The 59,712-nt window shown below is 37.6% G+C and overlaps 3 protein-coding genes across 7 annotated transcripts; 2 read left to right on the top strand and 1 right to left on the bottom strand.

Annotated features, from left to right (window-relative positions):
- The first annotated feature begins 4,413 nt into the window (after positions 1-4,413).
- LOC127808845 (homeobox-leucine zipper protein MERISTEM L1-like) lies at positions 4,414-11,208 on the top strand. Of its 4 annotated transcripts, none has more exons than XM_052347504.1 (12): positions 4,414-5,438; positions 5,785-6,043; positions 6,210-6,327; positions 6,456-6,644; positions 6,727-7,161; positions 7,244-7,345; positions 7,461-7,661; positions 7,765-7,939; positions 8,108-8,379; positions 9,359-9,454; positions 9,578-9,961; positions 10,453-11,208. In XM_052347504.1, the coding sequence occupies exons 2-11, from the start codon at positions 5,826-5,828 to the stop codon at positions 9,941-9,943; spliced, it is 2,172 nt and encodes a 723-aa protein (XP_052203464.1). In that variant the 5' UTR covers positions 4,414-5,438; positions 5,785-5,825; the 3' UTR covers positions 9,944-9,961; positions 10,453-11,208. The 4 variants fall into 4 exon arrangements, with proteins under 4 accessions (XP_052203464.1, XP_052203465.1, XP_052203467.1 ...); XM_052347505.1 differs by having other exon boundaries at positions 4,414-5,391; positions 5,782-6,043; XM_052347507.1 differs by having other exon boundaries at positions 4,414-5,391.
- Positions 11,209-15,691: 4,483 nt separating this feature from the next.
- On the bottom strand, positions 15,692-43,226 carry LOC127807512 (polyadenylation and cleavage factor homolog 4). Of its 2 annotated transcripts, XM_052345411.1 has the most exons (7): positions 42,576-43,226; positions 40,448-40,549; positions 40,039-40,302; positions 18,954-19,760; positions 17,550-18,518; positions 16,846-17,394; positions 15,692-15,985 (listed from the first exon to the last, which is right to left on the bottom strand). In XM_052345411.1, exons 1-7 carry the CDS (start codon positions 42,933-42,935, stop codon positions 15,941-15,943), a joined length of 3,096 nt encoding a protein of 1,031 aa, XP_052201371.1. In that variant the 5' UTR covers positions 42,936-43,226; the 3' UTR covers positions 15,692-15,940. The 2 variants fall into 2 exon arrangements, with proteins under 2 accessions (XP_052201371.1, XP_052201372.1); XM_052345412.1 differs by lacking the exon at positions 40,448-40,549.
- Positions 43,227-47,033: 3,807 nt separating this feature from the next.
- LOC127807513 (beta-glucosidase 46) lies at positions 47,034-51,330 on the top strand. The gene is made up of 12 exons (XM_052345413.1): positions 47,034-48,101; positions 48,185-48,251; positions 48,365-48,423; positions 48,744-48,819; positions 48,921-48,995; positions 49,122-49,209; positions 49,561-49,813; positions 49,911-50,026; positions 50,178-50,427; positions 50,509-50,611; positions 50,692-50,800; positions 51,102-51,330. Exons 1-12 carry the CDS (start codon positions 47,946-47,948, stop codon positions 51,328-51,330), a joined length of 1,581 nt encoding a protein of 526 aa, XP_052201373.1. The 5' UTR covers positions 47,034-47,945.
- Positions 51,331-59,712: the final 8,382 nt, after the last annotated feature.

Here is a 59,712-nt window from a genome sequence, read left to right on the forward strand (position 1 = left end):
TACTTCTAAACTATGAAATATCTAGTTAATTACAACACATCTCAATAAATTTGTTAAAAATAATAAATTAATCATAATTTAGGGATGAAGTTGAAATAACAAAAAGATGATTAATTAATTTAAAATTATATAGTTTAAAAATATAATTAAAATAATAAAAAATTAAATATTTAAATAACAAATATATATTTTAACAACCTAGATATATAGTATATATAGAATGGCGGTGTATGAAGTGGGCCACAGGCACAGCCTCTAATATATCTTTTATTTTCTTTGAGTAAAAGAAATTGAATCATGCTAGATATACAACTATTTTATACATCTTGGCCTACATAAGGGGTATTATGACCAAAATATCCTACGTCTTACATGTGCCTCACGCGTCTCTATACGCCTCATGAATGATCTTTTTGTCATTGGTACACTTTTATGTAATTCAAGATATACACAAAAATATATCAATAACATTTTTCAAAGAAATAAAACCCCATGTATATATATTAGCAACCAACGTTAAGAGTTCGTTCCATAAACTTCATGGGCTCTCTCTCTCTGCAAGGGGTTAGAATATTTTAATGGTATATTAATACATTTAATATTTAATGAGTGTTAATAAAAATATTACAATATTAAGTAAGTAATAGATTAATAAGATCATTAATTAATTAATGACCCAAAACCCTAAAACTTAATTAGAAGTGATAGATGGATGGGATCATTAATTAATGGCCTATATATGGGCCCTAATTAATCAGAAACAACTAAACTTGGGGGGTTAAGATTAGCTTAGACTCTCTCGATCTTATCTTATGTACGGTACGTAATGAAGTTGTCAAAATCTTTCGGATGCTTCAACTACTTCTTCTAGCTCGATCTGGTATGATGATAGATATAGTAGTGGTGGAATATGTTTTTAAAGCCATTTTAAAATTAAGTTAATAATATTTTTAAACATCAAAGGATTTAGCATATATAAATTAAAAGGAGAGGGTTTAATTAATACACTTTAAAAGAGGAATCGAGGCATATCAATAATACTTACGAGATATCTTAAAGTTATCATTAAACGAGACTAATTAACTAATTGTAGAAACCATAAGTATTAAAATTAAGTTGACTTGATTTGTTGAATGATTTGAATTATGAGTGTTTATGTTATTTGTAATAAATGTTACAAAAATATTAAAATTTTTAAGCAACATTTTTTGATGTCTTAATAAGGAAACAATATATATGTAGAACGTAAGAATTTATATTTTAGAAGATGTCGTAACATTTTATATTTTAAAATACCATATAATATTTATTTTTAAAAATTGTAAGAATGTTAAAAATAATGTTTCTAATTCATAATGTGAAGTTGAAAAATAAAAAAATTGAGTTTTTTTTTTTGAGAGATTTAATTATTTAATAAAAAATTAAAATTAAAAATTAAAAAATGTTGTCAACCAGTAAATAGGCCTTAATTTAGTATTGGAATGAAAATAAATAAAATGAAATGTAATTTTTTTTATTTAAGAAATTAGTGTGTGATGAAAAGTAATAATGAAATTAAGAAAAATATTTCTCCTTTCAAAGAGGGCAATAAAATTAAATTAATGAAATGAAAGCGTATTATATAAACTATAAAATATCATTATGTCATTTAATAAGCAGATGGAATATGATTAATTAGTTAAGGATAGATTTTTAACATTTTAGAAAAAAAAACTTACTAAAATTAATGTTGCAAAGACACTAAGGGTGTGTGTGATTGCACAAGGTGGAAAAAAAAATAAATTCTAACTTTCAAGGAAATTTAAAACCAACCCTCCCCTAAAAATTGATTTTGAGAAAAATATGGCATTTTTATACTTGGGTGGAAAACAAATTCCATGAAAAAATTTATCAATCAAACAGCTAAAATTGAAATTTGGGTGGAAAATATTTTCTCTTTCATGTTTTCCATGCAAATCAAACACACCCTAATATTTTTCATTAATTTTCTCCCAATTGGAGGGAGACAACAAATTAAGCTCTACATTCATTTTAATGACTTTACAAAAATTATATCCTAATTCATTCTAAGCTTAAAGGATGAATAAATGAAGGAGAGAACTCAGAGTAGAACTAATTAACACCAAAATTGACCTAAGACCATTAATTAGGAAGACAAGTTTTTAAATCAACTCACAATTAGCAATCCATTCATCATCACATAGTATATATAGATTTGTATTAAGAAAAGATCCAACTACGTGCCAGAATCAATATCTACACCAACCAGTAATCCTATTAGTCATTCAAGATCCTAGACAAATGTCTCGGGTGGCTAAGAATAGCTCTAGAGTCATTAAAAATAAGTGAAAATGACCCAATAAAGTTGTTACACTCTCTTAGAGTGGCCAAGGGTACCGACATTGTGCCTAGCTAGGTGGGAGATCTTAAATTCTCAGAGAGGAGAAATGGGCAGGGAGGAAACATATATACATGCATGTTAGAACAATAATTAAGGCCAATAATCATTAATGATGCTAGGGTTTAGAAGATCAATTAAGCTATTGTTCGATCAGGTTGGGGCATGAGAGTTAAGACCAAGATATCAAAGCAGTCCCTGAATCTGATAGTCATAATATTAGAATCCCTCTTTCATATCCATCCATTTTATCGATCATTCTTCTCCTAAATCTTGACAACATTTGGGAAAAAAAAAGCTCAAAAGAAGTAGTTTTAAGGTTTAGGTTCTCAAAATATTTTTTTTCCTAAATAAAGTAGGATATATAGCTTTTGAATTTCCTTGTGATTTAACAAAATCCGAAACTTGTTTTAATTAGTTTTAAGGATCGTTATGAAGATGATTTAATTATATTTAATTTATGTTGAGTTGCTCAAAACTTAATTAGTTCAATACTTCAACTATTAATTAAGGGGCGATGTCACAGCATGTCCTTATAATAATTATATCATAATTAAGAAAATAGTAATCCCTAAAGGGGTTGGGGAACTTGAGCAGAAAACTCTATTCTCAGAATAAGAAATTTTAATTAAATGTTGGTTTCTTGTGTTTCAATGGCACGTGTCCATATAGTTATCCAACAATCTAACAAAATGCTCGAAAGAAGGTGATGATACTAAAAATTAATCATCAATATATTTAACAGAAAGAAAACATAGAATGACAAAAATCTTATTTTAACTATTAGAATGCTAGTATATATGTTATAAAAGATAAGTGGTGAGTCGACTGTTCTAAGCCTAACATAAAAAGTCACTCTAATGCTTAAGTAAAGCGAGGAGCAAGAAGAGGGGCAATATAGGTACAAAAAGAGTAATATTAGGATTTAGTTGAATGTTTACTCAAGAAGAGAGATCCCCCTCTTTTATAGTCACGTGAAAATAACATTTTTTAAAGTATTATGACTAAACATAACTTGTCTAACGATAATGGGTTAAGGTCGAACAAGGGCTAACCTATGACAAAGACTAAACGAGAACTAGCCAAAAAGTTTTTCCTCAGATATTATCATATGGCTCTCAACTATCTGCCACAAAGCATTGGATTAAGTAATGCTACTTGTTATTCTATTTTTTTGTTTGTTTAAGTAATGCTACTTAATTTTATGGTAAAATTAAGCAATATGATCTAATCCATCAATATCCCACTTCAATTAATTGCTCAACCCAAATGTTGTATGTGAAATTAATTAATATCAAACTTGAAGTTTACTTGGCAAAATTAAAGAGAGCTTTCCCTAGAGCTAATTAAGTATATATATATATATGATGACATTTAATTAGCAACTGCATACATTTGAGCGCGAAATATGACGACCTTGGCATTCTCTTGAGCTAAGTCATGCGGCCACCTAAAGGTGGAGGCCTATACATATAAAGCCTTCGATCTTCATTTGTAATCATTCATCATCATATCTCTAATATATAGTTAAAAGAAGTTCCCTCTAAATTTGTTACCTTTTGGGAGGGTTCAAAAACACGACATTAAGTAAGATTTATTCATATTATTATAGACTGGAGGTAGAGAACGACTAACTAAACCATAAGAAAGGTTTGATTGATCTAGTCAAGTGTCCGCACAACCGGCTGAGCGAGCTTCGGGGCACTGATAGTAACGGTAAACCTAGATTGATATTAGAGATATCAATGGTGACCAAATCTATCTATGTATGCATGAGTATACACGTAGCTCTTAATTACCTGGCTGGCTAGCGAGGAAGCCATAAATTTTGGAAGGAAAAGGAGTCAGTGAAGGTTGGGGAGTTAAGAGGCCATATGTCTCTTCGGCAAGCATTTCGATGACAAACTCTCTCTCTCTCTCTCTCTCTCTCTCTCTCTCTCCTCAGCATGCATTAACACCTCCACCATCCTTAAATGCTGTTGCACCTTCTTCATACGCTCTGCATTAACTCCTCGCTGTCATCTCTCTTCTCCACTTGTTTCCTTTCCTTCTTACCCTTCCCACCTCTCTCTCTCTCTCTCTCTGGATTAATTCCATCTCCTCCTTCGTCTCATCCGTTTCCTTTTGTATGCCGTCCTGGTCCAAGTATTCTTAAATTCTTTTCACAAGAAAGGTCCTACGCAAAACCGCTAGAAAACCCCGCTTTCATCCACCAAAACCACTCTTCGTCCTCTGAAAACTGATCCCCATCTGCCGGAAAACCAGATCTTATGCTTCTGTCGGTTTACCCAACAACTTCAAAAGGGTTGTTCCTGCTCCTCTTAGACCTCCAAAAGTAGCAACTCATTATTGCCATACCTACCCTCCATTACTCTTCTTGGTTTTATCATAAATACTTTTACAAAACCACCATTTTCATCCTCGCTAGTTGTAACACTTACCCACCTTATCTTGTAATCTCAATTTATTTTTCCGTTATGTACTGCAGATATATATGCAGAGAGAGAGAGAGAGAGAGCGAAAGGGGGAGTTGAACTCGGCCGAGATCTTCGTAGGCGTTACAGAGCTGGTTTGAAATTAGAGGTGTCAAAGGCGAATTCACGCTGAGTCAACCCTTTGCTGCTATCTTTTCTGAAGTTGGTCATTCGGCAAGTAACGACAGACTGAATTATTATAAAAAAAAGCAAAAAAGCAGTGGCCTTGTTTGAAAGCCCAAAACCAAAGTCACCTCCCCTCTGGTCTTCTGTGCTACACGTTCCTATTTCATTTTTCTTGCTCAGACACTGCCAGAGAATCTATTACATCTACCAAGCCTAAACCAGCCAAGAGCAATCCACTTGAAATATATGGCTAGGAAGACAATAGTTTCTAGGGTTCGTGGGTGGTAGAGACTTGCACACTTTCTAGGGTTTTCTGGATGATTCATGAAGTCTGCATATACAGCCTTGATGCTCATGCAGCAAGTTTCTCTTCATGGATGAAGAAGATGAATGGTAAAGTTGGTGGATTTCGCTTTTCTTCCCTGCTAACCCTCTGTCAGGTTAGGGCTTGAGACTCTGATCTCCCATTGAATTAGACCCCCCCCCTCCCCTCCCCAGCCCCCCTCCCCCCCCCCCCCCCCCCCCCACGGGGTTTCTTTGTTTTTTTCTTCTTTATTTTTTCTCTCTATTTGTGTTATTTTTCTAGCATTTGGAATCTATTAGATCCAAAACATCTTCCCTTTCTTTTATTTGCATTCTGGCCTGAGTTTTCTTCTTTCATTTCTTCGTGCACGTGCTAATTCTTTGCTGTTTTAGTATGAGTTTTCATCAATCGAGTCAAATCCCTATGTATGTTTATAACTTGTGATTGTATTTTTTTTCTTTTTCCTTTTATCCCATCAGTAGATTCAGAAACTTTAGGACGAAAACGCTAAGGATCTGCCAAGATGTTCCAGTCAAACATGTTTGATAGTCATCAGTTACTAGATATGGCCCAGAAATCCCCGGAAACGGAGATGGATATGTTAAGAGAAGATGATTTTGAGAGCAAATCAGGCTCCGGTGCCATGGAAACTCACTCGGGAGATGATCAAGATCCCAACCAACGCCCTAAGAAGAAGCGCTATCATCGTCACACTCAGAACCAAATCCAGGAGATGGAAGCGTAAGTATATATTTCCATTATTCTTGCTGGTTCCTCTTAGAACAAAAATGCTTGAAACGAAGGTGTGACACCATGTTAGAAGAAATGCTGGACTCAAAATATCCTCAATAGAGATAAACCCAATTCAAATAATTGAAATTTAATCTGGTTTTGAATGTTGTTACAGTTTCTTTAAGGAGTGCCCTCATCCAGATGATAAGCAAAGGAAAGATCTGGGGCGAAGATTAAGCTTAGAGCCATTGCAAGTAAAATTTTGGTTCCAAAACAAGAGAACACAAATGAAGGTAATCAATAAGTGGTCCATATATATATATATAGTAAAAGGCACTTCAGCCTCTCATTAATATTGTAACCTCAGCTACTAATTACCCACATTTATATATTCTGTGTTTTTCACATTATTAATTCACAGGCTCAACATGAGCGCCAGGAGAACTCACAACTACGGGCCGAGAACGAAAAGCTTCGCGCCGAGAATATAAGGTACAAAGAAGCCCTTAGCAATGCCGCTTGTCCCAACTGCGGTGGCCCGGCAGCCATTGGTGAGATGTCCTTCGACGAGCAGCATTTGAGGATCGAAAATGCTCGTCTTAGAGAAGAGGTATAAATTGATCAATACTAAAGACTTTGAATACCACTTCTTATATATGCTGTAGATGAACACGCAGAAATCTATTTAACAGATAGACAGGATATCTGGGATTGCTGCAAAGTACGTTGGAAAGCCTATGCTCTCGTATCCTCCCGAAACGCCGCGATCGCTTGATCTCGGCGTCGGGAATTTCGGAGCACAGGGTGGTTTGATAAGCGATCACTTGTACGGAGCTGCCGGCGATCTTCTTAGGTCAGTGTCAGGTCCCAGTGAGGCGGACAAGCCCATGATCATCGAGCTTGCGGTGGCGGCAATGGAAGAGCTCATCAGAATGGCCCAGGCCGGAGAACCTCTGTGGATGCCAAGCCTTGAGAGCCCCGGCGAGGTTCTGAGCGAAGATGAGTACTTGAAAAGCTTCCCTAGAGGAATAGGGCCCAAACCTTTAGGCTTGAAATCCGAAGCATCTCGCGAATCGGCCGTCGTTATTATGAATCACATTAACCTTGTTGAGATTCTGATGGATGTGGTAGGCTTATTATAAATATCATTTAATTAGTTGTTCTTACTGGAACTGCGCCCTTTAATTAACCGATTAGTTTTTTTGTTAGAATCAATGGACAACTGTGTTTTCGGGCATTGTTTCTAGAGCCATGACCTTGGAGGTCCTTTCAACTGGAGTTGCAGGGAATTACAACGGAGCTTTGCAAGTGGTACACATATATATATATGCTAGCTCTGATTGATGACTCTCCTTAGTCAGATAAAGACTTCATTATATATATAGTTAAAAGATCTAACCGGAGTCTAATTTCATGTTAAACTTAGATGACAGCTGAGTTCCAAGTCCCTTCCCCGCTAGTCCCCACTCGAGAGAACTACTTCGTTAGGTACTGTAAGCAGCATGCTGATGGAACTTGGGCAGTGGTGGATGTTTCCTTGGACAACTTGCGCCCTAGCGCAATATCCCGGTGTAGAAGGCGGCCGTCTGGTTGTTTGATTCAAGAACTACCAAACGGCTACTCGAAGGTGACAGTTCTTTTCTTTGTAAGAGCATATATATGGTATGGCTATCCGCATGCATTCTACAAAAATGGCCAAATAGTTACCCACAGGTCTGGTGATGTCTTAGGTTGTATGGGTCGAACATGTTGAAGTGGATGATCGAGCTGTTCATAGCATCTACAGACCTTTAGTTAACTCGGGCCTTGCCTTTGGGGCCAAACGCTGGGTGGCGACGCTGGATCGACAGTGTGAACGCCTTGCAAGCGCAATGGCTAATAACATACCAGCAGGAGATGTTGGAGGTAATACATCGTGCATTCCTGAAATTTGGTATAAATACACAAAATATCCTTTATGTTTAGAAATTACCTAAACTAGTACACTATTCAACAGTCACATCAGATTTGAACTCAATTTCATAGCTAGCAAAGAAACGAACGTTGACATTACAGTTGTTTCTTGATTTACAGTGATAACAACTCCAGAAGGGAGGAAGAGTATGCTGAAGCTGGCGGAGAGAATGGTAATGAGCTTTTGCAGTGGAGTCGGCGCATCCATGGCTCATGCATGGACAACGCTGTCCGGCAGTGGTGCTGATGACGTGAGGGTGATGACCAGAAAGAGTATGGATGATCCGGGGAGGCCTCCCGGCATTGTTCTAAGCGCTGCAACCTCGTTCTGGCTTCCAGTTCCACCAAAAAGAGTCTTCGATTTTCTTCGTGACGAGAACTCTCGAACTGAGGTACTAAAACAAATCGCCAGTACTGGTCAAGCCTTTATCCTGTGATCTTACAGAAAAGAAGCAAAGTGAGGATAATTCAATCATGCATTATAGTTTCGTGATGCATGGCATATAAAGCAAAGCATAAACAACTCCAAACGGTGAAAATATTAAACAATAACAACATATCCGATCTTTATTATAGACTTTCATGTATTTCTATCTTTTGACATATTTTCATTTAAACTTATACACTTCATATCAAATTTTAATGTATCTCTCAAAGTCTTCTCGAGTCTACTTCTACCTCTTTTTTTAACTAATTGTTTCATTTCATCAACCCTCCTCACATGAGCGTTTTTGGTTTTCTTCTCACATGACCAAGCCATCTTAATGTAGTCTCTTTTATCTTCTCCTCAATTGGCACTACTCCTACCTTATTACGAATAACCTATTTTTAATTTTATATTTTATTGTATGGCCGCACATCCATATTAACATTCTCATCTCTGCTACGCTCGTCTTTTGCTCATACTAGTATTTAAATGTCCAATATTTTGGGTCCTACAACAAAACTGTTCTTATAACTACCCTATAGAATTTTTCTTTCAGTTTTAATAGGATTTTACTAATCATATAACACCCCTTAATGCATTTTTCTATTTTAGCCAACTTGCCTTAATTTTATGCGTGACATTCTCGTGAATTTCTTCATCTTTTTGAATTTCTCCATCGGTGAAAATATTAATTGGCTTCAAATTGTAAATGTCACCAGATAGAAGCACAAATACATTTGAAAAAAAAAAAAAACAAAACGATTTTGAGTGCGAAATACTTAAACAGGGGCAGAACTTCAATTTTGGGTTTTTTTTTTTTTTTTTTTCCAGCTAGGTAGTTGGACTCTCAAATATGTAAATGATAGAAGGATAGATATTATAGCATTATGTCAATTGGCTAAAACTTCTTGATGTTAACTGGTATGCAATTTACTCTAATGCAGTGGGATATCCTCTCAAATGGAGGCTTAGTTCAAGAAATGGCACACATTGCTAATGGCCGTGACCCTGGCAACTCAGTATCTCTATTGCGTGTCAATGTAAGTTGTATGATAGCGGGGTGTATGTGTGTGTGTGAGTCCAGGCTTAATTATAACCCATCTGTATGACTTCTGCTGTCATCAATTGAACTAACACATTCACTAATGTTAAAAATACACCAGAGTGCAAACTCAAGCCAGAGCAACATGTTGATACTACAAGAGAGTTGCACCGACTCCACAGTCTCTTATGTCATATATGCTCCAGTTGATATTGTTGCTATGAATGTGGTTTTAAGTGGTGGAGACCCAGATTATGTCGCCCTCCTGCCATCTGGTTTTGCAATACTTCCTGATGGGCCTGCACACCATGGAATAGAACTTCCAGAAGGTGGTTCCAGTGGGTCACTGCTAACTGTTGCATTTCAGATCTTAGTTGATTCAGTTCCAACAGCAAAGCTCTCTCTTGGATCAGTGGCAACAGTTAATAGTCTCATCAAGTGCACAGTTGAAAGAATCAAAACTGCCGTAGGCGGTGAGACTGTATGACAAAAAGCTCTTGCAAGGGTAAGCCGCTCTTCAAACTCAACTCTAAACAATATCCATCTGCTTATCGAGTTGCTGCTAGCTAGGTAGGTGTAAACAGAGTTTCAAAGTAAGAGGGCACTGGTGCAGTGCTCTTTTTTCTTCGCTTTAACAAATTTGTTTCTTCAATAAGCTTTTCCTAGGGCATCTTGGTACATTGAATAACATTATTAAAGCAGTACTTGGAAGACGCTACTTAAATTCACACTCAACACGCTAGAAACACTGATCAACTTGTTTGGTTTGGTTTCAAGGATTCTCCTTGGTCATTTAATTACGTATTGGGATCAAAGCATTAAAGATAGGTATCTATTGAAGTTAATATTTTCTGTTTCAAATATGATTTCATACTCAAACAGGTGGGAATTCATAATTTTATATTCTACATGGATGAACCTAAAACGTTTACAAGGGCACTAGTCTTTTTCTTCTTTATTTTCCCTTCCTCATTGTTTTGTCTTACTTTGCTGCAGTGAAGGGGAAATAACCAAAAACAAGGGTTGAGTTTACTTAAGAAGCAAGACAACAAAGAAGTCAAGAACGCACCTTAACGACATATCCTTGCCTCGTGGTGTTTGTTTGGGCAGAAAAGCAGCAAGCAAGCATTTTCCCACCCCTGCAAGGTTAATAGGTTCGGGTATTGACTTCAATTAGCGATAAAGAGTAAACCAAGATCCTCGGCAATTCCCCCGTTCACCTTAATTTGTTTATTTAATAGCTAGGGTTTAGTAATCATATGTATGTGTTCTTGAAGAGGATTTTAGCTGTTCTGACTCTGGTAGCTCAGTCTCACATGTGAACAACTCCTACTAATTTCTTTCTACATCTGTATCATCTTTTTTCAATCTAGGCATCTTTTCTGAACTATTGCTTGCGGTTTTGGGTGGTCAAACAGGTCAACTAGTTTGATATGATACATCTCCTTGTGTCACTTTGGTCTATCCATGCTCGTGAACCAAAAAGATATGATAATAGTAACACAAAACTTATCTTGGAATATATGCCAGGTCTTGGGCTACTTCCTTCTAAGTTACAAAAGTTACCTCAAAGAAGCTGTGATTGCAAGATATGTGGAATTGAAGTTAGTCCCCTGGCTTAACCAATCTCATTCCCTATCGGAGTTTATGGCTATGGACCATTATGTAGGATGAAATGCAATTAAGTTTCTGGAAAGAGCTTGTTGGCTTTAGTAGAATTCGATCACTGTTTGAACAGAGATGTATCACCTTCTGTTGTTAAATATGCTTCTTGTTCTATATATAACAGTTAAAAAGATACCCATTAGTGCTAGAAAAATACAGAGACCACATTTTGTTATGCAAGGTTCTAGAAGTCCTGCTAATATTTGCTCCGCTAGTTCTAATGGTGTTCCTTAGCCAGCATGGAATAACTGGCATTTTAATTCATAAAAGATCAACTCCAACTAACGTGATGGCGATTAGATAACTCTGTGAGATTTCAATCTAGTGGTTGAGAAATAAAACAAAACACCTTTCCAAAGAGCAAACAGCAATGAGGGAAAAATTGAAAAAAAAATATATATAAATTAAGGAAATTGTTGAGAGTAAAATAATAGTATAAAAGTTAAAAGTTTACCCTCTTATCTAAAGTTGATGATGGTTAATCCTCTGTCTAAATCTTAAGATTTTAGATCAAATAATGGTTAACAATTCAACAAGAAGGAAGAACAGGAAAAGGAATAAGCAGAGAAGAATTCATAACTGGAACTTGAGGGGGTATTGGATTTCTATATTTTATACTTCTTGTTTTGATAATTAAAACTATTTATTGGATATTTAAAGAACCGATTCAGAAGGCCGATCGGGTGGTTGAGACCAACAAATGTGCAGTCAATATTTGACAAGGGAATCAGTGCTGCGGGCTCGTTGCGCAATAGGATATATTCAGGTTACACAATCATCACTTCAGCTTTGAGAAGAATCAGGCTAAAATCAGTTTGCAGACAACTGCCACAAGCTGAACCAGAGATCCTAGCTAGCTAAAATTGGTAAAAGTCAGTGAGCCAGGTTATGGACGATGGAAACGGATATGGGATTGAGACATGCATCATTCTAGCAAGTCAAATTCAAGAATTTTATCCCATGGAAGCCTAGAATAAAACGGTCTAACCATTTAAGCAACTGAAGGAATATATAGCAGGTATATCATGCATTAATGTCATTAACCAGAAACCTACTTGTCCTCTAGGGTCTATGGACTAGAGGGCTTCAGTGGCACGAAGTTCTTTTTGAATCGGACTCCTTACAGTTCAGTATTGTTCACACTCCTGCACATGCCTCTACATGATCCAGGATAGTTCCTCCTACCTCCCAACAAATCTTGAAGAGCTTTGTAAGCTAGGTGCAAAGACTCTAAATGAGCCAGGATGGTCTCATTCTGATCGCTTCTGGTACCCTGCCTTTTCCTGTTTTTCCTTCGTCTTTCTATGCTAGCACCCAGACAAAGGAATTAAGAAGATTTTAAATGCCTAAGAAAGCCCAAGAGACTTTACCTATACAAGCGATGACATATTAATTAAGTTCTTTCTTTATATAATAAAGAATTCACTTGTCTCAAATTTGCTGAGCTGACAGGTTCATTGCATCTTGAAAGTTTAAATTGTCTTGCCTTCAAGTCCTCTAATTCCTTCACAGATGACAAGAAAAATTCATGCATGGCTCAGTAAATCTAGAAAAACAACAAACTGAGTAAATCCAGACAAGACACAAAAATTAATGAATATAACGTTATTGGTAAACAAAAATTAGTTTGTTACATCTGCCAAAAATAAATAATCTCAGGTCAGGAAAAGAGAAAAAAAAACGATTGCATCATTATAATTCTGAGCTAGAAAGTCGAAAGACTTTATAAGGGACTGCCAAAATTGGCAACGGTCACTTGCACGTTAGATGCTGGTCAGTTGGTGTTACTGCCTAATTAACCATAGACTGGCAAATGAAAGGTTGCCTGCCAGAATTCGTAAATTTGTCAGAACAAAATTAAAGAAGAAGACGTACTTGTATTAACTGCATGCAAGCAGATGACCAGAGAAGCAGGATGATTGAAGAGGGGTGCTAGGAGTGAATGCATCAATGTTTACTCCAGGAGTTTTTGCAGAACCCAATTGAAGTCCTTTCCACTGCGGAAAGATTCTTCTTCTTCTTCTTCTTCTTCTTCTTCTTCATCTCTAGGCGGCAAGTGGACAGTTGAATGGTTGAGGGTGGTAGTTGCCATAACCAGTGTGCTTTTATGGAGTTCATGAGAGAATTTAAGAAGGGTAGGTTTACTTGGCTTTTCCACCACCAAGCATGAGCTTTTGGAGATTACGGTTGTTGAATTTCTATATTAAAGGTACAGACAAGTCCTGTTCTTGGCAATGGCTGCCCTCAAAAATGTAATGCAGTAGTTACACTACTGGTAAAGAATTAATTTACAAAAAAAAATTATTTGCGCCCATATCTTTTTTTTTATTTGCAACGATTGCATAATTAATTTTTAAAAATACCCATATACACAGTCACCCTTGCATCCATTATCGCACCCGATCATCATCACCCATCATCACTGTACAGCCCAAACTCTCACTGACGGCCACCATCAGCTTTCACCTTCTACCCATCATCGTACCCACTTTTCTCTATTTCTCTCTCTTCTGCCGCATCGCTCCCCCCCTCTCCCCTCTCTCTCTCTCTGTCTCTCTGGGGCTACAGTGCAATTACCATTATAACCCTAGCACCTTGACATACGACAGGACAATTAAAAAATCTCTGGGGCGATGGTGCAATTGCACCATACCAACTATTAAGTGCCTGATGCGTTCAATTCAAATTTGCACATTTACAGTGACACTTAAAACTGTCTGAAACCGTTGCCTGGTCAAAAATTTAATGTTTTCTCGTAATTAGGGTGCAATATTCCCCATGATAGATATCTGAATCTCCTGTGAGTTATGAATTAAGCCGAGTTTAAATGGTTCTCCCTAGCCAGTAGTTACAGATCAAGTCAGTGACTTAGTTAAGACTAAATCAATTTTCTTTCCATTCACATAATGCTATCTCAGTGGTATAGGATCATACATGCACCAATATAATTAGAATTACAAATGAGTTAAGTCATTCACCAACAGTTCAATGTTTGACTTTGATAAAATCTCATTTGATTTCATTCATTAAAATAAATAAATTATGTTCAAGTCTAAGTTAAAATAAATAAATTATGTTTAAGTCTAACTTTGAATCTCAATTGATAAACGAGTTAAACTTGAGTTTAGTAAAGCATAACTTGTTAAAATTCACGAACATATTGAATACTAATAGATTCGATTAGAAATTCAAAAACAAAATCATCTCTAAATACATTAATATATTTATTTATAATTATTATAATAATATAATTAAATTAAATATATTTAAAATTATTATATTTATTAATTTAATCATATAATATAATAATAAATTAACTTTAAGTAAAATAACAAATTTTGACAAATCCGAATATGCTGACAAGCTTGAGCTCGAGCTCGATCTCACCGACAGACACTCTAGCTCATGTCAAATTTAAGTTTAAGCTCAACTCATCAATCTTTTAACGAGTCGAACCCAAACCAAGCTCACATAAATTGAGGTAGAGAGCCTAGACACTAACTCACGAATCGAGCCTGAGCTCAACAAAACTCACTCAATTTAATTTGATTGCAATCCTAAGTATTGTTGAGGTTATACATGGCAAAACAAAATATCTTTTAAAGCAAATGAGTGTACCAAAAGAAACATGTCTCAAATAGTTCTTCAAGTTCCTAAAATAATTTGTGTCCATCTAGATGTACACACACTTGTGTCCATCAGTAACTTCTTCCTGTGAGCGTTCAACACTACATCTCTATGTACAGATTCACGTACGCGTCTGAGGTGGCTGAACAACACATAAATGCAACGTGTAATTGTAGTTGAAATGCTTCTTAATGGCATCGTCTTACTGGCATCTTTTATTCAAGAAAGGGGCAGTAATAACATAACCTGCTGGCTACTGAATATATAATCTTTGGACAAAAGGATGAAACTAATCGTTTTCCTTCCATTTTCCTTTTTATTTTCTACTCGCAAGCCCTACTGCCAAACATAGGTCAGCAGTTGATGAAGATGTTCAATGAAAATGACCAACTGGAAATACAAAGGCAGGCACAGATCCAATCTATTTAATTAAGATGCTTTATCCAAGAAGGGCAATACAAACCACTGAATTAACTGCTGTCAGTCCACAAAACGAAAACACCAAAAAGGTCCAAAAGCAGAACTTCAGAAGAACAGGAAAACATTAGAGGTGAAACAAATTCAAAGTGGGTTTGGGGGGGATTTTAAGGCTTGTTAGTTGGTTGAGGGCAGAATTCCAGGGCAGAGAGTTTGCAGCAGAGAGGACAGTGAGACGGAGGGCAGCCACAGGGGGCATAGAGAATCAGCACCGGCGGCACTTCCCTTCATAGTTCATACATCTAAGCTTGTCCATCGTTCGGTAAAGAGGCTTCAACTAGGTGCAGGCAACTAGGTGCTAATGCAGGCCTGCCTGCACAGACAAAAATAAACAGCAGAAGCTATGGGGAGTACCCAATCCGCTGAGAATCTGACCGTTAGAAATGGTACAAAAGCATTTTAGCCAATGATCGATAGTACAGTTCAAAGGTCTGAAAAATCAAATAAATCTGGCTAAACAACAATATTGCAATAAAGTTTCGAAAACCAAGATCCCTAACTTTGATTGCTAAATGCAAATGCCAGAAACCAAGAGTTGTATCTGTAACCTTTTGCTGCAAGAAAATGAGCATTGTAATTTCAACTATACATGTACATAGTTCTGGCATCAGAATCAAAGGCACCACCAGCACCAATGCTACATATAAGAGCATACCAATTAACAAGAATAACTCAAGATTAAGGTACAGAGGACCTCTAAAAGCCAATCTAACTGCTAGGTCCTTAGCCGTTTCCTTTGACTACCCTCTTCTGTATAACCCTGCAAATCACCAGCCAAAAGTGTATCTCAGACATATGGCAACTGCTAGTTCAACATATGGCAACTGCTAGTTCAAATAGCATGCAAATTTCTAGTTCACGTCAAAATATGTACAACCGCCATATTTTATCTCCTTTTCTGTAAGCAAATAAAAAGACATTCTCTTATCAAGAACAAAAGAACTAAACACAATATCATCATGGCACCATCACTCTTACAATTTTTTTCTTTTCACAGGGAATCATCATGTAAACTCGGGAAAATGGCCAAATTCATCTCTGGTTGCTCCTGTCCTCATTAACCTTCAAAAGCTTCCCTAAAAGCACCTTCTAAATTTGAACACTTTTCAGTATGAGATCAAGGGCAGAGACCACTGGGCTGTAATTAGGAATGTAAATTTGGCCCGACTATCAGCCAGCACAAGTCCATGCAAACCCCTTAGGCTGACACCCAGCCTAGATCATGGCAGGGAAAACTTACCAAATTGGCACACTACTAACTAGAACTCTGATGTCATGAACCAGCATAAAGGACAATAAATGACCATAAGAGGTTTGCAATGGAAACGTGTTTATGTGCTAGAATATGCCCACCAATAGTTCATATATATGTGAGTGCGAAAGAGAGGTTATGAGCATCTAACAGCATTCCATTATATTTTTCCAAGAATCCAATAAATGTCAGCTTTGCTCATTTTTCCATTGTACATACATGTGCAAAGACTATCACATGTGCAATACCCGTAAATGCAATATCTCTAATTTAATAAGCTCAGACATTGCTAATCTGATGATTAACTTTATTAGCCATGCTTAGAATAGAAAATCCAGTAACAGAATATGCGGGAGGAGGAGGCATACCTTTTCATCTTGTCCAAAACCTTCAGGAGAAACCGCACTAGACTCTGACCTGCATTTAGCATGTACTATGGGACCTAACTGAGACCGATCCATGCCAGCTGTTGACCCACCAGGAGCGTTCATGTAGACAGCTCCCTTGTACATCCATTCCTCAGTCTCATCACTATAAAAGTCATCAAAAGGCTCTCCACACAGCGCACAGACATTTTGATCCTCATCAGCAGGAACAGAAAATTCTTCATCGTCCTTCTTTTCAACAATGCTCTCATCAGGTAAAAACCCAGGGACTGCATCAGTCCCCAATGCTTCTGCACCAGTAAGCCACATGCTAACACTTACAAACCACTTGCGAGAAGGCTTCTGCTTACGGTTTTTGCTTATGCGGTTTTTTGTGACATGCCAATCCATATGAATACTATGCTCCTCTTGGGATTTGAACCGAAGACCACATGTTGTGCATTGCCTTGGGAGACCAGTATATAAAGCTGTTATTGCAGACTCATGCCTCACCTTCAGAACATCAAGATTGAATTCAAGTCCCACAGAATCCTACACATTGATCACTTAGATACAATCACTTCTACTGCAAGACAACTTTCTTTTTCAAAAAGAAAAAAATAAATAATGAATAAAATGGATAAAGAACAGCTAAAAAGGGCAAGAAAACATGCAGTTGGTATAGTTATATGTTTCCAAATGCATACCTCCAAAGGAGTTTCTTTTGTTAATGAGATCAAACCTTGAGCCATGAGAGAACTAATCAAACCCGTGATTGCACCCCCAGCTTGAGGGTTGGAGGCAATGGGAACTGGATTGTGTGAGATAGGTATCATTTGTGATGGAGGACGAGGCCCTGGAGGTAAAGGGGGTAAGCCTCCCCCCTGCAAATGGATAGAGCCGCCTGGTGCATTGAGCATTGACATGGGTGGATGCACACCGGGAATCGGGTTTGAAAGTACACTAGTTACTGCAGTATAATGTCCTTGAGATGTATATCCATGAGTCAAGGTTTGTGCTGGAGATGGAACAGAAACTGCAGTGGGAATAGCAGTAGGTGGAACTAAATTTTTCCGAGCTTCTTGAGTCAATAGCAATTGTTGTTGTACAGAAGAAACTTGCCCAGCATTCTGTGGATTCAAAAGGATTGATCCAGACTGCTGGTTAGGAAATAAAAGTGGCTTTATTGAGCTTACTGTCTTGTTTCGAATATTACTAAACTGATGCTCGGGCAAAATTGACTTGTTAAGTGCTTGATTAGCATTCATTGACTCAAACTTATTCTGAGTCTGTTTCTGTGGTGGAAGAAGATGCGGTACAGGGAAAGGGCGAAGTTTTTGTACGTTAACTGCAGTCCACACCCCAGTTGATGGTGGCGCAGTACCTGAAAGAGCTTCTGACTTCCATGTATCAAGACCTGCAGCTCCAATCCTTGACACATTGCTAGAGGATCCATGAGGATGTGCATCAACATCAGGATAACTGCTAAGAAGAGGTCTTTGCTCAGCACCAGATGAACCAAGCATTTGGAAATTCCTTGCATTTCTTACAGCATTAAGCGGATGATGTGAAGGCTGACCAAGAAAATTCAGCCTTCCTTGAGGATAATGAGAGCTCAGAATTTTTGTGGTATTCTCATGCAATCCTGTGATGTTACTGCTTGATCCACGACCTGACTGCATGAGAATTTTTAAACTTTCAAAGACAATAAAAAAGCTGGAATCTCAAAAGCTAATTTCTTCTTTTCTCTATGCATAACAAGAAGGGGCAAGGGAGGGGCACAAGGTGTACTACTCGAAAAGATTAAACAAAACGAAAGAAACAATTAAATTCCTTCAAAAAAACCTGTAAGGGGTTTAAACAAAAAAGGACCAATGGGAAGTAGGCAGTAAAATAGAAAAACCAACAATAGCTCCGGTTGGTTTGATCAAAGCAGACAAACTCCGTTGAGAAATAGAAAAGCAACTTAATTTCATTTATTTTCTTCTTTTTTTGTCCACAAGTGTCAAAATAATAGCTTAAACAGAAGATAACCTTTAGGCAAATTCCAAATGCCACATAATCATCAGAAATCAACAATTGGAAAGGCACAGAAAATAAGCTGAACGTACACTGAGAGTTGGATCAGAATCTTCAGGAATTACAGAAGAATCCTTATGGATAGAAATGCGTGCTTGAGTCAAATGATTGCTCCTCCTGAAATCGGCATCTGCAATATTAGTTCCATAGCCAGGTCTTGTTCTAAAGCTAGGCGGGCCAGATGATGATGGTACGTCATTATTCTGTCTCCGGTTTGCTACATTTGGGGTCATATCTTCCCAATCAAATTCTTCCTCTTCAGTATTCTGCCATGTTTTTATGTTGAACTTATTATCCATGCCATTCATATCAACCTTCAAAGGCTTGCTTGAAGTTTGGTTCCTTTCATCACTTCCATACGCATCAATAAGTGCCCTGGGTCTTTGAAGCTCAATTCCATTAGGATATAGAGGAGAAGTTTCTACTAGCTTATAAGAACCATCAGACCAGCGCTTCCCTGGCCAATGACTTGACTGATCCTCTCTGCCTGTCATTCTGCCATGCCCATATTCAAACCCAAGACGAGATGGGGAGGCCCTTTCAATGACCCTCCTAGGGGAATTGTCCACTGCAATATCAACGGGTGGTGATAACGATCTTCCGTGCTCAATTCTAAAAGGAGAAGAGTTTAAAAGCCTGGAAGCTGAAGGCAGAGGCAACTTTTCAGCACCCAAAGCAAAAGAACTACGAGTTGCATGAGCAGTTGAGCTCAATCCTGGAGTTCCAACCTGTGATGATATGACCTCCACATTTTCAGAATCATATTCATCATATCCACTGGCAGGTTTCTGTCTATTGTTTTTTGAAGTTGAAGAAGTTCCCCTTGCAGGTTGATTGTTCTGCAAGGATAGCAAATGGATATATACTTCAATATTTGTTTTACAGCGCATAAACAAATGGGGACCATCAAAGAAAAATTAACCACGCCAGAAAATTTGAATGTATAACATGATATAAGAGAATGTTGACCAGTGAACATTGAGCAAAATCATATGCATAGACAACAAATAAAAGATGTACAAGACAGCCATGAAAACATTATTATATATAAAGAGAAGACAAGCAAACTGTAATCAACTGTTTGACAGAATCACCACCAAGGTGATGAGTACAGAATAAACTGGCTTAGTGGCTCTAAATAGCAAATGAAACCAGGTGTCCAATTATGGCATATTTTGAGGAAAGCAATACATCTGTAGTTCCAAGAACACCTACACCACTTTCACTCTGATTTCTATTCTTGTTAGGTAAATATAAACCTATAGTCCCACACTGATAAGTTATCCAAAAAGAAGCCAATAAATTATATCTCCCAGGCATCCAATCCAACCCTAGGGCCTCCAAACCCTAAGAGACCAACTAAACTCAAAGCTATAAATGGAAAACCCCCTAAAACCAATCTGTTAATAGCAACAACTCCTAAACACCGAGGACAAACCCTAGAAGAGGAAGTTCAGAAGCAAAAAAAATGAGCTATGCCAACTCCCCCCCCCCCCCCCAAAAAAAAAAAAAACTCTTTTTTCCTTTATAAATAACTAAACAAGACCCAAAATCCAATCCCTTAGTCAAGGGCAAGATGCCCTTGTATTTACTTATTCAATACAAGTAAACCATTAATTCTTATAAGCCATAATCCAAAGTGAACTTTATTTTTCAAGGCACTCTCTAGATAATCACCTGAGCTCTGTGTCAGATCCTTGAATTTGACAGGGAATTCTCAAACGAGTTGGTGAGAATTGGATGGGAAATCAGGGGGAAATTAGAAGAAATGTAGGGAGAGAAAGAAGAACAGCGAATGAGAGAGAGAGAGAGTTTGGGAAGGAAACAGATGATTCTCAATTCAATTATTTGGTGCCTCATTATGGGTCAGGTCAGTTTGTTATATACTGACCTTAACAACTGGAATTCTCTAGAGTACAACTGCCTTAAGCTCTAGTCTACGTACAACCCATTACCGCTATAACTACCCAATACAGTGTACTACCCCCCTCAGCAATAGGTACATGACACTCTATTGGAACCCAATGAACAAACTAGGATGTCACAACCCCAAGGATATATTAGTAATTATATGTTACATATTTCTTTTTGGTTGTACTTTGCTGCTATAGTGTTTGTACCTTTCAGTCTTAGACAGCCCATAAATAAGCTACATTAGTTAGAGAATGATAAGAGTTGAATAATAATTGACTTCTGTTTCTCTCTCAACATTTCTGATCTCTCTCCCGATCCCTCTTGTTAGAAGTTTGCCTCGAGTCAATACGATCAGTGAAGGCAATTGTGTTAAGTGGCTAAAGTATAGATAAGCGGTTTTTTATTTGTTCCAACTGTAATTTAGTTAAGTTGGAAGGTTAAAATTGGTAATATCTAATTCCGGTAATTTGTATTGGGATGTCCACCCACTTAGTTTATAAATAAGGGGGCAGGGGGTTAGTTGTTTGACTAAGAATTCATTCTTGCGAGTGTAACTTCTGTTTTCGTTCAGAAAGAAAAGGCTAGAAAGTGGGATAGACCTTTGTAATCTTGGTGAGCAATTGAGGATGTACTCGGGTATTGCTGTACTGATCATTTGTCAATAAAGTAAGGTTGTGCTCGGGAGAATTCTAAGGCTGGATGTAGGTTCACTCCAAGGGTGAACTGATCCAGGATAAAAATCTGGTGTTCATCGTGTGGTTTGATTTCTTGTTTCTATTTCTGTTTGATTTATTATTCTGTTGTTTATTTTTCTGTTATGTTATTTCAATCAACCGTGAGTGTGTGCAATTGTGAGAGGCCTAATCCCATCTAAAGATTAGATCCAGTGATCCCTGAGTTAACACCTCTGATTCTCTCTCTTTTTCTGTTCTGTATGCATTTCTCCCTCTATGCTTGTTGTTATCTCCCTCTCCTTTAGTCTAATCCTCCCTCCAATTCTCTCTGTTCTGATTCTATCCTCCCAATTCCTTCTAATTTTCCTATTCAAACCCTAGTCAAACCCTAGAACATGAAAAATGGTATCAAAGCCAACGATTCTCAGCTATGATTTTAAAAATTTTAACAGCTGATTCAGGCAAAACAGAGTGGCTGGATCTTGATTGCTGCTGATGATAATAGGCGATCCTCGGGAAGTTGCAAAAGAGCCAATCAAACTCTCAAGAAGCTGCAACAGAGCCAATCAAATCCTCAGGAGCAATTCTCGGCTAATAGTCAGGCGCATCTTAGCATGCGATGCAGCGAAGCTAATTCTGCAGGTGATCCAGGAAGACAATCTCAAAAAGTGGAAGTCAGGCGATTGCTGATTATTGGCGGTTGATGAACAAGCGATGCCTACAGGTTGATTCTCAGCTGTGCTTCCAGAAATTTTGAGCAGTCAATCAAGGAAGTTGAAGCAGATTCAGGAAGGCGACTGCTGGAAACAGTTTCTTGAGCAATAGTCGACCATCGACAATTGCTGATTAATCAAAACAATCCTTAGCAATTAATCTAGAGCAACCAATTCTAATCCTAGCTGCATTTTGAAGGCAGTTAAGTGACAAATTCTATCATCTCTGATCTCAGTATCAGATCAGATCAGATCACAGGAAAAAGGTTTCCAATCAGATCGATTTCCTTGAAGCAGTGATTGAGGCGGATTCAAGGTTGCTGAATTAAGGATTAGGTGACTCCTGGAAGTAGTTTCTGAGGCGAGCAATAGTCACAGGAATCAAGGAACAATTTGCTATCCTCAATCAAAAACTAGTCGAATTTTTAATTCTCTTTTCACAGAAATTTCAGGTTAGTATTCCAGCCGAATTATTTTCTAAGGAATATTCTAATTCCTTAAAAAGAAAAGTTTCAGAAGGCAGTTTGCCTATTCAGAATTTTTCTACTTCTACAGCTGAGGATATAACTCAGGTTGGAGATGAGAGTTACAATGAATAGTTCAATAAACTCAAACAAAAAGGCTCTGCTACGGATTATCAGATCAGGTTTGAGGAATTGAAAGTGCCGATGCTCATTCCCATCCAACCTTGAATGAGTCTTATTTTATATCAAGATTCATTAATGGTCTGAACAATGAGCTGAGGCCTACTGTGAAACTGATGCATCCGGTCATAGTAAAACAAGCAGCTGAGAAGGCTAGGCTGCAAGAATTGGCATTGGAAGCCATTTTCAAAAGGCATGGGCTGCAGCCTAAAAGTTATTCCATGAGCAGCCAGCAGATTTGAGGTACTTCTAAGGCTGCCAATCAAGTCTGTAACGGTCCACATGCAGTTAAAGAAGTTTGATGGAGCAATCTGGGCCAGAACAAACTTATATCGGCTCTAAGGAAACTGATCCTGAGGCTGATGAGCATGGACAGGCATTCAACGAGGACTTGGACCAAAGGAAGAAGCTGGAGGTTGACTAAGGCATTCTTTTTCTGGAACTTTCTGTTGGGAGGAATGGTTTTGAGGAAAAAAGGTCCTAAGGATATTGTTCCTTTGCCTTTGGTTCTGGAGAAGGCTGCAGTGTCCATGGCTTTGGTTAAAGCAGGCATCAAACAGTTTTTGGTGCTGGTTTTGGCAGAGAAGGAAATGCCATAAGGTTTGGAAGATGATCTAAGAGAAGGTTGCTGCCAGAATGCTTATCGCTACAACTCGCTGGCATAATTTCTTATGAAGGTCAAGGATATTACTAGAATTATTGGAGAAGAGAGCCTTGACATAGAGATCTTTGAGGAATACATTTTTTTTATTTGCAGGAAAGGCAAAAAAAAACTCCGCCTGGAGATGTTATCCACTGCCGGTCCCAATCCCGGATAAAGGAGGAGGGTTGTGTTAGGTAGCCGACAACCGACGTAAAACTTAGTCGGATCCAAAACATGACCTCTAGACAAATTATGAAAAAACGTTTGGGCGTGGGCGTAACCCTTCATAGCAACGCGCTACACTGCCCGCGTGTAGTGTCAAGTGAGCTAGGGCCGCTGCATCGGCGCCCGGATGTAGTGACAAATGAGCAAGAGTTCTCACATTTGCTTGGACGGATGTGGGTAAAGAAGTTAGTCCAACATCAAAATCAAAATCAAAACCAAAACCAAAAACAAAATCAAAAACAAAATCAAAATCAAAAACAAAATCAAATTCAAAGTCAAAGCCAAAAACAAAATCATAGATTAAGGATTGGGTCATGGAACATAGGAACATTAACAGGTAAAGCTATGGAAGTGGTAGATGTGATGATTAGGAGAAAGATTAATATTATGTGCCTTCAAGAGACAAGATGAGTAGAGAAAAAAGCAAAAACTTTGTCAGAAAATGGATATAAAGTATGGTACACAAGAAATGATCGAGCAAAAAATAGAGTAAGGATCATTATGGATAAAAGCTTAGTAGATGAGGTAGTGGATGTAAAGAGAATAGGGGATAGAATTATTATGGTGAAGGTTATTCTAGGAAGAATAACTATGAATATCTTTAGTACATATGCACCACAGGCCGGGTTAGGTGAGGAGATAAAAGCAAAATTCTGGAAGGACCTAGAGGGACTCATACAAATGATACCAAGAGGAGAGAAAGTGATTATAGGAGGTGATTTAAATGGTCACGTGGGTAGAGACAGAAACGGCTATAGAGAGGTACATGGAGGATATGGATTCGGGAAAATTAATAATGAGGGTAAGTCTATTCTAGATTTTGCAATGGCATATGGGCTCATCATAACCAATACTAGGTTCAAAAAACGGGACGAACACTTAATCACATATAAAAATGTCACATCAAGCACCCAAATAGATTACTTCCTCATGAGACAAGAGGACCGGGTATGTTGTAGGGATAGTAAGGTAATACCAGGACAGTGTTTGACTACTCAACATAGACTTCTAGTACTTGACGTCCAAGTAAGAAATTGGAAGAGAAAAATCACATAAAACAAAATCCAAGAATCAGGTGGTGGGATTTAAAAGGGGAGAAACAACTAATCTTCAAAGAAAAATTAAGGGATAGAATGAAATGGAATGGAGAAGGATAGACAAACCAAATGTGGAGAGAAATAGCTAATGCCCTGAGAAACACAGCAAAGGTAGTGCTTGGAGAGACAAATGGTAGAGCCCCTAACTTTAAGGAGTCTTGGTGGTGGAATGAAGAAGTGCAATTGAAAATTAAAAATAAGAAAAATTGCTATAAGGCTGTATATCAGTGTAACAATAAAGAAAATCAAAAAAATTATAAAGAATCAAAAAAGGCAGCAAAAAAAGCTGTTAGTGAAGCAAGGTCAAAAGCATACGAGAATCTATATAAACGACTTGATACAAAAGATGGAGAAAGGGATATATATAAATTAGCTAAAGCAAGAGAAAGAAAAACAAGGGATTTAAATCAAGTGAAATGCATAAAAGATGAAAATCAAAATGTATTAGTGAATAAGGGAGCGATTAAGAAGAGATGGAATGAGTATTTCACAAAATTATTCAATGATAATGGCGACACAAGAGTTAGGTTGGGACATCTTAGTAACTCCGAAGGGAACGTGAGCTATACATTTTATCGACGCATAAGTCCAAATGAAATAAGCAAGCATTAAAAAAGATGAAAAATCATAAGGCGGTGGGACCGGATAATATACCAATAGAAGCATGGAAATGCATAAGAAAAGAATCTCCTGGCTAACGAAATTATTTAACGCGATTCTTAAATCAAAAAAGATGCCAGATGAGTAGAGGAAGAGTACTTTGGTCCCTATATATAAGAACAAAGGAGATGTTCAAAACTGTGAAAATTATAGAGGAATTAAGTTAATGAGCCATACCATGAAACTCTGGGAGAGAGTAATAGAGCAGAGGCTCAGAAAAGAAACAGAGGTCTCAAAAAATCAGTTTGGTTTCATGCTCGATAGGTCAACAATGGAAGTTATATACCTACTGAGGCGCCTAATGGAAAGGTATCGGGATCATCAGAAGGACCTATATATGGTGTTTATAGATCTAGAAAATGCCTATGATAGGGTCCCTAGAGAAGTATTATGGAGGGTTTTAGAGAAAAAATGAGTCCGAATAGCCTATATACAAGCCTTTAAGGACATGTATCATGGTGCAGAGACAAGGGTCAGAACATACGAAGAGGATACTGAACCGTTTAAAATTACAATAGGATTGCATCAAGGTTCTGCACTAAGTCCATACTTATTTGCTTTAGTAATGGATGAACTCACTAAAGATATTCAGACAGATGTGCCATGGTGTATGCTATTTGCAGACGACATAGTGTTGGTGGATGAAACAAAAGAAGGAGTGAACACTAAGCTTGAGTTATGGAGAAACAATTTAGAATCTAAGAGATTTAAATTAAGCAGAAAGAAAACAAAATATATGGAATGTAAATTTAGTAAGAATGCAAGAGTGGAGGATATTATAATAAAATTAGAAGACCAAATCTTACAAAGAAAAGACCATTTTCGATATTTTGGATCAGTGATTCAAAAAGATGGAGAAATTCACGAGGATGTCACACATAGAATTAAGGCAGATTGGCTAAAATGGAGAAATGCATCGAGGGTGTTATGTAATGATAAAATCCCATTAAAATTGAAAGAAAAATTCTATAGGACAACTATAAGACCAGCTTTGTTGTACGGCTCAGAATGTTGGGCAGTCAAATATCAACATGAGATAAGACGAGTGTAGCGGAGATGAGGATGTTAAGATGGATGTGCGGCCATACAAGAAAAGATAAAATTAGAAATGAAGTTATTCATAATAAGATAGGAGTAGTGCCAATAGAGGAGAAGATGAGAGAGACTAGACTAAGATGGTTTGGTCATGTGAGAAGGAGACCAAGAGACACTCCTGTGAGGAGAGTTGATGAAATGGAACAATTAATCAAAAAAAGAGATAGAGGTAGACCTAAGAAGACTTTGAGGGAAACATTAAAGTTTGATATGAAGTGTATGGATCTCAATGAAGATATGACAAAAGATAGAAATACATGGAAGTCTAAAATTCATGTAGCCGACCCCACATAGTGGGATAAAGGCTGGATATGTTGTTGTTGTTGTGTTGAAAGGCAAAAAGAAAGGAACATAAGAGAAAAGAGGAAAAGGCTTAGAAGGAGAAAGAAAGGAAAAAGAGAAGAAGGATGAACTAGATAGTAAAGGCAGGAATTGGATGAAGAAAAGTGATTCTTGCTGTAAGTTCTTGGGGACAACTACTTTCTCAAGAATGAGGGAATTGGCATGACCCCAACGATTCCCAAGTATATATTAGTAATTATATGTTATATATATATATATATTTCTTTTTTATTGTAATTTATTGCTATAGTGTTTGTACCTTTTAGTCTTAGACAGCCTATAAATAGGCTACATTAGTCAGAGAATGATAGAGTTAAATGATAATTGACTTTTGTTTCTCACTCAATATTTCTAATCTCTCTCTCGATCCCTCTAATTCTCTCTCTTTCTCTGTTCAGTCTGCATTTCTCCCTCTGTTCTTGCAGTTATCTCCCTCTCTTTTAGTCTAATTCTCCCTCCAATTCTATCTCTCAATTCCTTCCAATTTTCCTATTCAAACCCTAGGCAAACCCTAGGAACATGACACAAGATTCATAAAGAAAAGACCAGCAAGAATACTAAGAATCATGGACAAAAAAAATTACACAAATAGAAGGTAATTGTCAAGATAGTATTGGCTTACAATAGGGCTAAATGTAGCTGATTATTGTTATGGTCCACTGCAAGGTAAGAGACTTGTCCTATATCGGAAGTTTAGGCTCTTGGTGTGGGGTTTAGAACCTCTTGAGCACCCTCCCCTTAATAGCTAGCTTTTGGGGGTAAGTTCTACTCAAATGGTTGTAATAGTGTTTGTCACAACTCCACTGTGACAATGAGAACCACCTTCTAATTCGATGTGAGTTAGAGAGTGCAGTAGGGAATTTGGAGAAGAAGAAGGTAAAGAGAGATTGGAATTAGAGGAAGAGAAGAAAAAATAAAGAGAGAGAAACGAAAACAGAGGGAAAGGATAGAATTTCTTCTGAAATTTCACATGCAACAAGCAGAATCTAAAGGATATTTATACCTCTAGCCTGGGTGTTGCCACAGCAGATCCACCCCTAATAACCAACTATTTTGTCTTTTTCCCAAACCTCTTTACACGTGGCCTACCCCATAGAATATCTCTAACCACCCCCCATATAACTATAATATTCAAACCAACACAAATACGTAAAGTAAATAAAAACATAACAATATAACATAAAGGAAATAACTAAGAAGACAGTGAAAATTGTGAATGGCCTGCCAATGTCGCACCAAGATCTTAGTGTGTGACAATTGCCCCTTCCTTGAAACATTTCTTGTCCTCAAGAAATGCCGAGGAGGCTAGCAATCATTGGGAATCGCTAAAAGAGACTTGGCAAATACTCCCAGGTGCTGCTTCCTTTGTCCTTGTGCTGCCACTTGACCAGCACCTGAACGAGAGTATCATGTATCGTGGGGACAAGGGTAGTATTGCAATTAAAAGTAATAGAGGGACTGAATAAGAAAGAATATCGGCGGAGTTAGTTAGCTGTTGTAAGGAATAGTACAAAATTTGTTGCTGCTATGGCAGCTTGTACATTCCCTATAGCTGTAATCGATTACAGCACGTGAGAGGAGAATCCCAGCTATATATGGATACTCTCTCTCTCCCCCTCAGATCATTGAGAAATATTATCACTCATTCTATTGAATTCTCCCTCATTTCTCTCTTTCTCTCTCATTTCTCTCTGATTTCCCTCTCCCCATTCTCTAAATCCTAAGTCAGATCCTCGGGACCTGACAATCTGGTATTAGAGCACCATTCTTGGGCATAATTTGACAACCATGGTCGACGGGACAAGAATGAAGCAAATGGAATCTCAACTACAACAAGTGACAACAACAATAGCGGAGGTGCAGAATCGAGTGGGAACGCTCGAACTCTCTATTGGAGCGGGAGTCGATTCCAGAATTGACCAGGCAATGGAACGTTGGAGGCAGGAGAGTCGCGAGCAAAGCACTCTGCTTCGGGAACAAATGCAAATGATCGCGTGAATGTTCACCCATCAACAACCGTTAAGGCTCTCTCCCGAGTTTCCTCTGAGAGACAGAATGGAGCCCATTTTTTCGGGAGTAGGGGTAGAACCTCGACCGGTGGGAACGTCAGAGTTTGAGTTTGATACGGACACGATGGGGGAGAATGTAAGGGAAAGGAGACCAGGAGCTTCGGCTAATAGACACCACCCGAACTACCCCACGCTAAAGCTCGAGATTCCATTGTTTGAAGGAGAGAACTCGAGGTGGTGGTCAAGAAGATGTGAATGAGTATTCTCCCTATATCAAATTCCGGAACAGCAGATGGTCACCATGGCTTCTGCCTACTGAATGATATGAGAGATGCTTGGTATCAAGGGTGGCTCACGGTCAAGGAAGGAAGCCCTTAGGGTGTGTTTGTAGAAGATCTGTGTGTAAGGTTCGGAGATAAATGCATGAGGGACATAATCGAAGAATTTAACAAACTCAAACAAGAGGGAACGGTCTAGGTCTATCAGCAGAAATTCAAGGAGCTAAGGTCGTTGATGATGGTGCATAATCCTCACTTATCCGAGGAGTATTGCGTTTCGAGCTTCATTAGTGGGCTAGGGGATGAGATAAGACGTATGGTGAAGATGATGCAGCCCCACACGGTGAAACAGGCTGCGGAGAGCGCAAGGTTACAAGAGATGATCGTTGATGCAATGGCCAAGAAACAAAGGAATCAGGCGAGAGGAGTGATCACAGGAGGCTGGCAAGCTGGAAATAGATTGGCACCCAGAAAAGGTGGGCTCCAAAGTAGAGGTGTCATGGCCCTACCTTCCACCAACCTTGCTCCCACCGTTGGAGGTAAACTAATGGAGCAGAGGCGAATAGCTAGTCTATGCTACAAATATGGAGACAGGTATTTCGTGGGCCATAAGTGTAAGAGACAACTACCACTGTTGGAAGGGGAAGATGAGAACAACGAGGAAGGAGAGGAATTATCGAAAAATGAGAGGGAGGATCAAGGGGAGATTTCATTACATGCCTTGAAAGGGGTGAACCATAGTAAGGTTATCAAGGTAGAAGGAAGGGTAAACAGTCACCCGATCATGGTTCTCATTGATAGTGGGAGTACCCACAACTTCTTGGATGAAGATGTGGCAAGAAAGTTAGGGTGTGATGTAACATTCCGCATCGAGCGATAGAAAGAACTGGAAGAACTTACCCTGATGGGCCTATGCAAACTTCCCAAGGGGTCACCCATCATTGAGCTTCCCCATCTCAAGCACGCTTAACCCGAGAGTTCTTTGCCTACATTCAGCCCAAAAAGAATCCAACTAGTGTTGTTTCATTCCTTACTTATCCTCAATAAATACTACTCTTCTCTGGGCTCTTGGGGTATTACATGCGAAGTCAGTCCTTCCCTTCCCTTATCAATAACGATTGCCAATGGTAGCAAGGTGATGAGTTTGTCGTCTAATAAGGATTTCTATTGGGAGATGAATGGAGAAAATTTCTCAACTGATCTGAGGTTGCTAAAGTTGGGAGGGTATGATGTTGTGTTGGGAGTAGATTGGATAAAGGGAGTTGGTCCAATCAGTTTTGATTTCAATAAAATGGAGGTGACTTTCGAAAAAGATGGCAACAAGGTCATAATAGGCAATCCAGAGGTGGGAGTGTGCAAAATCATCTCGAGTAACAAGTTACACAGGATGCTCAAGAGCAAGTTATCACAGGTGGCACAACTATTTTCTATCCATGCCATGGAAGTTACCCTCGGGGAGCAAGGAGCCGAGCATCAGCTAGCAAGGACACTGGGCAGCAACTCTCATAGTCCATGGCAAGCACAAGAATTTGACTCACTTAACATACTGTTAATTGAATTTAAGGACCTCTTCTCCGAGCCAAGTTCCCTACCACCTAAGAGACCTTATGACCATACTATTAACCTTAAGCCTAATGCAGAGCCTGTTAACCTAAGAACCTATCGATACCCTCCCAAGCAGAAAACATAGATAGAAAAACTCATCAAATATATGCTACAAAAGTCCATTATTCAACCCAGCCATAGCCCCTTTGCATCACCCATATTGCTTGTTAAGAAAAAAGATAGGTCATGGAAGTTTTGTGTTGACTATCGTCAACTTAACGCCATGACCATCAAAAACAAGTTTCCCATTCCAATTGTGGAAGATCTCCTTGATGAGCTTAAAAATGCCTCTGCTTTACCAAATTAAATCTCTAATCAGGCTACCATCAAATCAGAATGCGGCCTGAAGATATCCCTAAGACAGCTTTTAAGACTCATCAAGGGCATTACAAGTTCTTGTAATGCCCTTTGGCCTAACTAACGCCCCCCAACCTTTCAGGCGTTAATGAACAAAATTTTCAAACCATACTTGTGTAAATTCATCCTAGTATTCTTTGATGACATCTTAATTTACAGCTCTACGTTTGCACAGCACCTAAACCACCTGAAAATTACCTTTGAGGTCCTTAGAATCAATAAGCTGTATGTTAAGGAGTCAAAGTGTATTTTTGCTAAGCAATAGGTTGAATACCTTGGGCATATCATCTCCAGTTAAGGGGTGAGCACTGACCCTAGTAAGGTGGTTGCAATGGTGTCCTGGCACAGGCCACACAATGTGAAAGGGTTGACAGGATTCTTAGGATTAATCGGATACTATCGCCGGTTCGTTAAGGGGTATGGCATAATCAATCGACCCCTTACTAACCTATTGCAGAAAGATGGATTTAAGTGGGATTCTGAGGCCAGGAAGCTTTCTACAAACTTAAACAGGCTATGAGCGAAGTGCCAACTTTAGGCTTACCTAATTTTAACAAGCAATTCATCCTAGAAACCGATGCAAGCAATAATGAGATTGGAGTAGTCTTGGTTTAGGAAGGCAGACCCATAGCCTTTCTTAGTCAAGCCCTTGTCCCAAGACACCTCGGGTTGAGCACCTATGAAAAAGAACTCCAGGTAGTGCTAATGGCTGTAGAAAAATGGCACCATTATCTCGAAAGAGGGAGTTTTGTGATCAAGACAGACCATGAAAGCCTCAAATTTTTGCTACAACAGAAGCTGCATACACAATTACAATGGAAACGTATGACTAAATTAATGGGTTTGAACTATGTGATTCAATATAAGAAGGGTAAAGAAAACCTAGCAGCAAACGCTCTATCCAAATGTCTTGAAGAGGGAAGTGTAGCTGCAATCTCAACTATTGTCCCAGATTGGTGCCAAGAGGTTGTTGGTAGTTATACCTCAAGTGAGAAGACCCGGGAGCTCCTACAGCAGTTGGTAATAGATCCCTCATCCAAACCAAGCTACACTTTAACCAATGGGATGATTAGACACCGAGGGAAGCTGGTGATTGGAGAGGAGGAAGCACTGAAAAAGAGAATTATAGAGGCACTGCATGCCTCTCCCATCGGGGGACACTCGGGTATTGTAAACACCTACCATCGGGTCAAACAACTCTTCAGGTGGCCAGGACTTAAGAAGGATGTTATGGAATTTGTGATCAAGTGTGACACTTGCAGGCGGTGCAAACCAGAGAATGTGGCAACACCTAGGCTACTCCAGCCTCTAAATATTCCTTCATGGGGATCCATGGGAAGATATCTAAATGGACTTTATAGATGGGCAGCCCAAATCAAAAGGTAGAGACTGCATTATGGTAATCGTGGACCGCTTCACCAACTATGGGCATTTTATGGGTCTGATTCATCCATACACTACCCAAGAGGTGGCCAAAGTATTCCTAAACCAAGTGGTTAAACTGCATGGAACACCTAAGGCTATAGTCTCCGACAGAGATAAAATCTTTACTAGCTTGCTGTGGAAGGAATTGATGGGATTATTGGGGGTGAAACTGAAGATGTCCAGTACATACCACCCTGAATCGAACGGGCAAACCGAAAGGGTTAAGCAGTGTTTGGAGATGTATCTCAGGTGTACTTGTTTCCTTCAACCAAAGACATGGCACAAATGGCTTCCGATGGCTCAATGGTGGTACAATTCCAGCCACCATTCAGCCATAAAAATGTCCCCTTTTGAAGCCCTTTATGGTTACAAATCACCCCTCCTACCAGCCCTGGCAGATAACTCAACGGTGGCATCCCTCAATGCATACCTACAGTAGAGGCAACAAGCTCTGCAGGGGATTAAGAAGGAGCTGGCTAATTCTCAAAATCGGATGAAGCAATTTGCAAACAAGAGAAGGAGTGAAAGAGAATTTTAGGTAGGTGACATCGTGTATCTAAAGTTGAAACCGGGACACCTAAGAACCCTACTTCCCCACCCCGGCTCCAAATTGCATCCAAGGTTCTATGGCCCCTTTCCAGTTATTGCAAAAGTAGGAACCATGGCATATCGATTACAATTATCGGAGGGTTCTAATATACATCCAGTTTTTCAGTGGGGGTACAGCCAGCAAGCTCCATCCTACCAACTCTTCCCCAGGTTGAAGACCCTATTCGGGAACCTATAGCTATACTTGACAAAAGAGTGATCCACAGGCAAGGCGCCCCAAGTACTCAGGTTCTCGTTAAATGGTTTGATCAACACTTGGACGGTAACACATGGGAGTATCTTCCGGACATCTTGAACCGGTTCCCTCGCATGGCCAGCCTCCTCCACATTTCTTGCGGACAAGAAAAGTTTTGAAGGGCGGGGTAATTGTCATGTACCATGGGGATAAGGGTAGTATTGCAATTAAATGTAATAGAGGGACTGAATAAGAAAGAATATAGGCGGAGTTAGTTAGCTGTTGTAAGGAATAACACATTCTGTGTTGCTGCTATGGCATCTTGTACATTCCCTATAGTTGTAATCGATTACAACACTTGAGGGGAGAATCCCAACTATATATGGATACTCTCTCCCTCTCTGCCTTGGATCATTGAGAAATATTATCACTCATTCTATTGAATTCTCCCCCATTTCTCTCTTTCTCTCTCATTTCTCTCTGATTTCCCTCTCCCTATTCTCAAAATCCTAAGTCAAATCCTCGGGACCTAACAGAGAGGGACCCCATGGTTATAGATCACCCTCTGGTCCAATATCGCTTTTGGTTCTTCCACCCTTTTCTTTTCCTTAGGCAATGATGGTAGTTCGGGATTGACTTGCTCCTTGCCAGGTGACCTTTTTAAGAGAGACACATGGAAGATGGGATGAATTCATGATTCTTCTAGAAGCTGCAACTGGTAGGCTACCTTTCCAACCTTAGCTATGATAGGGAACGGATCAAAATACCCAAAATACCGGGGAGTCAGCTTCGTAACCAGTCCTTGAGTAACGGACCTCAAATGAGGGTGCCTCAACCGCAAATAAACCTTCTCCCCAACCTCCAACTCTCTAATTCATTATATTTTGGGTAGAGGTCAATTCTTGTTTCAACTATACAAGTACCACCCTCCTTTGCTACAAATACTCTTCTACTGAAGCAGCTTTAGCATGTCCTCCTATGGATGGTAATATAGGGGGCTTGTAACCGTAATTAGCTTCAAATGGGGACATTTTTAGGGTGGTGTGGTGGGTAGAATTATACCACCACTGGGCCAACACAAGCCATATGTGCCACTGGTTAGGATGTACGATACAAATGCACCTAAGATAGGTTTCCAAACTCTGATTCACTCTTTCTGTTTGCCCATCCGTTTAGGGGTGGTAAGCAGTTGACATGTTGAGTTTTATCCCCATTGACCTCATCAATTCCTGCCAAATGCTATTGGTGAATATTTTGTCCCTGTCCAATATGATAAATCTTAGAACCCCATGTAGAGCCACTATCCAATCCATGAAAGCCTTGGCCACCTCTTGGGCCATATAGAGATGAGCCAATCCTATGAAATGTGCAAATTTAGTGAACCTATCCACCACAACCAACACATTATCTTTCCCTTCTGACTTAGGTAATCCCTTAATAAAATCCATGGACACACTTGTCAAAGCTTGGTCAAGTATTGGTAGGGGCTGGAGCAATATGGGGTATGTAACATTCTCATACTTGCACCTCTTGCAAGTGTCGCAAGATAACACAAATTCTCTCACATCAATCTTCAATTTTGGCCAATGAAACAGCTATTTCACCCTCAAATAGGTATTTTGGACCCCCGAATGTCCCCTTAAAGGAGACTCATGCAGTGACTGCAATATTTTTTTCCTAAGGTCCCCCTTGCTGACAATGACCACCTTGCCATGAACCCTCAGTATCCCCTCTCTTAGGGTATAACCATCAGTTTCTTGTGATCCCACAACCATTCTTTGTATGAGTTCTTGCACTTGCTCATCCCCTTCGTAACTATCCACCACTTCGGTACCACCATAGTAATGGCTACCAAATTCCCATCCTCATGGCATCTGTTGCCACATTCTCTTTGTCCTTCCTATATTGTATTGAATAATCCAATCCCATTAATTTGGCCATCCCCTTCTTTTGTAGTTGAGTTTGCAATTTTTGTTGCAACAAGAATTTCAAGCTCTCGTGGTTCGTCTTAATTATAAATTTTTCCCCCTCCAAATAATGACGTCACTTATCAACGGCCATTAAAACAGCCAAGAATTCTTTCTCATATATAATTAGGCTAAGATGCCTCCCACTTAGAGCTTGGCTTAAGAAGGCTAAGGGTCTTCCCTTTTGGATTAACATCGCCCCAATGCCACTCCCACAAGCATCTGTTTCTACCACAAACGATTGGCTAAAGTCGGGTAGCCCCAAAACAGGAACCTCACTCATTGGCCTCTTCAACCTCTCAAATGCTACCTCAGCCTCTTGCCCCCAACTAAAGTTTACTTATGGGGCTAAGAAATCCCCATAACCCATCAGCCCAGGAAATCCCCTCAAGGCTCTCACTGTGTTGGGTTTGGGCCAAACCAACACTGCTTCAACCTTCTTAGGATCAGTACTAACCCCTGCCTTAGAAATTAAATGCCCCAAATACTCCACTTGATTCTGTCCAAATGCACATTTTGACCTTATGTCATAAACCTAGGGTTTAGCCTAGGGTTGGATTGGGAATCGGAAGGATTCGATAGAAGTAAGACGAAGAACAAAATGATTGGAGAGGGAAATTGGACAAATGGGGGAAGAAATTAGAGAGAAATGAGGGAAATGAAAGGGAGAATGGGAGAGAATTCTAGAGAGAAATCAAATCTTTGTCTATCAATTCAAAAACATAATTTCTCATCCTCAGTTGTAGTTTATGTATAGCCTAACAGCCTTCCACATGCACCCATGTGCAATACAACAAATAACCTAACTGCTTATAATTAAGGACAAGGCCCTATAATAGAAAATGCAAAAGGAAATTACAATTAATGTATAATGCATGAAAACTCATATTATATTTACTAATCTATCCTTAGGAATCCTTGGGGTCATGACAAGTTGGTTAGCTCTAAGGACCTCAAAGGTGGTTTTTAGGTGAGATATATGTTGGTCCAATGTGGGGCTCACCAATCAATGTTATTGGCATGATCCTAAGGTTTAACATAGGACTAGAATGGAAATCGGAAGGATCCGATAGAGTTAAGGTCAAGAACAGAATGTATAGAGGGGAAATTGAAGAAGAATGAGGGGAGAAATTAGGGAGAATGACAGAAGAACAAGGGGGAGAGATTGGAGAGAAATCTTGGGAGAGAATTGAGAAGTCAATTATCAAAATCAGCATGAGAATCCCATCCATTTACAGCAGCCTTATATAGGCATATTTATCTCCTAACAGCCTTGCACATGCAGCCATGTGCTCCTAACTAATTGCTAAAATATCCAAAACAAACTATTATACCCTATTACAATAATACTTTTTTATTATATACCTATCACAATATTACCCTTCTAATCTTCCTAGGGACATGACAGTTGTCACCTGCTAGGGTTTGACAATCCACAATTCTGAGCCGCAACCTAAGTCACAATGCAGTAACCGACAATCATTGCACTCGCCGCCCATCAAGACTGACAACAACTGCGACCCACACCCCAAGCCAAACCGATCGTCAGAACCCCTGCAATTGATCGCTATCTGTTCGCAATCACTGCAAATTCAAGATTACCCAGACTCTATTTGCAATCATTGTGATTCAATGATTGCCCCCATACTTGCTTCCACATTGCACCTTCCTTACTCGTCGAAATTGAAGTTGTGATCGCTATGATTCAACGATCGCCCCCAATCGGCGCCTTCAAATCCGAGCTGATATTCACAATCAGAATTGCAGCAATTGAGAATCACTAATTGTCAGACTCGCTTGCTCATGCTCGCCTACCCAAACCGTGACCAATTGAAATCGTCACTACTCGACCAATTCCAAATTGTTGGCTTGTTAAACGTCCAGAAGTCATTGATCCAGACAGCTTCGATCAACTTCCAAGAAATGAGAGGCTTCCAATTCACAAGTGACCATCACCTGACCGCTTCGCCTTTCAATTTCAAATAGGAATGACCAGCTATTCTGCACAAATCGTGCCAAGAAGCGTTGGCTAATAGATTACAGTGACCAGACCTAACTGTTTTCGCCAGAATCACAACTGAGGATGGATCGGCTTTGATACCAAACGTCTTGCACCAAGGTTTAACCTAGGGTTTGTAAGGGAATTTGGAGGAAATCAAGGAAGAGAGAATAGAAAAGGAGAGAGAAATGAGAAGAATGGAAGGAGAACAAAGAGAAAGGGAGAGAAGCAGAAAGATGCGAGAGAGAAATCAGGGATAGAATTGAAGAAAGAGAAGCATTCAATCAATTACTACTCAATATCCTCTCGAGTAGCTTATATAGCTACTCTTACAGTTAGTGCTTTCAATTATAATTTGTAACAGAAAGTATTACAGCTTTCCATTCTAAAACCGAAATGTAACTGAAAAAAATACAAGTTGTAATAGAAAAATACAAACCAGTAATTGCAGCATGCTTTAATGACCATTATACCCTAGGGTCATGACATTTCCTTGTCAGAATCTGAGGATCTTGATAGATCTACCCCCAAAAAAAGAACAAAATTGAAAAGGAACACTCAACACAATATAGAAGGAACAAGGGAAGAAATCAAATATGAATTTTCATACACAAATGAAAAAATAGCACCACAGAATAAGACATATTTTACATGTATTTGTTAGAAATCACTTGTATTAGATTAGCTTATATATCTCGAGAAAGGTGTTTTTTCTTTCTGTTAAGCATTTGTTATATCACTTGGTATTTCTATTCTAGAACGATTGTTTCTAGAATGTTAGTTAGCAGTTTGTTAAAGCCGTTAGTTAGCTGTAACTTCCGTCTTTTTGAATAGCTTTCTGTTACCGCCTCTATGCTGTATAAATAGAGGTCGGGTGTTAGCTTTAGGGGTACTCTTTTATTCTATCTTGGGCAGTGAGGAAGAGAGGAGTATGCGCTGGTATTATACTTGAGTTCTTAGAGGGGATATCTTTGTAATTCTGGTAGAGCAATCTCTCAAGCAGTCTGTGTATAAGGCTAAGGGGATTGGTTAGTGCAAGTAATCCTTTCAAAGGTCATTCAAGATAGTGAAGATAAAAGAGCCTAGGGCAGTCTAGATGTAGGTCTTTCTAAAGACCAAACCAGGATAAATTCTTGGTGTTCTTGATTGTTTTTAGTTGCTGATTTGTTTTCTGTTTTATCGCAAAGTGTGTGTGTGTTTCGGGTGAGTGATTCAGGGAGTGTTTCGGTTGTTTGTTTGAGTGTAATTGGGTGATTCGAAGCTGGGAGTTATTCCAACAGTATTTATATCCAAATAGAAGGATACCATTTCCAGCCTAATATTTTGCAGAGAGGCTTCATTCATAAGAGCTTAAAAGTTCGAGGTATAGAATTCCTAAAATTACTCTTTAAGGTAGTGGGATTAAGATTGATTGAATTTCACAGTGCTTATGATGAATCTCAAGTTCCACCCCCCACCCCTAAAATAAAATAAAATAATTGTTTGTTTCATATGTCTGAAGACTCCAACCAATATTTTGTTTAAAAAGAAGACACATATGGGTGTTCCATACATGTCAGAGAAGTAACGGATGTGAAAATTTAGAAGTATTTCATAAATTTTGGTGCAAGTGAACATATCATCTTCAAGCAGCAAAGAATAAGTGGATCTAGAGCGAAACGGCCCATTAAAGAGATGAATTGCTTCACAGGAATTTGTTCTTCAACAGTGAAGTTTAATGCAAAATTTCACCAGTAATGAAGCTTGAGCAACTCAACTAGGGGCCACATACATACCTCACTAAATAAATTGCGCACCCTCCCTCCCTCCATCAACAGGAGGATGGCATCCTTTTCAGTTGCAGTTCACAATCTATCAAAGCATTTCTAGGTGGTATCCTCTCCTCAACATCAACTCCACAAAACAAAATATTTTAGGTTCACCTCCATCTACCAAAGCATTCTAAGATGGCTTCAAAAGCGCCAAACAATAGATTCCAGGTTAACCCCATGTTTTCTCTAGCAGGGTCTGAGTTTGTTATATGTGAATATCAATACAGCAATTAATTTCGAAATGCTTCATCTTCTTTTAAACATTTACTTTGCCCCTTACAAAGGAGGGCTGGGGCAGGGTAGGTATGGGGTTAATGCAGGGTGGAACGGGGGATAAGAGAAGTGGTTTATTGGGGCAGTACAGGGTTGGGTTATGAATCAACCAAATAGGCCAAGGATGGATGAGCATACCCCTAACCTAAACCCGCCCTGTTGACATCCCTAATATGACATACAAGTGCTCCACACTCCCTCTACCTCATCTGTGTGTTCCCACTTGGGTCAAAGGGCATCGTTTAGTAGTCATACACACATGTGTTCACATGGTTAACCATGCATACATATATTATGATGGCAATAGAGTTTTGGGGAGGGTTGAGAAGTGAGTTAAATTCACTAGTTAAAAAGCACTAAAGCTGTACAACATAAGAGATAAAAGGTAGTTTTACCTATAAATCATGGTCATATAAACATATAGCAAGCCAACATAGCATGTTACTACATATTATTCTAATTCATCAATAAAGAATAAAGAAGATTAGATAGTATAGAACATGTTCATTGATATACAAATATCCTGCTGAAATGATTTTATGGGGAAGCTGCAGTCTGCCCAATGACAGAAGGTAAGAGAACAGAGTTTATTGAGAGCTTACACTATCTGCAGTTGAATGTTCAAACTGATGTCTTGCTTCCAAGTATTTAGGATTGACATGTATTCCATGAGTTGGTCGAGGGGACTCAGAAGCCCTTAGGGTTGTCAGGCTGGGCGATTGACGATTTGCTGATGGAGAAAACTGCAATTGTGCCTCAATCTTGTGAAGCACTGAAGCTGGAAACACAGTGGACCAGGTCCCAAAGAGGTGGCGCATGGCAGGATACAGGTTAGGCTGAACTTGCCTGTAAGCCTCACAGAAAACCTTGCGGAAAGATATTTAAAAAGGAAGCAACGTTAGAAACATCTGCCAAACATACATACATGTACTTATATTATATCTGACACCCATAAGAGTACAAATCCAGAAGAACTAAAAATAATGCATCATCACATATATTATGACTCACCTCCGGCAAACGCAAAGAGAAGTACCTCACATATTCCTTGCCTATATTCTTGACAATACTGTCCAAAAGATAAAGAGAGGGCAGTTTTTGCTCAACTGGGACCTGAAAAAGGTAAAGCAATAAGAGTGGTTGCCCATATAAGGACATTGGGTTTTTTTTTTTTTTTGGGGGGGGGGGGGGGGTGCGGAGTGACATTTCTCCAAATTATTATAAAATACCAGTATTTTGGCTGCTTAGAAAGGAGCTCTAAAAGATGAAAGGTACTTGAAAATTTCTTCCACATTGTGCTAAAATTGGAGAGCTAGAATTCATATAGCTAAACCTAAACGGTGGGATTGGTTGGGGGGTATGAAATGAAAATTATTATACAATACCAGTATTTTGGCTGCTTAGAAAGGAGCTCTAAAAGATAGAAGGTACTTGAAAATTCCTTCCACGTTGTCATTGTTTTTCTATCACTGAAAATCATTTTTCTGACTACATATCAGTCGTAGACAACTTTCTTGCTCAAATGTTAGAACGGGAGATGATCTTCATTACATCCGAATTTCTCTATGTAGATTTGGTCAAGCAATGGGAAAGAGAGGACTCTGAATTACTAATTAGGATGGACACTTAGCAATAAACCATTACTAAATACACCAACTCAAAACTGAGTCTAAAGCTCAAAGAGCCTAAGTCACAACCTTTAAAAGATGTACATTCCATACAGGGCACAAACCTCACCAAGGATTAAAACATGATCTATAGCCTTTTTTAAGATGAGAAGCTACTCAGACATTTAAAGGACATGCATTCTTCATAGAAATGCAAATGTTCAATGCCTAAGGACACAGAAAATACAATTGTAAGGCTATTGACATACTTAAAAAGAATGATAAAATGCAAACAAGAAATGCTCATAAACCTATTAAAAACATTTCTTCTTTATATCATATTTCACTTACAAAAAAAGAAGAAGAAATAATAACTAGAATTTGAAAGTTGTTCACAAAAATGTTTTCTAAGATAAATATTACATGTTTCAAACTTCGTTTTAAATACACAAGGTTAAAGAAGTTACCATTCCAGTACATAAATGGGTTAATAGATAAAAGATAAAAACACATATATTAATTGTTGACATATTCTATCATTTCATGCCATCATGTTTTTGCAAATAATAGTGCCACCTAGCCCCATCTCTCTTGGGTCACCCCTAACACAAAAGTAAATCTTGTCTAGACAGCTTGAGAAAGCCCAGGAAGCTAACATCTCAATGACTTTGGAGCATCAAAATACCAAATGTTTAGATCTTCACCGGTATTCCTAAGTCAAGGAACTGACAATTTGACTTCCTCCAAGTTGCCCTGTATGTTAGGAAGATTTTATTGGTTCCAGGAGAATTTTGGCAACTTAGAATTCACATAGTTGGACACAGATACTGGGATTAAGTCTTGATGTGTTGTTGCTATTGTTGTTTGAGAAATTTTGCTCCAACAGATATTTAGGGGGTTACAAATTATGCAAAGAAAATGTGGAAGTTTTAGTGCCAGTGAAATTTGTCCAGAAAAAGAGAGAAATTTAATGGCACTGAAACAGTGGCGGTTTGCAATTGCCTTTGCCACCCATACAATTTGATATTTCTTGTTAAAGATCCATGTTTTTTTGTAGGAAAAAAAAAAAAAAGATACCGTGACTTTGGAACTTGAACATTCATGCTGGTGATTGATTCTCATAAATTGACTTTTTCAATACAGAAGTGAGCTTCATCCCTCTGTTCACAATAAAAATTCAACCGCACACTCAGTGGGATATGAGAGATTTTTCATATTAACTACTACCATTCACCCCCAGCATGTAAATTGCTTAGGATTACTCAGAATTGGAATATAGAGTAAAACTGCATCATGTAAAGTACATAATTCTGCAAGAAAGGTAAAGTTGCCGGCTTTCACGGTGAGAATTGGTAGTGCTGCTATACGACAACCTAGGCCCAGAAATGTGCAACATCCTTTGCCAAGCTTAAAAGACCTAATAGAACGAAATTAACTACGGAGAAGTACAAGATTCTTGAAATTTCAAGAAGTAGGCAAACTAATAAGAAAGATTCCGCTGAGTACTCAGACCCCTCAAACAACACTCGTACCTCGAGAATCCGGGCGCAAATCGCTTCGGCAATGCCCTCTCCGTGCTCCCTCTGGTCGCCGGCAATTATGGTAAGGTCGGTAATTATGGGCTTCGAATTGAAAGTAAGCTCAGACAACATCTGCTCGTAAAGCCGCACAACTTCCTCGCTAGTGGGCGGAGGAACGTCCTGGTCGTCGCCCGCCATTGAAACTCGCATATCGTCCTCTCTGTCTCTGAGCACAGCCTTGAACCGGTCGAGAATCGTCGGCATGGGCTTCTGCGCGGCGGATGCCTCGCCGGGCATGACTCTGGCGCCGTTGCTGAACCCGGCGAGATTTCTAGGGTTTTCCCTCGCCGATATGAACCGCTCTTCGTCCATGCCAGTAGAAAGCAACACTTTCACAGCTGACAGTATTTTAGGGTTAGGGTTTTGAACCACCAGCGGCAGATAACCGGCCAGGAAGCGGCGTTGCTTCCCATCGAAGGAGAGAGAGAGAGAGAGAGAGAGAAATGTACGGGGATGGAGGCTTTGGGTATGAACGACGCGGAATTGGGCTATGGAATTTGGGTTTGCAGCAGCCAGCCAGCGTGATGAGGCCACTGGTGATTTCAATTTGCGATTGGCGATTTCAATTTGGACGCAGGCTTTGGCGGATGGCAAACTTGTCTTCTCGGCCTCCCCCAACAAAATAAATAAACGGTTTAGTTTTATCATTTATTATGCTACATTTTAACTTTTTGTGATAACAAATTCTTTTTAATATTTCAGATAATTATTTAACCAGATATGTGAGGATGATTTTTCTGATTTGTCTTCCATAATTAATATATTATTATTGTAATTGGTGATATACATTATTTACACAAAATATTGTTAAATTGTTCACCTTCGACTTTTTAAAAAAAATAAAATAAAAAATCAATATTCATAACACCAAAACATAAAAAGTATTTAAAAAAAAAACTTTAAGAATAGAGTTTCATAACATCTAAACATAATTTATTCTTATATGATATAATAAAAAAGCATAACACGTTGGTAGTTTTCAATTATGTGTTATGTGTGTATGTCATAATTTAACTTTATTTGCATTGTACCCTCAAAATCAAGATATTAACTTAAGTAGCAAGAGGTCACTTGGATCCTTATTCGATTTATTATTTGTAGGTCATTAGTAGACTCCAATTGATATTTTTTTTATATAAATAAATTTATTATTATATTTAAAAAATAATAATTAAAAAATCAATCGAAAAGCAAAAAGTTAGTCTACCATAGCCCATGCAATAAGTATAGCTAATCGATATGGTTAAGAGGGATAATAAAATATTTTTTATAATTAATTAAAAATAAAATATAATTGTACTAACAAAATTTAAAGTCATAATCCCTAACTAATAATTATATTTTAAAACAAGTTTACCACTATCATTTTATTTGAAAATTTATCTACAAAAATAAAAAAATAAACTATAATTATAAAAAAATCATCTAATAAATTTATATTTTTTATTTTTTATTTACGTATACCATGGACCACCACTCCCATGCATATTATACTTAAAAGTTATTTAATCTAAAAATTATAGGTCATGATCGGGCTTTCTTTCTAAATGAGCATATACTTGAAGCCTAGTTTCGACATATTGGTCATGGAATGGAAGTAGGATGGGCCCATTTGTAGATAATTATTTTGGATGGATAATAAGTCGAAGGAAAATGAATTTCGATCAGGAAAAGAAAGATGGGACAGTGAATGGGAGTTCACTTTTCTAAGAGGCTGTTTGGCTCAAGGTTTGACCGCGTATAATTTATTTTGCAACGATAAGTTAGATAGCTTTTCATGGTTAATTATTTGGCATAAATAATAAACTTAAAAGTTGTATTACTTAAAAGCTGTTCTAACAGCGTTTACCAAAAGCTGGTAGCTCCCAACTTTGCCAAAAAATGCTACTAGGTTGACCAACAAAAATATTAAAATACCCTCAAATATTTTTTATATTTACATGCGTACCCTTCATAACCGTTACATCTTCTCTCAAAAGTTCTTTCTTCCATCATCTTTTTGGAAACTCTGTCCTATTATAATCATCGTCGCAGCAGTCGCCCTTCCTCCATACCACCGTCATCCAGTTAGGCCGCCACAAGAAGCCTCGTTCTAGATCTGGGTTGTGCCATCATCGATCCTTCTTCCAGATTCGTCACAGCAAGTGGGCTTCGATTTCGGGTTGCGCCATCACTTCCGCCTCATTCTTTTCTAGATGTGCCATTGTCGCCTTTTTCTTCTCCAGATCCGTCGCCGCAAGATGTCAGGCTTCCTTTCCAAATCCAGCGTCGCTGTTGAAGTCGTTGGTGGTCTCCTCGTTGTCTCACCATCGTCGCCTTTGCATCTTGCATATATATGATAACTATTTTAATAAAATATAAAATCTCAAAATTTTTTATAATGTACTAGGATATATATTTAATATTTTTATGCACTAAACTTAAATTAATAAATATAAAGTATTGTATTAATATTTTTTTAATCATTATGTATAATTTATTAACTTGTATTTTATTAGTTAGAAATTAATTTATAATTTTTTATCAAAAGTAATATTTTTATGTATTTTAATTGTATTATTCAGTATTATATCTATTTTAATTTTTTTTGGTCAAGTTTTGAGAACTTAAACGCTAAGCGAAACAGGCTCTAATTCACAATCCACCACCTTATACACAAATCACAATTACAAGAGATCTCTCATCTCTGCACCTCCGTTAGCTTCATCAACATCGTTGTCGTCCACATCCGTCTAACTTCATCAGCGTCGTCGCTGCCCACATCCATTGGCTGCTTATGCGTCGCATGCGCCCATTGTCTCCAGTTGCATCGTCGTCTTCCTTTTTCATCCATGTCTATCGCCCTAAATCGCTCTCTACGTTGCTGTCTCTAGCCTGATTAGCCTCTCGATGTCACTACCTCCGTCCTCCTGCATTTAGATCCACCAGTCTGCATCACCATCTCCCCCTCTATCCATCTCGACCTGGGTTGTCCTCGCCCTGTCTAACTGCATCCAGTCACCACCGTCATCTTTGTATTTGCCCATCTTGGCCTGGGCCGAACTAATCCCCTATTCGCTTGCATCCGGTTGTCATCGCCATCTTCGCCTCTGTCCATCTCGGCCCAAGTCGAACGCATCGTTGTCGTCTGCCTTCTCTCTCTCTCTCTCTCTCTATTCAAAGCTCAAGTTTTTTTTAGTATATATGCTTATGTTTTCCTAAAGTGTCAGGGAAATGTTTTCTAGCAACATTTTCAGTTTACAGCAAAATAACAAAAAACTCATTTCGTGAAAACACTTTTCAAGAAAACTATTTTTCCTTCGGGAAATACTTTTCTTTAAACAAAACAAACGGAGCCTTAAGATTAAAATGAATCATAAATTCATAATTGTCAATTGAAAAAATAAATACGCACCCGTAAATAGAGTTTATGCTGGCTAGATTTTATATATATCAAATTAATGCATACAAAATATGATATTCGCTAGTATAACTGTTGAAGCTTCTGAACCACTCAATTAAGAAGGGGTTCTCAGAATCTCAATTGTTCCTAATCAAATCAAATCGAATTAAATTGGAATTGAAATTGATTAAAAATTCACACTAAGTCAAATTTATATACATTGTTGTACATATATTGCAATATATGTGCGTATATGCAGCATGCAGAATCAAGATTGAGTCGGACCTGCCTCCATGCGATTGAGACCGTATGTGTTGGTCTCGAAGAGTTTTGGATTTTAACTGCTATATAGTCAGTCATAGTTCTCGTGTTCGAATCTCACTGCTGGTTTCATGATTTACTTCTCCTGCAGAAATCTTGGAGCTGAGCTGTGGGGGCCCTTAAGGTGAGGGATTTCACCTTTGATCCCAAAGATTGAGTCGGACCCTGACTTTTCAAATCGAAAACTAGACTAAACTCATTTGATTTTGGACCTTTTGGTCCGAACCAATCTGATTTTTGGTATAAATTAGAAATTAAACACTATATATTAATACATGAGTGTCTATAATTAAAATTAAATATATAAATTGGATTAACAGATTACAAAATTTGCACACAGACAAACAACGCCTTTGAAAGCTCCAAGATTTCAGTTGATGGGTACTGCGGTGCATGCTGATCAGCAGTGGCGACAAGACTTCCTGAATTCATTTCCAGAAAGAAATTATGCTCGGCTATAGTAGTAACCTTCTCATTTAGCGAACTACTGCCGTTTATGGCTGATTAATTGCTGAAGTTGACTAGGTAGTCATTTCCTTCAAATCATTAATTTTCTCGGAAAATCAAAACCTGTTTCGTAGAAAGTGATAGGTACAGTAGATCATTCTGTAGATATTTGGCTTTTACGATCAATGATTGATTTAAATGATAAACTGTTTAACTGATGCGATTTCTGAACGCATCTCAACCAAAAGGGAATCGGAATATAATCGATGCATTTGGAAAGTTAGACGATACTGCAAGATTATGTCTCCCCACCACCGTTCATAATTACCTTTTCTGAGGGTTTCATGTTTCAATCAAACCCTGGTCTCTGTCATTTCTCGTTGGCAAGCACCGGATGGATTTCATTGGAAGTAATCTTCTTCTCGATGTCAATTTCTTTGTTTGTTTCACTTTCACCAACTTGGTTGGCATTTTACTCGGTGCTCAATGAAGTGCTCATTAGAATCAATCTAGTCTTCTGAATCTTGACTGCGAAATAAGATCAGATCAATTATTCTTCAGTTTGTAGAGGAGTTTATTTGTTGCCTTATAGAATATTCTTTAGCTTGTTTTAGAAGGTATGTAAATCATGTCCAGGCTTCATTTTCTTCTTTGTGAAGATATTTACAGAATATTCCCTACCATCTTTGTCTGAAACCTTTGATTTCATTGAAGAAACTAGAAATTATGACAAACCAATTATTATGATATCTTTAAATTCATCTAATTTTCCAAATTTCCCATGGAAAATAGGAAATGTACTTTTCTCTTTCAATCAAAAAGTGGCGGCCAAAAGATATATTAGATATGTATATGCTGACAGTAACAGGCAAACTATATTTTATGATACTTTCTCAATGTACCAAATATTTTGTTGATCAATACAGTGAAACAGGAATTCCCACATGGTAATAGGTTGCACCATGTATCCACTTTTGCCAGTCTGCCTGTCCATAGCAAAACCTGATTTGGCAGAATCAACACGGTGTAATGGGTATATTTCCCCCTTGTTTGCTCCATCCCAGACATACTCCTATTTATACACCTCTGAACCCCCAAATGGGAAATTGCACATCGTTTACCTTTCTCTCTGGATGATTGGTTAATAGACGGGAGCACTGTTAATCATTTCCATGGAACTTCCTCTCTCTATTCATGCTTTGTTTGTGTTTGAGATTTGCTTCTCAATTCTCATGGTATCATGCAAGTTAATAGTCATGAAAGCAAGTGAATATCCATCTCCATTTCCAAGCAACTTCCTGTTTGGAACTGCTTCATCTTCTTACCAGGTTCTTTAACTTCTTTACTTCACTAGCTTTTGTGTCCATCAAAGACAGATTTTTATATTATTTATTTCACTTTTATTTTCCAGTTTGAAGGAGCTTTCTTGAGTGATGGAAAAGGCCTCAACAACTGGGATGTTTTCACTCACAAGCCTGGTTAGATTACCCTTGCTATATGGCTCCTTATGTGTCTTCTTTTCGTTTCTTTTTTCCCCAGCATTCCCGTTCTATACTCCCTTGCATTTATGGCATTAAGAGGTCTTTTGCAGGTAATATTCTGGATGGAACTAATGGAGATATTGCTGTTGATCATTACCATCGATATCTGGTAAAGTTTTAAAGTTGCATGAGTTATGTTCTAGCAGTATTTCTTTGCTTGACCTTTCTAGTACTAGCAGTATTACTATTCCAACATTAGCTGACAGTCAAGAAAGGAAAAAGGGCTACCAATTAAGCCAGAAGTAGACACTTGATTAATAAGAATGAAGAGATACTGTGAAGAACTACTTGGAAAGAAGTAAGGGTTATCAGGCAGAAATATTCAAAAGTAATTCTGGGAATTACGCAAACTTCTTGATTGTTTATTTGGTATCTGAAGTTGATTGAGCTCCAAAAGTCAATGATTTGAACTTATAATCTGGGAAACAGGAGGACCTAGATCTCATGGAAGATATTGGAGTGAACAGCTTTCGGTTCTCTATATCATGGGCAAGAATTCTACCTAGTAAGTTTGCATTTCCCCAGGAAAAGAGTTTGTTGTTGACCTTTAGATATATGCTCTCAACAAGGAGCTCATTTACATATGTTCTTTTAACTCTGAATCAGAGGGGAGATTTGGAGAAGTGAATATGGCAGGGGTCAGGCACTACAGCAAACTGATTGATGCACTTCTCTATAAAGGTTACTTTTGGTTTTCCGTGTGAATTCTATGAAACACAAGATATATACTAAACCTGATCCATATGATCAAAGCAATGACTTGTTAAATTATTTTTGCCAAAACTAATTTTTTATCTTTTGATTCAGGGATCCAACCTTTTGTGACATTGACTCATTATGACATCCCTCAAGAACTTGAAGATAGATATGGAGCTTGGCTAAGTCCCAAAGTTCAGTAAGTGTCATTGTTGTGCTATAATCTGTTTCCGGATTATTTATCCCAGTATTTGACCGTCTACTGTACATTAGCTTTGTAAAAATTGCAATAGATTCCCAAAATGACATCAACGATTATTATCAATAATACAATATTTGCTTGGATCTATTGGCAATTAGAATAATTGCAGAAGTCAGTATATAGAAGTCTTTAAACTTTTAAGCCAATGCTTATATTTAGCATGACCAAAAGCTCATGAATAGATCATTTATTAGAAGGGTTCATCCTGAAGAAGATCTTAATAAAGTTCCAGCTTATGCAATGTTCTAAAGCAGAATTGTGGCCGGGTGTGATCCTCGTGTTTTCCAGGGATGACTTCAGATACTATGCAGATGTGTGTTTCAAGTACTTTGGGGACCGAGTGAAATATTGGGTCACCTTCAATGAACCAAATGTTGTCGTAATTCGTGGTTACAGATCAGGGATCTACCCACCCTCTCGTTGCTCCGGCTCATTTGGAAACTGTACAAATGGAGATTCAGAGAGAGAGCCCTTTATTGCAGCACATAACATTATCCTGTCCCATGCGGCTGCTGTTGATATTTACCACACCAAATACCAGGTATGCCATATGCCAACATATAATGATGCATACCATATGTAGCTTTGATTTATAAAGAAATGCTCTGTTTTACTATTTCTTCTGAAGCATTCTTCAGAGAACACAAGGAGGTGGCATAGGGATTGTAATGAATGCCATCTGGTTTGAGCCCATCAGCAATTCATTCGAAGATAAGTTGGCAGCTAAGAGAGCTCAATCTTTCTACATGAACTGGTACTTCTGATCATCCTTGCTTTCAGTTCTATAAATAGAAGTATGGTAAGGAACAATCAAATGACATGAAAATACAAATAATATGCAACTTTCCCAGTTATCTTCCACAGGCATGCTGGCTCCTTACTGTCTCCTCACAAGTTCACTGCAGGTTCTTAGACCCAGTCATACTAGGAAAATATCCAGAGGAGATGCATGAGATTCTGGGACCAGATCTGCCCGTATTTTCAGAAAGTGATATGAAGATGCTGAAGTGGGGATTGGACTTCATTGGTATCAACCATTACACTAGTTTTTATGTCAAAGACTGCATATTCTCTTTATGTGAACAGGGACCATCTAGGATAGAAGGTTTCATTCAGAAGACTGCACTGAAGGATGGAGTCTTTATAGGAAAACCTGTATGTATGCTCAGCTTACCTCATATTGCCACAAATTTATGCCCGAAGAATTAGTGAAAATGGGCGTTGCTGATATTGTAGACTGCAGTCGACTGGCTATATGTTCACCCTCAAGGAATGGAAAAGATTGTGACATATATCAAGGATAGATACAATAACACACCAATGTTCATTACAGAAAATGGTAAGCCAAGAACATTCTTGGAGTGATTCCTGTACAATTTCAGCTATGTTTGCGGAAAATGTTTCTTTACCATGGCGCAGGTTATGGTGAAGGGAGCAATCCCAATTCCACAATTGAAGCTTCCCTTGGTGATAATGAAAGAGTGAAGTACACGAATGGCTACTTAAATGCCTTAGCAGCAGCAATAAGGTACAATCCCACGATTCATTACTAGTTTCTACTTGCATTTTAATCTCCTATAATCATCACTGAGAAGTTTAAAATACTTTGTCAAAGCATATTATCTCTGATCTATCCGCTAATCATTTCTGCTCAAGCAATATGGATTGCAAAAAATTGAGGCTTAACATGGAGTATACAATCTAAAAACGTTTAAAAGTATAAGCTTAGAATGAAACCTTTCGGCGTATACTTGTATTTCTGCAATCCTCTGGCCAAAGAGACGTTCAAGGTCTTAGTAATCTCTACTCTTATTTCAATGTGTGGCCAGGAAAGGAGCAGATGTGAGAGGTTACTTCACCTGGTCCTTGCTCGACAACTTTGAGTGGATATGTGGCTACACTATAAGGTTCGGGCTTCACCATGTTGATTATGCCACTCTAAAGAGATCTCCGAGACTGTCTGCAACTTGGTACAAGCATTTCATTTCCAGCCATAAGGCTAAGACTTACCTCTCTGCCCAGAATCTATCAAAGAAACCAAATAGATATTGGGTTTAATTAGCACTTGTAATGATAATGGTTGTTCTTATTCTTCTCTGTCTCTCCTCCTCCTCTCCTCTCCGTACTGGAGGACAGAGCACTGACAATGTAGTCTTTAGCCATGTAGCATCCCAAAAATTTGGAGACAAGTAAAAATAATTAATTTGGATGTTTGGGGATATTTTAGAATATTTGGAGATTTTTAAGAAAACACTTATTTATGATATTTTGAAGAAATAAAAATTAAGGTGATTAATTAAATTAATTGAATGTATTTATGAAAATAATAAAATAAACTAACAATAATAATATAAACCATAATAATAATAATAAAAATAATAATAATAAAAAAGTTAATTAAATTAAATTAAATTAAACTAATTAGTTAATATATATATATATATATTTGTATGTGTGCGTGGCGTGGCTCATCCTTGGCCATTCCAATTTGTGGCTTAAAAACCACTTAAGTGGATAAATATAAGGCAAAGCTTGTACAGCAAGCATTGGAGGCAATTTAAGGGCATTCCAGTGGCTATTTCGGCCACTTTTGTTGCCAAGAAACAGAGAGTAAATGAGAGAGAGGAAGAGAGAAATTAAGGGAGAAGATGAAGGGCTCGCGAGTAGCACTTGAGGGCTCGCGAGTAGCACTTGAGAAGGAAGAAAAAGTGGCGAAAATTAAGAGATTTTGGTAATTAATTGGTGTTTAAAATATTCAGGTAAGTGGGTAAAATTTATATAAGTGTTATATGTTTAAATCATGGATTTTATACGGTTAGATTATACAGTTTACGCGTTATAATTAACCAATTTAAGTCACGGTTGTATTATTTGATAGGAGACGTTTTACTTTGCATCCGGAGCACAAGAGAGGCTGAAAACAGCTATTTTCAGGCAAGCTCCTAACCCTCTCCTTGCGTTATTTATTTCCCGCGAAAGTCTTCGAGGTTTCTTATACTCTAAACCCTCTCTCACCTTAATTCGGTTCCATGCATTAATAATAATACTCCGCGTGACAACCACCCTATGATTCATATTTTATTAATGAGGTTATTGTTGATGGAATAAGTTAAGTAAAGATATTTTGGTGTCTTTCATTTCGACCGTCATGGAGCTTCGTATCGCTCTGCTTCCCTTGGAAATGATGCCGAACCCGTTGAGGTTAGGTTCTTAGAGAAATTGGTTATGGTTAGAATTAAGAGAATGTGTTAAAGAGTCTATTATATATGTTAAGATGGTTTTATGTGAATAAGAAAGAATGAGAATGGTATCATGATGATATGTGGATATGTACATGAAGGGTTATGAGTTATGGTGAAATGTTATGTAAAGTTAAGCTGGGAAGATATAAAGTCAATAGTGTCAGTAAGTGCGTTTAAGGGTATGGGTACAAAGCCACTGACTGTTGACTGTGGGTCGTGGCAGTTGATGGCTGGATGTATGGGCGTCAGTCATCGGTTGTTACAATAAGCGCTAGACGGGCCAGAAGAGCTAGTACTCCAGATTCCAGCCTTGGTTTGTGCATTTCATGATGTGTGTGCTATAAGGGGTTGGGTTGCATTCACGTGGGGACATGCTTTGTGTGTGATGGGATATATGAGCATTTGCATGACCCGGTTGGTCCAAGAGCCAATTTGGGTATCCTAGATGAGCATATGCATTTAGAGCATGTCACATGTGTGAATTCTTATGTGTAGGTGTAGCAGGGCCTGATGCTTGGTTTATGGGGGCCTTGTCATCACGTTTATGCTACAGAAGCCCTTGCATTTTTTTTATGTGTTGCATTGCATGGTTCTAATGTTATGTTATTCTGGACGGGAGTACCGTGCCAGGTGTCGAGAGTACCGACTCATGTGAGCTTCGGCTCAGCTTAGATATTAGCTCGGGGTTGGCCCGAGGGAAGACCAAGATCGCGGAAGTATATGATTATGTGATGTATGACATGATGAACACATGAGAATATGATAGGTATCATGAAAAGTATGTAACAAGTATCAGGAAAAGACAAATGTTGAATGTCAGGAAAAGCCGACCATGTGAGGAAAAGGCTGGTTTAAGAAAATGATGATATGGTAGCCTATGTTAGGCTACAACAGGTTTGTATGTGGGACCCGGGTGCCAATGTTTGACTTATGTGGGCCCCTGGTTCCTTATGTGGAGTTAATTTTATGTTATGTGACTGCACTCTCACCCTGCAATTAAAACACAAAACAAAACACAATAAAAATTTTATATTTTATTTATTTATTTAGGCGAGAGGTTTATACTCGTCAGTGTACGAGTGCAGTTGTAGTTCAAATTTAAATTTATACTTTCTGGATAAGTCCAGATCGTCCACTGAGAGATTTATTTATGGCAAAAGAAAAAAAAGAATGTCACACACACGCACACGCATTTAGATGGATTGATAACATGATTTTTTTATGATTTTTTTAGATAACAAATACTAGAAAATAAAGCAAGACAGAAGTTGAAATAAATACTAAACGTGAGAATATGAGATTGGAAAGTACTTGAATTAAGACAATTTCAGTGCCAACCCGTTGATTCCCAAATATTAGCATAAAAGATTAGCAACATTAATTTAATTTCAGATATGAGGATTTGTTATTAAATGCAATTAAAGATAATGATAGCTCTAGTTTAAGCAATCCCCATACATGATATGCGGGATTCTAATTTAAGAAACTACCATAAATTCAATTACAATTAATACACAAAACAACTAAATTAATCATCCGGGTTTGGGTATGATAGCGTTTCCAGTTCTAGTAACTCTCATGCGTGACATGAAAGCTCTAAGTTAGGCTTACGCTCCAATCCAAACCTAGTGATTTTTCAATAATCAAAACACACTCATATTGAAGTTTAAACCAATGTTACTCATTTAAAGCGTAGCTTTCTTTGGGAATCATTGGCGTTAGACACTGTCCTTGCCTTAACCCAAGATTAGATTTAGCTACTCATCTCTATTAAATTAATTGACATCAATTTAAATGACATAATTTAAATAACAGAATTTAAATGACAGGAATTAAAATAGAAGAAACTAACCGGCCATTTAGGCGGTAGATAATTAAAATACAAGAATTAAAATTGCAAGAATTTAAAGGCAAGAAACTAACCGTCCATTTAGGCGGTGAACAATTAAATGACAAGAATGAAAATTGCAGAAATTTAAAGGCACAAATTAACCGGTCATTTAGGCGGTGAATAATAAAGTAATAATAAATGACATAAGAATTTAAAAGAAGAAATGAAGGAAGTAAGATCACAAGAGAGAATACTAAAGAAAAGGGGAAAGAACAAGAACAATTCTCAAAGAGAGAATTATAAGGAAACAACTAAACTTTGATTCAAGAATAATAATCACACTTACAAATGCAATCAAGTGAGCTATTTATAGGCCACAAGATGCAATACAAACCACACAATTTCAATTATTCAATTAGACATAATTATATCTAATGGGCACTTACACACTTAAAGTTAAATGGATTTTAGCTATAATACACACCTAATATTAAATGGATTTTAGCTAAAATACATACCTAATAAAGCATTCATAAAGTTAAATGGATTTTAGCTATAATATCCACCTAATAGTTAAGTGGATTTTAGCTAAAAAACACACCTAATAAAGCTCTCACATAAAAAATAAAAATAGATTTCTATAAATTGATTTTTAATCTTCATTAGGATTAAAAATAATCCTTGGGCCTTCTCCAAATAATATCTTCCATGGGTTGCTCAAATTGGGCCTTAATTCTTCATGGGCTTAAATTCTTCATGGACTTTAATTTTTCATGTGCTTGATTTCTTCATGGACTTGAATTCTTCATGGGCTTGACTTTTCCATGGGTTTGATTTCTTCATGGATTTGAATTCTTCATGGACTTTAAGTCTTCATGGGCTTTAATTCTTCATGCCTAAAAAATAAAAATAAAAATAATTTAATGTTATTAATAAATTATATATTATATATATGTATTACACATGGCACATATATATATTATATATATATATTACATGCATGCACATAATGATGTATATGTATTATATATAATTTTATATATTATTATTATTATTATTAAATTTTACTTTAAAATTTCATTTCATTCATTTTTCAATTTAAACTTGCATATAACCATAAAATATATATTAATATCTAATTTAAACTATTTTTAAGATCAAAAGAAGGGTATAATTATAACAAAATTTTTATAAAATTAACCACTAATCATACCCCCCAACTTAAACATTGCTAGTCCCTTAGCAATCAGATTATACACCTACCAAACTTTATTCACAATAACTGTATGAATGTAAAAATTTCAAATTCGAAACCGAAATGCATAAAATTAAATAAATAATTTAGCATTCTAAATCAGATTTTTGGTTAAAGGTCATACAATCTCAGGAATGGAAATTAGGATAACCAACACACAGACTTACTCCCTCGAAGTTTTGACTTCAAATCTCACTATGGATTTTCTCTCCAATAAAAAGGATTCCTCAGGTGTACACACAAAGGGGTGCACCGTTATAAGAGTAAATGCAGAACAAGTTCAAAACTCGGTGCCATCCCAAATACAAGGAACGTATTTTCATGAAAGAACAAGGAAATTGACATAGCTTCATGATTGGAATAATGCTCTAGATGAGTAACTTCTGAATTTAAACATGATTCCCTACTCCAAACTCGAATTCTGAGATCACATGATTTATAGCATCAAAAGGGACCAGACTGGGTTGTAATGGGGCTATAAGGTTAATACGGGTTGTCAAAGAAAAGGTAGAGTGTGCAAAGGGTGTGTCGGGATTTTTTTTTTTTTTTTTTTTAGCATTTATTTTGAAACAGTTATGCTGAATAGCTAAGAGAATTTGCCCCCCTTTTTTTTTCTTTTTCTTCTTTTTTTTTTTCTTTTTCTTCTTTTTTTTTTCTTTTTTTTTTCTTTTTCTCTTTAAATATGAAAATAGAAAGACAGATTAATTCCCAAAATCACACTAGGTTGGATAAAATTCATATGGTTATGGGTTAACCGAGAGTAACGAAAGAAATTGTACTACAAATGGCTCAAATGGGATAGCAAGGGAGGTTAATTTAAAGAAAGAAAAAGGTTTAATAGGCTCAAACTGAAAGAAATTGATCCCCCTATCATGCTTCTCAGTCATCTAAGTCGAAGTTTGAAACCAGTCAAATTCATCCGCTATCATACTAAACATTCAAAGCGAATTGATATTTTGAAGCCATTGAAAAGATAAGATAAACAAGAGAGCATATTTAGAGTAAGTGTTATTTCACTCAGAATTAACGGTTATTAGGCTCAAACACTTACTTGGGTAATAGTCTCCACTTCTGTTGAGGGATCATACAGTGTACTAATCAACTAATTACTGTTACCTTTGACTTTATGACCGATAACCAATTTCTAAATTTGAATCCCTGATGAATGCAAATTACTTATTCTAATGCATATACGTTTTCAAATAAGAAATCAATGCATTCATGTTTCGTATTGCAAACTTAGCCGGCTATCAGTGTATAACTTCAAAGCTTTAGGAATAACATTATTTAAAACACATAATTTTTTTTTATTTTTTTATAAGAGTAGATAAAGACAATCAATTCCCACAAGACTACAAACTAGTAATTACAAACTCACAGTTAAATATAAACCAGATGATTCATGACTAGACCTTACACCCCCCAACTTGAATTGCAGTAATAAATCAGGGTTGTTAGGAATACTTGTAACTCCACAAGTCCATAGATTTGCTGTGAACTGCTAAAACTTAAACAACAAATGAGCACACCATATAGATATATATTTATATTTTCACACCAAAATAAAAATTTCATGCAAGTCATAAGATAAGCAAAATGCGTCTCAAGAGTACAAAAAGTACTCCTTACTCAGTCATCTTATCAAAGACTTTGCTAACAACATTCCACAGTTTTGTTTTTTGTTTTTTGTTTTTGTTTTTTTTTTTTTTTTCAAGAACACAACCAAAAAAATCCTGCAAGTTGTACAATAACTAGATGCGTCTCAAGAGTACAAAAAGTACTCCTTACTCAGCCATCTTAATAAAGAGCATTTCTCACAGTGATAAATCTAAATTAATCGGACCCCTTGGGCGCTTGTTACTAATTGCCTTAGACCAGTCTATCCGAGGCTCATGAGGATCGTACTGTGGAACATAAGCATGTAATTTCTCTAACAGCTTATCAATGGTGGATGCAGAAATGAGAATCTTTCTTGCTGAACGAGAAATTAACTGTTGGTCCACAGCCTGATCAAGAAAAGAGAGTAACCCATCGAAAAAATGGTTAACATTTAAAAGTCCAATGGGTTTGGTATGGAGATTACTCTTGGCCCAGGAGATTATACAAAAGATTTCTTCAAGTGTTCCAAAACCTCCTGGTAAAGCAATGAAGGCATCTGACTGATAAATCTTACAAGCCATGTGCTCAGACATAGAAGTCGTTTCTATAAGTTGACCGCGTGTAATCCCGGAAATATGTGGTTCAGCTAAAGGGATTGGCATTATACCTACCACAGATGAATTTCCAAGATGTACAGCTTGTGAAACATAACCATTCAATCCACGACTTCCCCCTCCATATACCAAATTAATTTTTTTCTCTCCTAATTTTTTACCAAGTTCGTTCGCTGCAAGTGCGTAACAAATATCACTCCCAAGTTGAGAGCCACAAAGTACACATATGGTTTTAATTTGACGAACGAACTGCCCTTCCATGTTTGTTTCTTTTGTATGTCCTGAAAAGAAGTTTGGAGATCAAAAGTAGCTATACAACAATTCAACAAGAAATAAATACAAACAAAAATCTTGCGTATATATAAGTAGTTGTGATTGTGGCTCACATCTTCCTCTGGTTTTACGTCCAGAAACGGCTTAAACACTTTCTATGAAGTGGGGATAAGCTTCCCATCCAATTTTCTTATAGATTGGCAAACATGGTCGTTTTTAGTCAGATTCCCAAGACTATAGCGTTGGTGGTCACTTCTGAACTGGGTCCATAAAGCAAGAAGTTCTCTTTGCACTATTCCACACGGATGCGTCTCAAGAGTCAATCGGATATCATCCAGAGACTCCTTACTCAGTCCATCCTTTATGAAACTAATTTTATTTTCTCGATTTATGGACGTAAACCCCACAGATTTGCATCGTGTGTTACAGGTCCATCGAGCACATTTGTAACAACCATTCACTCTTTTCGCTCTTCTTTTCTTCGCAAAACTACTCTTCCCTAAGCCTGGAAAATGCTTAAAACTAGGTGAAGTTTCACCAGCTAATCGAACTTTTGCTTCGATCAGCCAACGAATATCTTCAGGGATGTTATTAAGCATCAACAACCTAAGTCTTTCACACCTAGCAACATAAATTTTTTTCAAATCATTCTGCGGGAGAGATGGATAGTACTTGTGAATTTTTGAGAGATAAAGATCCATTTTTTTTTTTTTTTTTAACTATACTAAGAAAAAAAAAAAGTAAAGAACTATAAACTTTACAAAAGGGATGAGAGTACCTGATCGGAGAATAACACAAAAGAGAGAAGACTGAGCTCAAGAAGGGTGGCTTGCCTTATACAGATATGGAGTCTCTTATAGAGCAATGACCATCACTATTTTACACTCGGCTCGAGGCATGCCATAATTACAGGGTTATGCTTGGCGTCTCTTTTTCAACGCTTGGTGCCTCATTTTTCAACATTTGGCAGTGTGCCTTATCCTTTATAGGGCAGTGTGATTGCACTGCCCAAGAAAAGATAGCTACCACCAGCGTCAATTCTGTCTCTCTCAATTCAATTTTTTTTTTATTATTATTTTATTATTTTTTTAATTTTTTTTATTCTTATTCTTATTATTATTATTATTTTTTTTTTTGATTTTTTTTTTTAATAAATGTTTTGTTTTATTATTATTTTTTTTTAATAAATGTTTTGTTTTAGGGGCCCAATAAAATCATACATACCACACAAGACAATATTATCGAGTCTAACAAAATTATTTGCACAATAGATCAGTTTCAAACACCAATAAAATCAAGTACACCTTACCCCCCAACTTAAATTGCGCATTGTCCTCAATCGACAATAAAAGGATAGAAGATAGGCATACCTGGTGGTCTTCAATGCATGAACTCGTATGCAAAAAAATTTTTATTTAGACTGCACACAGAGAAACACTATTTGAATCAAAGTTAATTAAGTAATGCAGAAAATGAACAACTTATATATATAATTCTTTATTATTTTATTTTATTTTTTTTATTTAATTTTATTATTTTTATTTATTTATTTATTTTTTTTTTCAGATCTATAAACATCCATTTAACCTAAATGGAAAGGTGGTCTTTTAACGTCAGATTCCCAGA

This window comes from Diospyros lotus, chromosome 8 (assembly GCF_014633365.1).
Source record: "Diospyros lotus cultivar Yz01 chromosome 8, ASM1463336v1, whole genome shotgun sequence".
In the NCBI taxonomy this organism is placed as follows: Eukaryota; Viridiplantae; Streptophyta; class Magnoliopsida; order Ericales; family Ebenaceae; genus Diospyros; species Diospyros lotus.

Excerpts from the sequence above, each read along its gene's own strand:
- LOC127807512 (XM_052345411.1), bottom strand. The coding sequence starts at position 42,935 with ATGGACGAAGAGCGGTTCATATCGGCGAGGGAAAACCCTAGAAATCTC. Across the intron at positions 40,303-40,447 it reads TCTCTTTGCGTTTGCCGGAG|GTTTTCTGTGAGGCTTACAG; the intron begins GTGAGTCATAAT and ends TCTTTCCGCAAG. Across the intron at positions 19,761-40,038 it reads AACATTCAACTGCAGATAGT|AACAATCAACCTGCAAGGGG; the intron begins GTAAGCTCTCAA and ends CTATCCTTGCAG.
- LOC127807513 (XM_052345413.1), top strand. The coding sequence starts at position 47,946 with ATGGAACTTCCTCTCTCTATTCATGCTTTGTTTGTGTTTGAGATTTGC. Across the intron at positions 48,102-48,184 it reads CTGCTTCATCTTCTTACCAG|TTTGAAGGAGCTTTCTTGAG; the intron begins GTTCTTTAACTT and ends TTTATTTTCCAG. Across the intron at positions 50,801-51,101 it reads GCCTTAGCAGCAGCAATAAG|GAAAGGAGCAGATGTGAGAG; the intron begins GTACAATCCCAC and ends ATGTGTGGCCAG.
- LOC127808845 (XM_052347504.1), top strand. The coding sequence starts at position 5,826 with ATGTTCCAGTCAAACATGTTTGATAGTCATCAGTTACTAGATATGGCC. Across the intron at positions 8,380-9,358 it reads ACGAGAACTCTCGAACTGAG|TGGGATATCCTCTCAAATGG; the intron begins GTACTAAAACAA and ends ACTCTAATGCAG. Across the intron at positions 9,455-9,577 it reads TATCTCTATTGCGTGTCAAT|AGTGCAAACTCAAGCCAGAG; the intron begins GTAAGTTGTATG and ends AAAATACACCAG.